This window comes from Rutidosis leptorrhynchoides, chromosome 4 (genome assembly GCF_046630445.1).
Source record: "Rutidosis leptorrhynchoides isolate AG116_Rl617_1_P2 chromosome 4, CSIRO_AGI_Rlap_v1, whole genome shotgun sequence".
Classification (NCBI taxonomy): domain Eukaryota; kingdom Viridiplantae; phylum Streptophyta; class Magnoliopsida; order Asterales; family Asteraceae; genus Rutidosis; species Rutidosis leptorrhynchoides.
In genome coordinates, this window is record NC_092336.1 from 465,539,625 (window position 1) to 465,611,713 (window position 72,089).

The window sequence follows — 72,089 nt, forward strand, 5'->3', positions numbered from 1 at the left end:
TAATCCACCCCTGTTTTAATGAGATATGAATATTAATTTACCCACTTGATCAGAATGAATAATCAATTACCCAACCCGGATAATTTATTAAATGATCGTAAAAGATGTCGTATAAACGTCACTAAATAGAACATACATAATCATTTTAGTAATTATTAGATTAACTAATTTGAAGATAGGTTCGACAGGTTCTAATGAGTTGTCATTCGATTAGACAATACCCCCTATCTATTAATAGTCAATAGTCCAATGTCCACAAGTGTCGGTCTTTTGTCCAAACCTTAATTATGGTACAAAATCTAATAACTCAATCATAATTTTTAGTCCAACATCACGATTACTTTGGCTTAAATAAGCATAATAATAACTTAGTTACGAGACATTAATTTAAAAAGGAAGAACATAGCTTACAGTGATTATTTATCGCGTAGCGTTACCCGGACAGAGTTTCGACTTAAAACCCGTAAAACATTTCTTACAATAACCCAATTATTATTAAACTTAATTAAATTTAAAATTATAAATGTATATATATTTATGTTACAGATGAATAGAAGAGAAAAAGATGTCCTAAATTCGTCCGAAAAATGCTGAATTTATAGAATGTGGCCTGCTACAGTAACTCATGCGGTCACATGAGTTTTGTGCCTTCTGGCCATGCGATCGCATGGCCGTCATTTCCTGGTCACATACTTTTTGGCTCCTAGCTTGTCGACATATTTATTTAATATATATAATATATATATATATATATAATTTTATATAACTATATATATATTATATTATATTCATGTGCATAGTTGATTTGTAATTTTAGCTCCGTTGCGTTGCGCGTTGATAGTTGGTTCATGTCCCGGTTTTGGATTTTTGAACATCCTTGCGTACTATTTAATATCTTGTACTTTGCGTTTTGCGGATTGTATTCTTATCATTTTTGGACGTTTCATATCAATAAATAGAACCACTTGAATTATATCTTGTACATTTGAGCTTTTTGGTCATTTGCGTCTTCAAATCTTCGTTTTCTTCTTTTGTCTTCACACTTATTTATTTAAACGAATATTACATAAAAATAGAACAATTGCAACTAAAAGCTTTACATATTGGAAGGATATTGTGCCTAAATATATGTTCATTTGGAGCACTATCAAATATCCCCACACTTGAGCGTTGCTTGTCCTCAAGCAATACAGAATTTGAAATTAAAATCACACTTCACTCGAATCACTTTTTTATTCTCACACTTTATACATCAGTGATTTTGATACGGTGGTATGAATAATGATAGTAACGTTGTGGTTTAGAGTCCCACATGACTATGAAAATTTAGATCCTTTGGGAAATTGAATCTTTATGAAAACATTTGATCTTTCAAAAATACAATCTAGCTTTTACCCTAGATAAGTTTTCCGGAATAACCCTTCACCGGTGTTTGCAAAATATTTTTGTGGGTTTCATATTTAAAATTTTAGCTCAAAACTTGCGGTTTTGTGTCACCCACTTGCTAACCTTGTATTGGGAAAGCAACACGTCCAGTATACTTCCTCCGTATATTATCTTTCGGTAAACTACCGTCCGGTTGTAAAGGAAAGCGTTGAACAAGCAACTGTTGAGGCAATGTCCCGTGACATGCTTTTGATTATGGTCTATAACATGTCGAATGCAATTACTATCCTTTGTAGGAGCAATAGTAAAGCTCACCCTATGGTTTTTCGGTCTGGCACAAGGTCCTGTCTTCGACCATGCTATGCAACCACCTTTCTTACGGTTGACACCCGATTTGGTTCAGGTGACCTAATGAATTCCAGGTGAATTCTTAGGATTTTACGTTCAATGGTAATGAACGCATTAAAAATGGGTTTTCAGAAAACAAATCGGTTTGTAATTTTGATCAAAATATTTTCTCGTTCAAGCTCGAGTTTAGATATCATCGAATTCCATGAGTTTGTAATTCTCAATCTTTAAAAGTCAATCTCAAGGATTGAGTAATATCAGTCTTAAAAGCTGATTTTTGATCTTTAAGGAGATTATCCTTTCTGGGGATCTGATTCATTAGTCTTATAAGCTAATTTGCATGGTGCCCCCCATTGTATGAGATAGATCCTCTCATGGTTAGGATAAGTCTGACCACTTGGCGACCCTGTTTGATGCTGAGGTCCGTGGATTTCCAGCTGATTTTCGAGAAAACTTTTCAAGGTTTTTCGTAGACTCTACAACTGGTCTGGACGACAACTTCCTGACCTAAATCAAGAAGCGCGTTTCTTTTTCTCTCGGAAGACTTTATTTCCTTTTAAATTCCATTTATATTATAATAAACTGGGTAAAACTGATTAATATCATTCAAAACAAAAGTATTTTCAATTATTTGTACAAAAATATGTGATATATGTTCTAAATAACTTGGTAAATTTTTTTATTTCACACTTGGCTTTTATTTTCCTTTCTTTGCCTTTTTATTTTCCTCTATTCCATTTTAAATGAATTCTAACATTTTAGGTTGTTTCTCAATTTATGTCCTTTCCGAGGTAACAATAATTTTGGTGTTAACACCTAGTTTTATCATTCATAAATTTGTATAAACATGATTTTGAGTTCATTTAATTGAAAATTTTGAAAAATTTTACTAGAATTGGGTAGTCAGTATATAAGACTAGGGCTGTTCTTTATTATCAGAGAGCACTAGATTCTAATACAACTACTGCGTTACTAGTATTTTTAATGGTAACCAAGTGTTTTAATTTAAAATTCTAAAAATCTGAAAGAATTTAACCCATTCCCACACTTAAGATCTTGCAATGCCCTCATTTGCAAGAAATCAGTACAATTTAAATTATTGAGGGTGATTAGCGTAGAAAAATGATTAAATTTTACCAAAGTTTCCAAACATATTGGCGTTTGTTTGTTGAATGATAAATGGTGCACATCATTTGTTCATTCCGTCTTGTTGTTACATCACATTTGTTTTTCGTTTTATCGTCAAAATTAGTTGCTTTTGCTGAACTTAATGCCAGGCTTTGAAAGTTCGCTGTTTTACCCTGTTGTGTACATAAGATAAACTACAAACATACATAATATTTTTATTATTATTTTTTTTTATAAAATCTTTAGTTATTAAAACAATTTAAATGAATAATTTTTTAAAATTTTGTTTCCTTTTACTTTAGGTAGTTTCGGTGTGTTTACCTAGTTCGTCCCTCGACAAAATTTTAAAATTTGTCGTTAAAGCGATTGTTTTAAAAGCAAAGATTTTTGGGTTTTTAATTTTTTTTGGTATACTTTAGATCAATAAAATTAAAAATAATGATAACAAAATTTTTCGCCCCGCCCTTGGGTAAAGCAATTTCGGTTCCATGACCTAGTCTTCAACTTACGATGAATTTTAGAAATCATTTTTTTAAACTTAATGAAATAAAGTAATTTTTGTTTTTAAATTCACACAAAACTTAAATTTAAAAATGCATATTAATTTCATACAAAACCTACAAAATAAAAATTCAGAATGGGGGGAGAAAACTAGTTCTTTAGTGTCCGCTAGTGGAAAAGACCAATCGGATTCCATTCTCGGAACTACACGAGAACAGAACAACTAACTCTAGCCAGCATTTTTTTTTAGAACATTTGAATCTCCCCACACTTAGGTAGCTGTGCTGTCGAAATTGTGATTAACTTCATTGTCAATTTCTGTTAGACCATAATCAACTTGCATATCTGTGACTTTTGCTTTAAGCCATTGGTCGGATTCCTGTGTAATATCCACAAATTCAACTAGTTTCTCCTTTTCTTTAGGCGATAGATTGGATACTAACCGGTTACATAACTTAAAGTTCCCCTTGGTTCTAGCATCGCGAATCCGTTTAATAAGTTTCTTCATTGAACTATTAATAACGGGGTCATTTAATTTCGTATCAACAACGGGGTTCTTTGTTATCAAGTCATCATTAGGTGTTACTTCATCTTCCCCACACTTAGGCGTTTTATTATTGTTAAGCACTACCGTTGGAGTTGGTAAAACAATATGGTTCTTACCAATCGTTTTTGGTTCAACGGTTTTGGTTGGTGGAGATTTAGACTTTCGACTCACAAAGGTGATCGATTTTTCACCATCACTAAATGTCATTCTACCCTCTCTTACATTAATAAACGCCTCGGTGGACGCTAAGAATGGTCGTCCTAAAATTAGAGGAACGTTTGAGTCCTCTTCTATGTCAATGACAATAAATTCGACCAAAAAGGTTAAATTACCCACTTGAACGGGTAGGTTGTCAGCAATTCCAACTGGGTGCCTAATGGTTTGATCAAAGAGTCGAACACTTATCTCTGTTGGACTTAACTCACCTACTCCTAATCTCTTATATAATGAAAGAGGCATAACACTCACACTTGCACCTAAATCTGCTAGTGCATCATACATGACACAATCACTAAGTAGACAAGGAACAATAAATTCACCCGGATCACCCAACCTTGGTGGAGGTTTTGGTGGAACTGTCTTCACCGGGTTTACTTTTACGGTTTTTGTTTCTTGTACTTTCTTATTCTTCTTCTTCTTTCCAGTGGTATCACAAACTTTATTACCTATTACTTTCTCATACTCAACTCCTTTTCTTGGAAACGGGATGGGTGGTCTGTATGGTGCCACCACTGGCTTTACATACTCGGGTGGTGGTGGTGGTCGTGTAACTTCTTCATTGTTACTCACATCGAAAACCTTCCCATCTTCTGGAGCTGGTTTTTCAGAATTCGTTGAAACCATATTAACATTCTCATTCCGAGGATTTACTTCAGTATTACTCGGTAGCTTTCCTTGTTCCCTCTCACTCATCATGCTAGCAAGAGTACCTACGTGTTTTTCTAGATTCAAAATGGAAGCTTGTTGAGTTCTTAATGACTGATCAAACCTCTTATTTATTTGGGTTTGAGATGTAATAAATTGTGTTTGAGATTCCATTAGCTTTGCCATCATTTCTTCCAAATTTGGCCTTTTCTCTTCGGTTTGTTGTGGTAGTTTATACAAGCTAGGTTTTTGTTGATTGAAAGTGTTGTTTTGAGTTGGTTGGTTATTCGGACCTTGTTGGTTATACGAGTTATTGTTTGGCCCATTTGGATTGTAAACAATGTGTTGATTTCGATTGAAGTTTGGCCTTGGCGGTTGATAATTATTCTGATAATTATTTCCCGGCCTTTGGTTCATATAGGAAACATTCTCACGTTGTTCCATCATTTGCTCGATGTGATAATTTTTCGTTAAGTGTGGTCCACCGCATTGCTCACAACTGATTCGTATTGCGTGAATATCTTTATTCATCTTTTCCATTCGTCTCTCGAAAGCATCTATTTTTGTGGAAACGGAATCAAAGTCATGGCTAGAATCGGCTCTAGCTGCTTTAGATGATCTAACGATATCTTTTTCTTGGTGCCACTCATGTGAGTGGGAAGCAGTGTTATCAATAATTTTGTAAGCTTCAGTTGCGGTTTTCTTCATAATGGAACCACCAGCTGCTATATCGATGTCTTTTCTTGTAGTGATGTCTCATCCTTGGTAGAATATTTGTACTATTTGATAAGTGTCTAAACCATGTTGCGGACATCCTCTCAACAACTTCCCAAATCTTGTCCACGCTTCATATAGAGTTTCATTTGGCTTATGTGTGAACGTAACAATTTCTCCTTGAAGTCTCACGGCTTTAGATGCCGGAAAGAATTGTTTAAGAAATTATTCAACTAAAACATCCCATGTATCAATCGCCCCTTCAGGTAACGATTCTAACCAATCTTTGGCTTCTCCCTTTAAAGTCCAGGGAAATAACATGAGATATATCTGTTCATCCTCCACTTCTGGGATTTTAAATAGAGTACAAATCCTATTAAAGGTTCGAAGATGTTCGTTTGGATCTTCTTTTGGCGTACCACTATATTGGCATTGATTAGTTACCATGTGTAGGATTTGTCCCTTGATTTCATAATCTGGCGCATTAATGTCTAGCTTAATAATGGTGTGACCTTGGCCCGTGCGTGTAGCCCTCATTCGGTCTTCCATACTTAGAGGTTCCAGATTTTCCATGATTGAAATTGTTGAATCTGAATCACTAGAGGATTCTGATTTAACGGTTTGTAGTTCAGGAGGAATAATTAGTGGTTCAGGATCATGGAATTGTCCTTGAATATCCTCTGGGTTCTCAATTGTGAAGTCGGGTTCAAAAAATGGATTATCGGAAATTTGAATTGGAGTACTTGTTCGACTAGATGATAATTCTAAAGAAAAATCAACGGTGACAATATTGGCTAGATGTCTTGATCGAGTTACAGGTGGTGAACGTATGAAAGGTGGTGAACATTTTGCTCGGTGCATTCACTGAATATCCTATTAGTTATAAAGATAAAAATTATATAAGCTATCAAATTAATAGACTTTTCTAATTTTGACCACGTTTCGAATAGCTAAAAGATGCAGCAGGTAGCCAGGACCCTTTAAATCGGAAGCCCACAACTCGCCACTAACAAATCCAACTATTACTACGAACCAGAAAACTTTGGATGCCTATCAATTTAACCGCTTAAAATAATTTTTCGTTTTGAAATTTTAGAGAAGAAATAGAAAATTCTATGTCCTAAAAACTAGAGCGTCGAGAAATAAGAAAGAAAAAGAGTGCGTCGAAAAACGTCGAAAAATAAAAGGTCGAAAAACAAATGTCGAAAAATAATAACAAGAAAGTAGCGCGTCGAAAGTTAAAAGGTACTAAATACTAAAAACTTACGTCTAAAGGTATTAAAGCTTAAAAGGAATTCTATATCCAAAACGGCAATAACTTAAAAAGTATTAAAATCTTAAAACAGCGTTGTAAAATTATAAAGCACCTAAATCTTAGTCTATAGAAAAAACACTTAAGGAATTTTACGGCAAAGCCTAAAAACTAGAAATATAAAAATAACTACGGCAAAATACTAAGTTTAAAACTAATTACGAACGAAAAATATACGAATAAATGATTAAAATATACAATTTAAAAAAAGATATAAAATCACTTATTTTTATAAAAATATTATTTTTATATTATTATTTTATAAAAGTATTAATTTATTATATTAATAAAACTAATTATAACTTAAAAATACAAAATAAATAAAACTAAAACTAATTAATATAATAATTAACCCTAATTAGGGTTTAATAATAATAATAATTAATAATACTCCGTAATTAATGCAGTACCAGGTCAAACCTGGCGTGTCAGGTTACCTCATGAGGCCGCATGAGTTTTAGCCTACGGTTTCATGCGGTCGCATGGCCCAGATATTCAGATCAAAAATTGGGCTGCTACAGTGTAGCCCGAATACTTTTTTTTTGTTTTTTTTTTTTTTTGTTTTTAATTTATTTATATAAAATAAATAGAAACTTAATTTTTTTAAAAACTAAAATAGAAATAGAAAAACTTTATAATTTTATATATTTTAAACAAACTCTTAAAAATATATATATTTTTTTTTATATATTTTTGTATTGTTAATATTTAAAACGTATTTTTACAAAAATAAATTAAAACTTAATAAAAGAACTTTATATATATATATATATATATATATATATATATATATATATATATATATATATATATATATATATATATATATATATATATATATATATAGCGTTTCGCTTTCGGGTTCCCGGCAGCGGCGCCAAAAACTTGATGTGTGCAGAGGTGTATACGAAATAGCTATATTTTTTATTGCGAAATACTATTAAATACGATACACCATGACCGAAACGGATCGTGAGCGAAATAGCTATATTCTCCTTGCCCATTTGCCCGTGGATGGGCAACGGAATTGAAGGTTTGTTTGATGTTCAACCCGTCACACCATGACCGAAATGGATCATGAGCGAACTGTTTGCCGTTGTCACTTACAATTTCATGTGGTATTATGATGTTAAAGCGAAGGGGTACAAAATAGTTATATTTTTATTGCGAAATACTATTAAATACGATACAATTTTACACAAGTTATTTATTTATTTAGATGGGATATACCTAAACCTTGCTACAACACTTATAGGCAGTGTACCTAATCGTAGAGTAGTGTAGTTTTTAGTAAGTCCGGTTCGTTCCACAGGGAGCTAGATGAGTTTAACGCTATATTTTTAACAACTATATTTATATAAAATATATATAATTATATATATAGTAATATTATTATAAAAGGGGGTTTTTTACCGTTTAATGACCGGTTTGTCGATTTTAAATAAAGCGTAAAGATAAATGACGATAATATAAATGACAGAATTTAAATTGCGATAAAGTAAATTACAGTAATTAAAATGACAGTAAATAAAGGTACAATAAAATATGAAATAAAAGTATTATGCTTATTTAAACTTCCGTAATCATGATGTTCGACGTGTTGATTTTAATTTATTACCCGGGTTAATTGTCCTTTGTCCTGGATTATTTGATACCTATTTAGTTTTTGTCCATAATAGTCTGTCGGTCATAATTATAAAATGCTCGTTAAATTAACCTTATTCCCGAAGTCAAATATTCCAACTAATTAAGGATTCGAACTGTAACAATGTTTTAATACTTTGTTTAATGATTACACCAGGTTATCTACTGCGTGTAATCCAAGGTTTTATTACTTTGTTAACAATTACACCAATTATCCTTGTATGTAATCCACCCCTGTTTTAATGAGATATGAATATGAATTTACCCACTTGATCAGAATGAATAATCAATTACCCAACCCGAATAATTTATTAAATGATCATAAAAGATGTCGTATAAAAGTCACTAAATAGAACATACATAATCATTTTATCATTTTCATTTTAATAATTATTAGATTAACTAATTTTAAGATAGGTTCAACAGGTTCTAATGAGTTGTCATTCGATAAGACAATACCCCCTATCTATTAACAGTCAATAGTCCAATGTCCACAAGTGTCGGTCTTTTGTCCAAACCTTAATTATGGTACAAAATCTAATAACTCAATCATAATTTTTAGTCCAACATCACGATTACTTTGGCTTAAATAAGCATAATAATAACTTAGTTACGATACATTAATTTAAAAAGGAAGAACATAGCTTACAGTGATTATTTATCGCGTAGCGTTACCCGGACAGAACTCCGACTTAAAACCCGTAAAACATTTCTTACAATAACCCAATTATTATTAAACTTAAATTAAATTTAAAATTATAAATATATATATTTATGTTACAGATGAAGAGAAGAGAAAAAGATGTCCTAAATTCGTCCGAAAAATGTTGAATTTATAGAATGTGGTGTAACGACCCGGATTTTTCCGATCGTTTTATACTTATGAGATTAATATTTACATAAAATAAACCTTACCAACATGATAAGCAATCCAAACTGTTGAGACTTATGTTTTTGAAAAGAGTTTCACACAACGTTTGACCGTCCAATTTGACCGATGATATCACGAACTATATAACACACGATAATTATACAATTATGTATATGTACATATCTATACATATTTAACATGATTTAAGGATGGTTTAACATTTCATTGTGAACTAACAACAATGAGTTATAAGTATACTTTGAGACCACTAACTTAAGTTTTCAAAACGATAACTATATGTAACATTCTTTGACATATATACTTACAATATATAATGTGTTGGTGATCTATGTCACCAATATGATTTAAGTGTAATGGGCTAACATTGCTTTATTAAAAATATCTTAAAATTTTATTTTGGCCTGGTTTGACCCAAAAATAAAAACCCAGTTTTGAGCCTCTTTTACAGTTATAAACCCGTCCATATTTGAATTCTCGTTCCGATTCCTCAAAATTTCTACAAGTATATCTAGGGTATATGTAACCGTATCATACCCAGCTTCTATACGTATTTACTATTGGTATATACCAATAATAAACTTCAATGATCAGCCACTAGACATGATGTTACATGTGGGAATCAGCCATTTAACCTCATGTGTGACTTTTGTGCAAGAAAACAAACTAAATCTCCTATATATCCATCCCATAATCATGCTATTTTGCACACACACACACATACAATTTCATTTCCAATTTTCTTTCAAGTTAATTCACTCCCTAATCTCTCTTCATTTACCTACTCAAGAACGTATCAATATAGTCATCCGATTTCAAGGAGATTACTTCCAATCTTTCAATCCCACTCCACCACTCTTTTGATTCCAAGATTTTTCTTACCTTTTCCAGTAGCTTTGTCCAAGTAACTTGAGGTAGTAACCTTATTCATAACCTTATTCGATTCATATTTATATAGCTATCTTATTTTGTGTTATAAAATTTTAACAAAAAGAACATAGTTTGAGTGATTTCAAACTTGTTCGCAAACTAAATAGATCCTTCTAATTTGATTTTTAAAAACACTTCAAGACCTGTAATATATCATATTATGACAAAATCAGATTAATCATATCTTGGCTAATTAACAAAATATTTAATATATATTTACTTATGATTTGATTTTATATATTTCAGGACCACCCGTAAACAACACGAGAAGATTAATCATAAGACCTCATGATTGTACGCAACACGTCATTTGACAACACGGTACTTTATGTACGCAACACGTCATTTGACAACATGGTACCATGGGTCAAGATTAATTCTGATCAATACGAATACGATGGGGTCTTTATTTATTTTATTTAAGCAACTAATTGTGGACCACTAACATCGGACTGCTAACTACGGACTAAGAAAATATTAAAAGTATTAAAAGTATATATATATATATATATATATATATATATATATATATATATATATATATATATATATATGTAACGATTACTTGAAAAGAAAATATGTTGATATATTATATATATGGTTAGGTTCGTGATATCTATCGGAGACCAAGTCGAGTTAAATACCTTCAAGACAAAAGTGAGTATATAGTCCCACTTTTAAACTCTAAATATTTCGGGATGAGAATACATGCATTTTATGATTTATGTTATGGACACAAGTGATTAAAAATATATATTCTACGTTGAGTTGTACCACTGGCATACTTCCCTGTAACTTGGTAACTACTATTTACATGAGGTATTGTAAACGCGAATCCTGTTGATAGATCTATCGGGCCTGACAACCCCAACCGGACTGGACGACCAGTATTCAACGGTTGCACAGTACTTCGTTTCGGTGACTACACTTGGTAAGGTGTAGTAAGATTTCATAATAAAGGGAATATGCGACGTTGATTAAATGTTAAGTATGGTTATCAAGTGCTCAACAACTTAGAATATTTTTATTAAAACGTTTATATATGAAATCTTGTGGTCTATATTCATAACGCTGCCGGCATTAAACCTATATCTCACCAACTTTATGTTGACGTTTTAAGCATGTTTATTCTCAGGTGATAACTAAAAGCTTCCGCTGCACCATGTTGAATTTAAGCAAGATCTTGAGTATGCATATTTGTGTCAAAAATAAAACTGCATATCGGAGGATTTGTAATGTAAAATATGTTGGAGGTCGTATTGTTATTATCACATGTAAAGTTTGTAAGTCTAAGATTATCGCTAAACGATAATCATTATTAAGTTGTTTAAACCTTGTATTTGTAATAAAAGCTATGGTTTGTATTGTAAAAACGAATGCAGTTTTTGAAAAATGTCGCATATAGAGGTCAATACCTCGCGATGAAATCATATGTTATTGTATTCATCCTTATGGTTAAGGTCGGGTTATGACATGTGGCCTGCTACAGTAACTCGTGCGGTCGCATGAGTTTTGTGCCTTCTGGCCATGCGATCGCATGGCCGTCATTTCCTGGTCACATACTTTTTGGCTCCTAGCTTGTCGACATATTTATTTAATATATATAATATATATATAATTTTATATAATTATATATATATTATATAATATTCATGTGCATAGTTGATTTGTAATTTTAGCTCCGTTGCGTCACGCGTTGATAGTTGGTTCATGTCCCGGTTCCGGATTTTCGAACGTCCTTGCGTACTATTTAATATCTTGTACTTTGCGTTTTGCGGCTTGTACTCTTATCATTTTTGGACGTTTCTCATCAATAAATTGAACCACTTGAATTATATCTTGTACATTTGAGCTTTTTGGTCATTTGCGTCTTCAAATCGTCGTTTTCTTCTTTTGTCTTCGCACTTATTTATTTAAACGAATATTACATAAAAATAGAACAATTGCAACTAAAAGCTTTACATATTGGAAGGATATTGTGCCTAATGTTCATTTGGAGTACTATCATATTCCGAAATGACATACGATTTCCTCCCAAAAAAAATTCACAATCTGTTTACCCGTTATGCTTTTCAAAGGCTTGGCTTTAACTCACTTAATGAAAAAGTCAATTGCAACGACCAGGTGGTTTCCATCCGGGAAGGTTCCTACCAAATCAATCGCCCATTTGTAAAAAGGCCAAGCAGACGTGATGGGGATTAGCTCATGTGCCGGCATGTGAATTTGCGGAGCTTGATGTTGGCATGAAACACAAGCTTTAATGATTTCTTTCATGTCACGGTACATTGAAGGCAAAAAATACCTTAACCGCATTATCTTTCCCACAACGGTCCTAAACCCTGCGTGCATGCAACAAGTCCCTTCATGCACCTCCCTTACGATTGTTTCTGCCTCATTCGGACCGACACATCTTAAAAGTGGTGCCGTGAAGGATTTCTTGAACAAAACTCCCTCCCTTAACATGTACAAAGGTGCTTTCATACGAATCTTACGCGCCGCTGCCCCATCAACTGGCAACGTCCTGGTCTTAAGATATGTAATGATGGGACTCATCCATGTCTCGACCTCCTCTACGGGGGCCACTTCCTGTAACATTATTTTGCACGGAAATCAGTACATAATAGTGTACGTTGTGTTTTAAGTAGATTATGCGTATAGCGTATTTGTTATCGAAGCGAGTTGATACCTGTACCACGTCAGTGGACTTTTGACATAGGACCTCCACCCAAACGTCTTTGGAGAAGTGACTGAACACGCTTGTTGCGAGTTTACTAAGCGCGTCGGCTTTTTTATTCATGGATCGCGGTACTTGCGTTATTGAGAAAAACTCAAATTTGTTGGCCATTTCCTCCGTCAATCTCAAATATTTCTGAATGACTGGATCTCTAGCTTCAAACGTCCCGTTCATCTGATTCGCCACGAGCTGAGAATCAACCGATACCTTCAGGCTTTTAATCCCCATCTTCTCAGCCATTCTTAAGCCAGACAGTAACGCCTCATATTCTGCTTCATTATTGGAGGCAGGGAATTCGAACCGCAACGCGTAGGTATGTTCCTCACCCTCTGGGACAATCAAGATTAGACATGCACCTGCTTCGTCAGAACTTGATGCTCCATCAGTAGTTCCCACGCGACGGTATTTGGTACCTCTTCGACAACCGGCTCAGGTGGCACGGCGCATATAAATTCAACCATAAAATCTGCCATAACCTGGCCTTTAACTGCGGTACGGGGGGCATAATTGATTTCATGTTCGCCTAGTTCAATTGCCCACTTGGCTAGCCTGCCAGAAACCTACGGTTTGCTTAATACCTGCATGAAATATCTGTTAGAATAAATTTCCTCCACAATGCTCCGGTCTCAATCGACATACCGTACCTGTTTAATAGGTGAATCAGTTAGCACCAGCATTGGGTGCGCCTGGAAGTACCGTCTCAACCGTCTTGCGGTGTGAACTAATGCGAAAATAAGCTTCTCAACCGGTTTGTAATTAACTTCGCCATGTTACAGCACTTTGCTCACAAAATAAACCGGCATATGTGTACCGCCACGCTTCACAACGAGCACTGAGCTGATAGCCTCAGTTCCTGCCGCCAGATAAATTTTCAAAGTTTCCCCTGAAAGCTCAACATGTTAGTATTAAAAGATTTATAGATTTGCAAAAATTGTCACGGAACGGCTACTTTACCCGGTACCGGGGCGGTCAGTGTCGGCAATGTCCTAATCAAGGCCTTCATTTCCTGAAAGGCGTGATCCGCTTCAGGAGTCCAATCGAAATTCCATCCCACGCTTTCCTTCAATACTTTGAAGAAGGGTAACGACCGCTCCGCCACCTTTGACAGGAATCTAGACAGTGCCGCCAGCTTGCCGTTTAGGCTCTGTACCTCTTTTTTCGTTCGCGGTGCTGCCATTTCATCAATAGCTTGAATTTTCTTAGGATTTTCCCAAATGCCACGCGTTGTGACAACGTGTCCCAAGAACTTTCCTTCCTCGAATCCAAAACTACACATCTCCGGATTCAGCTTCATGTTAATTTTACGCAACGAGTCAAACGTTTCCTGAATGTCTTTCAAGAGATCCGTCTCGGTGTGACTTTTGATTACGATATCGTCGACATACGCTTCTACATTTCGACCGATCTGTTCTTTGAATGTTGCGTCGATAACCCGTTGGTACGTTGTCCAGGTGTTTTTCAAACCAAAAGGCATCTTTTTGTAACAGAAAATTCCTTGATCTGTGTGGAACGCGATTTTGTTTTCGTCACGTTCCGCCATTTGGATTTGATGATAACCCTTATAAGCTCGAGGAAACATTTGAAATGAAAACTAGCCAACGATTCTACCTTCCAGTCGATCTCTGTTAATGGATAATTATCCTTGGGACAAGCCTTGTTGATGTCTTTGAAGTCCACACACCCGCCACGAGCCATTCGCCTTTTTTACCAGCACCGGATTAGCAACCCATGTTTGGTACTTAACTTCTCGCAATATGTCTGCTTGTACTAACTTTTCCACCTCGTTCTTTAGGAAGGAGCTACGTTCCGGTGCCATGCCTCGTTTCTTTTGTCGTACCGGAGTCAAACTTGGGTTGGCATTTAAACGATGTTCTGCGACGGTGCGAGGTAATCCCGTCATATCCGACTCCTGCCACCCAAATACGTCAGCGTTGTTTGCCAAGAGTTCACATAACGCACTTTTTCATTTCATCGAATAGTGTGTGCCCAATCTGTACCACTTTCTCAGGAAAAGAATGGTTGATGATAACGCTTCCCCCTGCTCAATCGGCGCCGCCGGTTACTGCGGCTGTTCGACTTGACCTACAATCGGAACTCGATCAGAGAAAACAGTCGCAAAGCCTAATGAGGTTGGGAATTTCATCATTCCATACACAGTGGAGACTATCGCGCCAAACTCGCATAGCGCTTCCCGTCCCATGATAATGTTATACTTTGATTGACTTCTAACGACCACAAAATTTAGAGCCACCGTTCGTCGCTTCTCATTTTCTTCTGGCGTAATGTCAATATCTACCCGACCCAGAGGCCAAGTAGTTTCACCTGTGAATCCAGCGGCGGGATGAATTGGCGGTTTTAACATATCCTGTACATCTTCTGGAGACCTTGCATCGTCCTACCGTTGCGGTTATCGTCACGGGAAGATCAGTAGGACAGACTCTCCAAAAGGCAAGGAATGTGATGGGGGCACATTCCCATTCCTCCAAAACTTCTGCCTTCCAAATGTGGCCTGCGTGCCACATTTGTATCATGTGGATGTGCTTTTCTGGAGCCTTTTCCTTTCCCCGTTTCCAAGTGAATTTTTTTGTCCTGGGGGTTTTTACATGTGACGGCTTCAGATGGTCAAATTCCCCAAGCTTCAACCGTTCGACTATCACCTTCTTGAGTTCCTTGCAGTCGTCAGCACCGTGACCCTTATCTTCGTGAAAAATGCACCATTTACTTTCATCAACAGCGAAGCATGGTTGCATCGGCTTTAGCGGCGTAAAATGCTTGCTTACCTCCTTCGTTGCCAGAATTTCCTTGGGCATTTTTGACAATGACGTACCGGTCGTACGGACGGTAGCCATTACGATTGTCAGACTTATGACTGGAGCGTCCATAACCCCTGCTTCCGCCATCGCCGTTTCCTTTATACTTATTACCTGTATTACCTTTTCTATTACCCTTGTCGTCTTTATCGTTCCGGTCAGACGTACCGTGATCCCCAATGGCGGCGTCAGCAAACTCCTTGGATCGTACGTAGTCCTTTACCATTTTTACCGCTTCGACATACGTTTTCGGTAACTTACGCCGCATCGCTTTTACCAAAGATAAATGCCGAGTTTGGCAGATTCTCATGATATACGCGGAGATCTGCTGTGATTCAGGCAAATCAGGGATCTTCTAGCACTCCACTGTGAAGCGAGTAGTAAAATTCATCAGAGACTCACGCTGCCTCATCTTGATGCTTGATGCTGTACGCATCCAAGTGGGTTAGTTCGGTGCGCTTAAAATTTTGGAAACGTTGCACGAACTTGGTTCTGAGATCCGTGAAGCTGGTTATGCTCAAGGCAGGTAATTTGGAAAACCACTCCCTCGTGATGGCGTGGAGCTGTCCCAGGAACATGTGGCACGCCGTGGGATTATCCCAGTTATAACGACCCGGCTTTTTCGACTTGCTTTTGTGCTTTATGCTTTCATGAAACTGCGTATATGTGCGTACTGAGCTAGTTTATGCTCTAGGATCTTATTTAATGATTAATTACTTTCATTAATATCTTACAACGTGCTATTAAGTGTGTAATCACTTAACTTGATCCCCGAATGCTTTTATGACCGTCAGTGTCACTTGACATTTAAAACGAGCTATGTACTTAGTACACGTTTAACTTTGGTCATAATCGGAATATTATGACTACGTAATACTAATTGTTATTTTATAATAACAATTACTTGGGATGACAACGAGGTACGGTTCTAGTATGTTATGCGAAGAAGCCAAGTTGAGGTGGGATGACAAGATTCAATTGTATGGCGAAGAACAATGTATGAGCTTGTCATGGGATGAGTTCAAAAAGGAGTTCTTTGATGAGTACCGAACTTCTTCCGATCTTGATAGAATCCGGGACGAGTTACACAATTTGCGACAAGGTTCGATGGACTTGGTTACTCTCAAGTCTACCTTCTTAGCAAAGACTCATTTTTGTCCAGAGTATGTTGGTGACGATCACAAGTTAATGAAAGATTTCTACCGTACAATGAATGACGAGTTGAAGAGTAAGATTAGTCGGGGAATGGCTAAGTCTTTTGAAGAGTTGTTTGAGTTGGCTCGGGGTTTCGAACCGGAGGTGTCGAAACCAAGTGTGTCCGATGTTAGTAAACGGAAGTTTGAAGCGACGGTGTTTCTGAACAAGAAGAGTAAAAGTGCTACCGAAGGTTTCGGAAGCGTAAAGATGAGTGACACGGGTGGTTCTAAATTCGCGTGTTATAATTGTGGGCAAATGGGGCATAAGTCTTGTGATTGTCCGTCGGGTAAGGTCACGTGTTTTAAGTGCCGAAAGGAGGGACACCGGAAGTCGGAATGTCCCGAGTGGAATAGTGACGGAGCGCGAAAATCTAGCGACGCTTGATTCAGGTACTATTCGATTTTAGTACTATCTTTATGCGGGTGATTTTGGGGTAATGATTGAGTTTATCCATGTGTGGTAGTGACTAGCTAGGTCGAGTTAGTCCATTGCGGTTTGATTAGCCATGTCGGGTTAATCAATTAGATGATAGGCGTTGACCGAGTCGGGTTGACCTAGTGTGTTTGACTTAACCAAGTCGGGTTAGTCATTAGATGTTAGATGTTGATCGAGTTGAGTTAACCGGGCGGATTTGACTTAACCAAGTCGGGTTAATCAACTGTTGTTAGGGTTTGACCAGGTAGGGTTGACCGTGTGTGTTTGACTTAACCAAGTCGGGTTAGTCAATTGTTGTTAGACGTTGATCGAGGCGGGTTGACTAAGGGTATTTGATTAACCGAGTCGGGTTGACCGAGATAGTTTGACTAACCAAGTCGGGTTAATCAATAAGTTGTTAGGAATGTTGACCGAGTCGGGTTGACCAAGTGGGTTTGACTTAACCGAGTCGGGTTAATCAATTTGGTGATAAGTGTTGATCGAGTCGGGTTGACCGTGTGTGTGTGACTTAACCAAGTAGGGTTAATCGATTGTTGTTAGGTGTTGACCGAGGTGGGTCGACATAGTGTATTTGACTTGACCGAGTCGGGTTAATTGGGTTGGTGTTGGAGGCTTAACCAAGTCGGGTGTAACCATGGGATGATTAGAGGGTTACTTGTATTGTTCTCCATAAGGGTTAGCGTAGGATGGCATGCCGTTCGAGAGGAATTTACGTTGATCATGTAGGTGTACGAAAAGAGTCACGATTGTTGACTATCTTTGGTGTGTGTAAGTAACCGTGTTAACGGTTGAGAGGATGCGAGTTGGGGTGTAAGTCTTGGTGGCACCAAGCATCACCATTGTAAGTGAAAGGACTGCTAGGCTTGCTTTGCGGCCTAGGCGGATAGTGACAAGCAGGCGTCACTAGAAAGTTGTAGGCGTTGAGCCGTAATGTCCATTGGATTTGTGTGACTTCGAATAGTCAAGTGTCATATGACACCGAGGAGGGACCCGAAAGGGTCGAGTGATTGAGACTCGGTGGTAGTAATGGGAGTTGCATAACACTACGTCAGGTGCCCTCCGTATACCTGCAAGTGGAATGCTTCACTCCGGTGTTGTGATTATTTTGTACTTGGGTACCGACGAGAAAACCTGAAGGTACGAAGATGGTTTATTGTGAAGATTAGCGGGCGTCGACGTTTGACCGATTCGAAAGGTCGAGTTACATGTATCTTGTGGTAAGTCCGCTGAAGATTTTAAGTATGACCAACGTTGATACCGGGCGTGTGTGATGTAGAATGTTGAAATTTCGCAAGGTATTATCACTTTGACGGTGATAGCGTGGGGTTAAAACCCTAAGTGGGGGAGTATGTACCCGGAAAGTGCGGTGGTCCCTCGGTTTGGTAGGCGTGTTTGGGTCATTCGCCGGTAGTTGCCTCGTTTTGAGAGCCAACTAGAGACGTAGAGTGTTAGTTTGGACTGTCTCATGTAGGGGCGTGTTAGTGTAGAGTACGTTCGGGAACGAACTCTCTAGAATATTGGCGGTGGGCGTTAGAACTCTAAGTCATGAGTTGGAGTACGCCAAGGAAATCCTGAAGGATAGTTGTGCGATTAGAACGTTGCATGGTGGTAAGGCGTGATCGATAGGATGCAATGGCGGCATCAAAGGGGTCCGAGATTGTGTGAGAACTCGAAGACTTGAGGAAAGTGTGTTGTTTTTGTTCGCGATGAGGTTTAGATCGCGAGGACGCGATCCAATTTAAGTGGGAGAGAGTTGTAAGACCCAAATATTTATTGTACATAATGTATTCATGGTGTACTATGCGTATATGAAGTGTACGAAGCATGTACGTGTTGCTTGCTCGAATGTCGAAGAAAACTGGACGTTGTTTGAGGTACAAGGTGTGTACGTATCTTCTTAAACCCAAATAAAGTTTGAGTTGATGTTTCAAAGCCTTACCATTGGAAAGAATATCTTATTACGTTTCCAACGATATTTGATTCATCGAAAACGGAGCTACGGTCAAAAAGTTATGGCCAAAACAAGTTTCTGAAAACTGACCTGTAGGTTGGAGCGGCGCTCCACCTTTCGACGCGGCGCGCCGAACCCGTCTGATGCAATTTTCAGCCTTTTTAAAAGGTTTAAATGAGGGGTACTTTGGTCTTTTCATTTAGGGTCGGTTTAGGGTCACCAAAACTGGTCTAGAACTCAATTGGAGCTCATTTTCACTCATCAAACACTCTCATCTTCAAACCCTAGAGTGAGAGGAGAGTTTTAGAGAGAGAGAGAGCTCCAATTGGAGAAGAAGAAGGGTGTTTCGGGTCAAACCTCGGGTAATAAAGTTGTTCTACTCGTCAACGACATAATTTTGGCGGTATTGGTAAGTTCAAACTCCGAACTTCATCTTTGTAATTTGATATTCAAGTTTAGGGTTTTGAACTAGTTAGTTATAAAACTCTTTTAGGAGGTGAAATGGGTGATTGTAACTAGTTATTGTTGATGTTGGTGGGTTTAGGATTGGATGATGATATTGTTAGTTTGTAAACTAATTTTGTTGATGAAATCACTAGCTAACTTGGATTATTAGTGATTTGGGGTGTAAGTTCACAAATTGGGTGTTTTGACTAGTTTTAGGTCAAAATGGGTTTTTGTGTAAATGTTGGTCTAAAATGCATTTAAAGCCTAAAAGAGGTGTATTTAGGTATTTCGGGAACGCGGGAAATGGTCTCGTTAGTTTTGGACTTTCGAGTATCGTTAAAAGTGCAAAAAGGCGTAGATTGCACTTTATGTCAATTTGGGCGGGTCGTGAGTCCAAATGGGGGATTGGTTGATCAAACCTTGTGCAAAATGTATTAGTGGGACATAATCACTATTCGATTGTGATTATGAGTGGTTCGGGTGAGATTTGACTTAGTCAAAGTTGGTCAAGTGTATATAGTCGAAATTACACTTGTGATGTGTTAAGTCGAATAGGCTTAAGTTGTAGCTTATTTGCATGTATGATTTGCGTAGGTGATATACGTGAAGTCGGTAGAAGGAGTTCAAGTTTGCGAGTTGCACTTCTTCAAGTAATCGAGGTGAGTGGAATATTTATACATGTATGTATGTGGTTTATTTACTCGTACGCGATGTGGGCCTTTGGTGCCACATCGTGAGTAATGGGCGTTATGTCACAAGACGGTGACATATTTGTTGGATGGGATGGGAACTACAAGTCGGTAGTGTCTCGACAGGTTATTCACAAGTCGGTGACACCTCATAGTGGTTCACGGGGCGGTGACCCTTAGTAGTTAGTTGGTGTTTCACAAGTCGGTGTCACCATAAGTCGGGGAAGTGATTCACGAGTCGGTGACACTTCATAGTGTTCACAAACCGGTGACACTAGGTGGTGCTTCACAAGTCAGTGATGCCACATGGAGGTTCACAAGTCGGTGACCCATATGTATTGATGGGGGTTCACAAGTCGGTGATACCCTTGGGTGATTCACAAGTCGGTGACTCCCTATAGTGTTCACAAGTCGGTGACACTTAGTGGCCCTTCACAAGTCGGTGATGTCACATGGCATTCACAAGTCGTTGACCCATAGATATTAGTGGGTAGTTCACAAGTCGGTGACACCCTTTGATGAGTCACAAGTCGGTGACAACATACGAGTGAGACTCGACGTTATTGGTCGTCTACAAGTCGGTAGTGCCATATCGGGGAACGGTTTGTTATATTTATGCATTATTGTGATTTAGTATATTATTGTGGCGATTTATATACTAACGTTGTTGCTAGTCGTATGTTTGGTGTTGCTAGCTCGTTATGCATTTTGTTTGCATGGTTTTGTAAGTGGATGCGTGTAGGTAAATTACATATGTATATGTATAAGTATTGCATTCACTAAGCGTTAGCTTACCCTCTCGTTGTTGACTTTTTTATAGATTGCATGGATGCGGAGGCTCGGGTAAGCGGGGACTAGTGGACTTGTGTAGTTGCTTTAGAAGGCTTGCTTTTGGATTGATTAGGATTGGGTAGCGTATCCCCAATCGCCATGCTCGGCCTTTATTTTGTATTACAAATCATGTGGTTGAAAACTTGTATTTTCGTACGAAAGTCGTAAAACGGCCGATGTGGGCCCGGTCTCGTAAAACTTATTTTATGAATGGAACATGTTAGTTTTTCATATATGAATATGTTGTGAATAGCGTTTTGTCTAAATACGTCGGGAAGTGGTCAAACAATTTAGCATTTCAAGACTTTTTGGACAGGCCACTTTGGCGCGCCGCGCAAGGTTATGGCGCGCCGCGCCACCTACTGAACAAGGGAAATTTTTTTTTTATTTTGGTAAATTTCACGTGGTCAATTATATATCGGGTTGGGTTGTTACAAGTGGTATCAGAGCATGGTCTAAGGGATTTAGGTGACTTGAGATAGGTGCCTAGACTTAGACTTTTTGTGTGGACTATTATGCGGGACTTGTAGGATTACGGGTCGGTTCGGGTTTCTAGTTAGTGCCTTTGAGAATAGGTGCTTTAACTATGTGTTGATTATGTGTTACTAATCATGTTGTGTTGTGTTGAACATCTAGCGAGATGATTGTTGTATTCATGAGTTCGGCATGGCGTGTGAGCGTAATAATGCTTTGCGACCATTATTACGGTTGCAAGTCAAGTCATGCGAGTGATGTACAACAAGTATTGGACTAGATGGGATGTACGAACGTTGGCATACTTATATGAATGTGATTACTGTTCGTGGCGGTGTATGTGATTTACTTGTGTTGCGTTCCTGACCGAATTCATTTCTTAGAATGAAGACAAGGAACGGACATGATAACGAAGATCAAGGCGAAGACTCCGAATTCACGGCTAAGGTTGAGGCCATCATTAAACGTTATAAAGTGGAGTTTCTAGAGGATGTTAGAAAGGTGTTCCGGGAATCGGTTGATGGGCAAGTAACCGATCTAATTGATGAATGAATGAAGGACGCAATCGAGGAAGCACTCGATGTTAGAAATATTTATCCCCGAGGCGAAGGGAGTGAAGGAAATGGGAGGCGGGACTTCCATTACAAAAATTTCAAGGATGCTCAACCCCCAATGTTTAATGGGGTAAGGGATCCGTTGAAGAGTACATGTTGAGTTTCCGATATCGAGGGGGCTTTCCGTACTAGTGAATGTCCTCCCGAGAAGAAAACGAGGTACGGTTCTAGTATGTTACGCGAAGAAGCCAAGTTGAGGTGGGATGACAAGAATCAATTGTATGGCGAAGAACAATGTATGAGCTTGTCATGGGATGAGTTCAAAAAGGAGTTCTTTGATGAGTACCGAACTTCTTCCGATCTTGATAGAATCCGGGACGAGTTACACAATTTGCGACAAGGTTCGATCGACTTGGTTACTCTCAAGTCTACCTTCTTAGCAAAGACTCGTTTTTGTCCGGAGTATGTTGGTGACGATCACAAGTTAATGAAAGATTTCTACCGTACAATGAATGACGAGTTGAAGAGTAAGATTAGTCGGGGAATGGCTAAGTCTTTTGAAGAGTTGTTTGAGTTGGCTCGGGGTTTCGAACCGGAGGTGTCGAAACCAAGTGTGTCCGATGTTAGTAAACGGAAGTTTGAAGTGACGGTGTTTCTGAACAAGAAGAGTAAAAGCGCTACCGAAGGTTTCGGAAGCGTAAAGATGAGTGACACGGGTGGTTCTAAATTCGCGTGTTATAATTGTGGGCAAATGGGGCATAAGTCTTGTGATTGTCCGTCGGGTAAGGTCGCGTGTTTTAAGTGCCGAAAGGAGGGACACCGGAAGTCGGAATGTCCCGAGTGGAATAGTGACGGAGCGCGAAAATCTAGCGACGCTTGATTCAGGTACTATTCGATTTTAGTACTATCTTTATGCAGGTGATTTTGGGGTAATGATTGAGTTTATCCATGTGTGGTAGTGACTAGCTAGGTCGAGTTAGTCCATTGCGGTTTGATTAGCCATGTCGGGTTAATCAATTAGATGATAGGCGTTGACCGAGTCGGGTTGACCTAGTGTGTTTGACTTAACCAAGTCGAGTTAGTCATTAGATGTTAGATGTTGATCGAGTTGAGTTAACCGGGCGGATTTGACTTAACCAAGTCGGGTTAATCAACTGTTGTTAGGGTTTGACCAAGTAGGGTTGACCGTGTGTGTTTGACTTAACCAAGTTGGGTTAGTCAATTGTTGTTAGACGTTGATCGAGGCGGGTTGACTAAGGGTATTTGATTAACCGAGTCGGGTTGACCGAGATAGTTTGACTAACCAAGTCGGGTTAATCAATAAGTTGTTAGGAATGTTGACCGAGTCGGGTTGACCAAGTGGGTTTGACTTAACCGAGTCGGGTTAATCAATTTGGTGATAAGTGTTGATCGAGTCGGGTTGACCGTGTGTGTGTGACTTAACCAAGTAGGGTTAATCGATTGTTGTTAGGTGTTGACCGAGGCGGGTCGACATAGTGTATTTGACTTGACCGAGTCGGGTTAATTGGGTTGGTGTTGGAGGCTTAACCAAGTCGGGTGTAACCATGGGATGATTAGAGGGTTACTTGTATTGTTATCCATAAGGGTTAGCGTAGGATGGCATGCCATTCGAGAGGAATTTACGTTGATCATGTAGGTGTACGAAAAGAGTCACGATTGTTGACTATCTTTGGTGTGTGTAAGTAACCGTGTTAACGGTTGAGAGGATGCGAGTTGGGGTGTAAGTCTTGGTGGCACCAAGCATCACCATTGTAAGTGAAAGGATTGCTAGGCTTGCTTTGCGGCCTAGGCGGATAGTGACAAGCAGGCGTCACTAGAAAGTTGTAGGCGTTGAGCCGTAATGTCCATTGGATTTGTGTGACTTCGAATAGTCAAGTGTCATATGACACCGAGGAGGGACCCGAAAGGGTCGAGTGATTGAGACTCGGTGGTAGTAATGGGAGTTGCATAACACTACGTCAGGTACCCTCCGTATACCTGCAAGTGGAATGCTTCACTCCGGTGTTGTGATTATTTTGTACTTGGGTACCGACGAGAAAACCCGAAGGTACGAAGATGGTTTATTGTGAAGATTAGCCGGCGTCGACGTTTGACCGATTCGAAAGGTCGAGTTTCATGTATCTTGTGGTAAGTCCGCTGAAGATTTTAAGTATGACCAACGTTGATACCGGGCGTGTGTGATGTAGAATGTTGAAATTTCGCAAGGTATTATCACCTTGACGGTGATAGTGTGGGGTTAAAACCCTAAGTGGGGGAGTATGTACCCGGAAAGTACGGTGGTCCCTCGGTTTGGTAGGCGTGTTTGGGTCATTCGCCGGTAGTTGCCTCGTTTTGAGAGCCAACTAGAGACGTAGAGTGTTAGTTTGGACTGTCTCATGTAGGGGCGTGTTAGTGTAGAGTACGTTCGGGAACGAACTCTCTAGAATATTGGCGGTGGGCTTTAGAACTCTAAGTCATGAGTTGGAGTACGCCAAGGAAATCCTGAAGGATAGTTGTGCGATTAGAACGTTGCATGGTGGTAAGGCGTGATCGATAGGATGCAATGGCGGCATCAAAGGGGTCCGAGATTGTGTGAGAACTCGAAGACTTGAGGAAAGTGTGTTGTTTTTGTTCGCGATGAGGTTTAGATCGCGAGGACGCGATCCAATTTAAGTGGGGGAGAGTTGTAAGACCCAAATATTTATTGTACATAATGTATTCATGGTGTACTATGCGTATATGAAGTGTACGAAGCATGTACGTGTTGCTTGCTCGAATGTCGAAGAAAACTGGACGTTGTTTGAGGTACAAGGTGTGTACGTATCTTCTTAACCCTAAATAAAGTTTGAGTTGATGTTTTAAAGCCTTACCATTGGAAAGAATATCTTATTACGTTTCCAACGATATTTGATTCATCGAAAACGGAGCTACGGTCAAAAAGTTATGGCCAAAACAAGTTTCTGAAAACTGACCTGTAGGTTGGAGCGGCGCTCCACCTTTCGACGCGGCGCGCCGAACCCGTCTGATGCAATTTTCAGTCTTTTTAAAAGGTTTAAATGAGGGGTACTTTGGTCTTTTCATTTAGGGTCGGTTTAGGGTCACCAAAACTGATCTAGAACTCAATTGGAGCTCATTTTCACTCATCAAACACTCTCATCTTCAAACCCTAGAGTGAGAGGAGAGTTTTAGAGAGAGAGAGAGCTCCAATTGGAGAAGAAGAAGGGTGTTTCGGGTCAAACCTCGGGTAATAAAGTTGTTCTACTCGTCAACGACATAATTTTGGCGGTATTGGTAAGTTCAAACTCCGAACTTCATCTTTGTAATTTGATATTCAAGTTTAGGGTTTTGAACTAGTTAGTTATAAAACTCTTTTAGGAGGTGAAATGGGTGATTGTAACTAGTTATTGTTGATGTTGGTGGGTTTAGGATTGGATGATGATATTTTTAGTTTGTAAACTAATTTTGTTGATGAAATCACTAGCTAACTTGGATTATTAGTGATTTGGGGTGTAAGTTCACAAATTGGGTGTTTTGACTAGTTTTAGGTCAAAATGGGTTTTTGTGTAAATGTTGGTCTAAAATGCATTTAAAGCCTAAAAGAGGTGTATTTAGGTATTTCGGGAACGCGGGAAATGGTCTCGTTAGTTTTGGACTTTCGAGTATCGTTAAAAGTGCAAAAAGGCGTAGATTGCACTTTATGTCAATTTGGGCGGGTCGTGAGTCCAAATGGGGGATTGGTTGATCAAACCTTGTGCAAAATGTATTAGTGGGACATAATCACTATTCGATTGTGATTATGAGTGGTTCGGGTGAGATTTGACTTAGTCAAAGTTGGTCAAGTGTATATAGTCGAAATTACACTTGTGATGTGTTAAGTCGAATAGGCTTAAGTTGTAGCTTATTTGCATGTATAATTTGCGTAGGTGATATACGTGAAGTCGGTGGAAGGAGTTCAAGTTTCCGAGTTGCACTTCTTCAAGTAATCGAGGTGAGTGGAATATTTATACATGTATGTATGTGGTTTATTTACTCGTACGCGATGTGGGCCTTTGGTGCCACATCGTGAGTAGTGGGCGTTATGTCACAAGACGGTGACATATTTGTTGGTATGATGGGATGGGAACTACAAGTCGGTAGTGTCTCGACAGGTTATTCACAAGTCGGTGACACCTCATAGTGGTTCATGGGGCGGTGACCCTTAGTAGTTAGTTGGTGTTTCACAAGTCGGTGTCACCATAAGTCGGGGAAGTGATTCACGAGTCGGTGACACTTCATAGTGTACACAAGCCGGTGACACTAGGTGGTGCTTCACAAGTCGGTGATGCCACATGGAGGTTCACAAGTCGGTGACCCATATGTATTGATGGGGGTTCACAAGTCGGTGATACCCTTGGGTGATTCACAAGTCGGTGACACCCTATAGTGTTCACAAGTCGGTGACACTTAGTGGCGCTTCACAAGTCGGTGATGTCACATGGCGTTCACAAGTCGGTGACCCATAGATATTAGTGGGTAGTTCACAAGTCAGTGACACCCTTTGATGAGTCACAAGTCGGTGACAACATACGAGTGAGACTCGACGTTATTGGTCGTCTACAAGTCGGTAGTGCCATAGCGGGGAACGGTTTGTTATATTTATGCATTATTGTGATTTAGTATATTATTGTAGCTATTTATATACTAACGTTGTTGCTAGTCGTATGTTTGGTGTTGCTAGCTCGTTATGCATTTTGTTTGCATGGTTTTGTAAGTGGATGCGTGTAGGTAAATTACATATGTATATGTATAAGTATTGCATTCACTAAGCGTTAGCTTACCCTCTCGTTGTTGACTTTTTTATAGATTGCATGGATGCGGAGGCTCGGGTAAACGGGGACTAGTGGACTTGTGTAGTTGCTTTAGAAGGCTTGCTTTTGGATTGATTAGGATTGGGTAGCGTATCCCCAATCGCCATGCTCGGCCTTTATGTTGTATTACAAATCATGTGGTTGAAAACTTGTATTTTCGTACGAAAGTCGTAAAACGGCCGATGTGGGCCCGGTCTCGTAAAACTTATTTTATGAATGGAACATGTTAGTTTTTCATATATGAATATGTTGTGAATAGCGTTTTGTCTAAATACGTCGGGAAGTGGTCAAACATTTTAGCATTTCAAGACTTTTTGGACAGGCCACTTCGGCGCGCCGCGCAAGGTTATGGCGCGCCGCGCCACCTACTGAACAAGGGAAATTTTTTTTTTTTGTGGTAAATTTCACGTGGTCAATTATATATCGGGTTGGGTTGTTACATTATGATTTCTTTATTTTGTTATAAAGATCAAAGCTTGTGTTTATGAACTTCATGTAATTTAAAGATCTAGTCTTTTGCTTTAAGGATCTTCAAGAACATTAAAGATCCAAGCTTTCTAGCTTAGGGTTTCATTATTTTGTTAAAGATCTTAGCTTTCTAGCTTATGGTCTCATTACTTTCATTAGATCTTAGCTCTTTAGCTTATGGTCTCATTAATCTTGTAGAGATCCAAGCTTTCTAGCTTAGGGTTTTCTTAATACTTGAGATCTAAGTTATTATTGTGGATCTTACTTACTTGGAACCTTTTGTGATTGTTGTGATGATAAAGATCAAGTCTTCATCATCTCATATGATGAAGATGCATAGACTTATGTAAAAAGGACAAAGGTTGAAGCTTTATTGGGTTTATGCAATAAAGAGGCGATCTTGATGTTCAAAACTTGTAGAATGATAGCTTTTACTCTTAGTTGTATTTTGATGGTTGAAACTTGGTCAAAGTGATACTAAAACATCAAAGAGTTGTACACTTGAAGCTTACACGCATCAAGGATGAGAACCGTGATGAGTATCAAACACCAAGAAACCCACCGGAGCACTTGTTTGCTGTTTATCGGGGTGTGATCAGACTCCTGGACTTCTGGAAAATTAATTTTCAGATATTTCGTTTCGATTAGATGACTTTTCATTTAGGCCTCGCCTAAATCCGATATACGGTTTAGGATTTATAGCCTTCCGAAAATCACTACGCCTTTGTAACGACGTGCTGAAAATTCTGACCTACTCGCACTTAAACCGTCGCCACGGTCAAGCAAAGACGAGTTAGGTTCTGAAAATTGGTTAGCGGTTAGAGGACTCACATACAGAGCCTTGGCCACTGACTACGCATCTTTTCGATTTGTATAGAGGTTGTAGCAGCTGATCGAAGTCAGCCTTTTGTTTCGATCTCTATTCTTGTTAAACTTACTTAGCTTTTATGAATGATGAATGATGATAATGATGATGACACTTAAACTTAATTTATGCACTTTTAAACTTATAGGGAAAACATACTGACCTAGTGACCTTTAACTTAGGTTGACGACCTTTCAGACCGACTTACTACTTGCATACGTTTCATATCAACTTTTACTGCTTATTCACTGTGAGTTATAGCATCCTTTTACTACTTTTACTATTTTTGGGACTGAGAATACATGCGCTTTTTACGTTTTACATACTAGACACGAGTACTTAAACTTTATATATGTGTGGGTTACAAAACGGCACAAAGATTCCCCTTAGCTCGGTAACGTTTAATCATTGGTTTCCTAACAGTGAACGCGAATCTTAGATATTGATCCATAGGGTTTGACAACCCCACTCGGGCTAGTCGCGCTAGCAGACAATGGGTGTTTAATACTTCGAGGACAAACGCACTCGCCAAGTGCACTTTTAGGGGGTGATATACATACGTTAAGTCTAGTTACCGGGTGCCCACGGATAAGCATATACTTTATCATACTGATTTGAAATACTGATTTAAACTGCTGGTTGAAGCACTGAAATCTCGTGGTCTACATTACATTACTGATTACAAACAAACTATAGCTCACCAACATTCGTGTTGACTTTTTAAGCATGTATTTCTCAGGTGCTTAGACGTTGTTGCTTCTGCTGTTAGACTGCTGTTAGACTTACTGTCTTGGTGTTATAGACTTGCTGTTACGAACCTGCTGTGTTAGATTTTCGCTGCATTACTTAGATATGTCTCAATTATGGAACTTTTATTTTGCATTCACAACTTATGTTATTTTGAATAATGCCTTTGTAACGACCTTTGTGTCACGTTATCTTTTGTAAAACAATTGAAGTTATCTTTTCATGAATGCAAAACTGGTTTTTAAACAGCATATAGTGTTTGACCTTGTAATGATCCTGTTGTTGATGATCCGTACGAGATGATTTTGTACGGGGCGTCACACCAGTGCTGCGTCTTGACAGCGTGTTCGAATTGTTGCAAAAAGTCTTCCGAATTCATGTTGCCTTCATACATCCCTGGCGTGAGGGGGGTAGTGAGGACCGCGGGCAACGGATGAGTAACTATTTCTCGAGTAAACTTCTCAGACGTCGCGAAAACCTCGAACGACCGTTTGACGTTGTCTTCCATCATAGCGAACCAGTTATTCGACATGTTGTCTGCTACGCCAGGCTGCTCGACCTGAGCACTCATAGATTCCGGTGCGACTATTAAGTCCTTCCGCGCCTCCTCACGGGTTTTGCCAGAACTCCTACCGGCCTCTGACGCCGAACGTGCAGAGCTTCGTGGTTGAGCTTTGGACATGCCGGTTGGCCTTTCGCCGCCTTTGGACATGAGTGAAGGTAAAACAAACCCTCCTTTTGCCAGGAAGCGTATCGCTTCTTCACCACCGATGGGTTTGAGCTGGCTTATGTTCGTTTCCGGGGTTTCTGTCTCCTCGGCGTCGCGTCTATTGGTCTCATCTTCATCGACGTCAAACTGCAGCCTGGTGCGTTTGATGGAATCATCCGAGGTCTCAAAAGAGCTGTCGTCGTTGGGCTTCAAAGGATCATACAGTTCTTTGCCAGCATTGGCAGTTGGTGATGGGTTGGAAACGCCTGTCATCTTTTGCCAAAGTGTTGATCAAACGGTCCCACGGATGGCGCCAAATGATCAAGCCAAAATTGACTTGAGTGCAGTGATGTGAAGTGACTAACTGACGTGATGGATAAGAGGGGTGTTGTGGTGGTTGACTTTTTCCGAGCCTCCTAGGTGAGCTTAAAAGAGTGATCAGTGTTGGTTGATTGTCCCTTGAATGTTTAATTATGGATAGTATTTATAGGCATAAGATTGACGGTTACCAAGGATAACCACCATCAGCCCACTAACCCACGATTACCACTCCTGGAATCCTCTAATCATGCCCACTACCTACTCCACGTTCTCCTAATTTGTCAGACGGGCAAACAGCCTAGTAAACCAAGTCAATAGATTAACGGTACGCTATGGGTCACGTAGCGTAGGGATAATCGTGGCTTGAAAGCAAGGTTGACTTCGCAGTAATCTAGCCAGGAGCTGAAGCCAAGTGTCCAGCTAGAAGATACGCCATGCGTCTCACGTGACGTCCATGGCGGGACGTACGTCATTACTAACTATTAATCAATTGACCAAGAATTTTGATTGTTTACTTCTTGCTTGTAATAATAATTTATCCATTTGCTATCTATTATTTATTGACCAATTTTTTTCATTATGATGGTTCATTTTCATTGCAGACTATGGTCAGGTTTAGTTTAATAACAAGAAAGCGCAAAGTGCGAAAAAGGGCATTTTGGCACATAGCGATGACATCTGTTGTGTTCTTTATTTCGCTTTGGGTTGTCATAGCTAAACACATACGAGATAAACAACATATCCAATACTCTTCATCAAATATTGACCGTGTCTCAATAATGTGTACTAACGTTTACGTAAGTAACATTAGGTCGATAACACAAATTAGAATGACTCGAGTTTGCTTTAAAAAGTTGTGTTACATGCTTGAAATGTTCGGAGAATTAAAACCAAGTAGAAATATGAATGTTGATGAACAAGTTGCAATGTTTCTCCACATGTTGGCTTATAACGGTAAAAATCGGTGCATGATCAGTCTCTTTCGTCGATCGGGAGAAACAATTAGTACACATTTTGCTCAAGTTGTAAATGCGGTTGTAAGATTGCATCCACAGTTACTTAAGAAAACCGAGCCCGTTCCTTTAAACTCTACCGATGAAAAGTGGAAATGGTTCAAGGTATCATTCTTCTTTATGCCTTGTTATTATAGTTAGAACTGTTGTGTGTACATGAATAAGTGACGTGATGACTTTGTTACAGGATTGTTTAGGAGCTTTAGATAGAACATATATAGATTGTTTAGTGTCGAGTGAAGACAAACCTATATAGAGAACAAGAAAGAATAGTATCGCCACAAATGTTTTAGGTGTGTGCTCACAAGATATGCAGTTTATTTATGTCTTAGCGGGATGGGAATGGTCAGCAACCGATGGTAGAGTCCTTCGAGATGCTCTTCTTCGTCCAAATGGATTGAAAGGCCTAAGACCTTGTATGTATATACATAATTAAAAATGAATGCAACTAAATTTTATTTTTTCTGTTTGACATTGTTTTAACATGAATAAGTAATATTTAGGTTATTGCTTGGTTGACGCAGGATACACAAATGGAGAGGGCTTTCTTTCACATTATAGAGGTCAAAGGTATCATCTAAATGAGTGGTGTGAGGGATATCAACCAACTACTGGAAAAAAAAATTCAACATGAAACATTCACAAGCAAGAAATATAAGAGAGCGATGTTTTGGTATCTTAAAAGGAAGATGAAAAATCTTGAGGGCGCATCATACTATCCCATTGAAGTAAAAGTTAAAATAATCATGACATGTTGTCTCCTACACAACTACATAAGACAAGAAATGGCAATTGATCCATTTGAGAACTTACCTCTAACGGACCCAGGTAACGGAGATCTTGGAGTTGATCAAGAAAATAATATCACTTCAGTTGGGACTTCTAACGATTGGACTTCATTGGGAGACAATTTAGCCGTTCTATGTTTGAAATGTAAGTTGTAATTTGTAAATGCTAGCTAGTCTTTTGGTTTGTAATCTATAGGTAAACAAATGCTAATGTATGAAAGTTGTTTTGACGTAACGGATGAAAAATGCAGCTCTAATTTGGTTTCATGATAATAATTTGCTTTCAGATCTGTAATGGAATAATAACTTTATGATAAGTAATATTGTACTCTGTAGTACATTTTATTAATAAAGGGTATTTTTGTCATTGAACTAAAAATATTTTTTGAACTTTTTTAACAAAATCCGTCAACCAAACACATTATGGGATTTCAAATACCCGAATTTTAAATCCTTCATAATTTCAAATTCCATTGAAATTCGCAAACCAAATGGCAGCTAAGATTTCACGAGCCCACCACACTACCCACATCCCAATCATAGGGTACCAAATCCTCCACGTCAGCGCATTTCACCATCATTTATCCAAATTTCCAGAACCACCCCTCCATTTATTCCATATTTACTTTCCCACCCTCCTCAAAAACACCCCGCAAAATTAGACGGAGTACTAAATTCACATTCCATTTTGTTCCTCCTAAAATGAACACAAAATGGCAACCGGTCTAATTCGTCGAGCAATATCTAGGGTTTCAACATCATCTGCAGCAATCCAATCATCAAATCGCATATTCATCCGATCACACGCATCAGAGCCTCAAACGGACCAATCCACACCGGTAGCTCGATCCAATCCATCTCTCAAAAGCTTCCAAATATACCGATGGAGCCCCGACAACCCTACCAAACCCGAACTCAAAACCTACCAGATCGATCTCACACAGTGCGGTCCAATGGTTCTCGATGCACTAATCAAAATAAAAAATGAAATCGATCCAACGTTAACGTTCCGTCGATCGTGCCGTGAAGGAATATGTGGATCATGTGCTATGAATATTGACGGATGTAACGGATTAGCTTGTTTAACTAAAATTCCGTCAAATGATGCGACGATGATAACGCCGTTACCTCATATGTTTGTGATTAAGGATCTGGTGGTGGATATGACTAATTTTTATAATCAGTATAAGAGTATTGAACCGTGGTTGAAACGAAAGTCTCCGGCACCTGCAGGATGGGAAGGGAAAGAGGTGCCACAAAGTAAGAAAGATAGGGCTAAATTGGACGGTATGTATGAATGTATTCTGTGTGCTTGTTGCAGTACTTCATGCCCGAGTTATTGGTGGAATCCTGAATCGTATCTCGGTCCTGCGGCTCTTCTGCATGCGAATCGGTATATGTTTGTATTGATTTTGTTGAGATTTTAGGTTAATTGAAGTAATTTTAGTTGAATTATATTATTATGTATTTATTGTGTATTTTGCATATTAAAATGTCAGTTTTGATAGGTTAAGATAAGTTGATAGGTAGAATAAGTTTGTTGATTTTGGAAAGTTGAATTGGAAAGTAGATGTTAAGATAATTAAAATTTAAATTTTGCACATAGTTACTTATGGACGTATGCATGTCGTCCGGGAACACTTTTATGGACTGTTGAGTTGAGGATAACGCAACCTTCTTTGAGAAATTGTACCGTTTACGGGTATAGGTCATGCATTAGGTTATAGTACGTAATGATTAAGCTAAAAACTGACATTTGGATGCTAAGGTTCCTGGTTAGTTGATGTTTATAGAAATAACTAAAATACACTAGGTATCAATATCATCAGCATCAGTTCCAACATAAAAGAACTGTTCGATTCTATTTGTTTTTCTTTTTGCAAGATGAGTGTATAAGATTGGGTCGATTTTTGCGAAGATTCCTTTATAAGATTGTTGACTGAAATTGGTTTATAGCATTGATTTAAGCCCGTTACCGTTGGCGATCTCTTCTCAGAATTCTTCTTCGAGCTGGTCATTAGAGTAATCAGCTACAACTGTTAACAGTGATTGGCTAAGTCTAGCTGGTTTACCATCATTTTTAAAGCGATCAGAATACATACATCTTGGAATCTATCATAAATCTGAATAAGGGACTCTGAAACATAGGTGAATATGTACCAACTCCACATAATCCTTTCATTGAAGAAGTTGTGAACTTATCTTCCTGCCGTATGAACGATAGTACTACATAAGAACTTTCGGTTGACTCCTCTGCAAGGACAGAGGACTTCACAATCAACTATTATCATGAGTTTCAGAAGTACTAATTATTTTAATAGGGGGCATCATTTAGTTATAGTCAAGTTAGGAAATGATTCTTTGAATCATTGTTTGGTTATGAAATTTTATCTTTTCTTTTATTCTAATTGTAATGTAATTGTAATTCTAATGTTAGTTTATGGGAGCTGATGTTTAATGGTTCTAGTGGTTGAGTCTTGTTTGGTTTAAGAACTGGGTCAATATGTAGACTTACTTTTGAAGATTCTTTTTTCACATAAGTTTTTTTCCTAGTACTTGAATATAGTTTTTCTGTTTTCTACATGATGAAAACTAGAGTTATCTCCCAGGTTACTTGCTATTTTGCTTGCTTTGAATAATATCCTTTCACTGTCTTTACTCATAGGGACAAGAAGTACCAATTGTGTGCGAGTATCTTTATTAGAATTGACTTTGCGTGTTTGCTATAATAATTATGTTACAATATCCTGTGTGGCATCTGTTTGTGGTTCTCATTTTATTTTCATTTGAATTGAGATTGAAATGTAATGAAAGCAATGATTTTTGTTTTTTAATTAGGTGGATTATGGATAGTCGAGATGAATATACAAAGGAGCGTCTAGATGCTGTGAATGATGAATTCAAGTTGTATCGCTGCCATACAATTTTGAATTGTGCTCGTGCCTGTCCCAAGGGGTTGAACCCTGGAAAGCAGATCCAGAACATCAAGAGCCTTCAGGCTTAAGTGTGATTTTTTTTTCTTTCTAAAATTTGATTAACGTTGTTGGGATAATATGATGAATGTCATCTTCTTTCTGGAATTTTGTTGGGACATGTTTGTAGACCTTTTGGGGGTTAATAATAATCGGTGAAACAATGGTTGTATCTAGCGATCGGCCATCGCTCTGTTTTTATGAGCAGAATTCTTGGATAATGTCATTGCTATTGCCTATTTGCTAATACTACTATGAAAGACTTTGTGTGAAGTGCTCAGTTCAGTATACATATGGATTTATCTAACTTGTGGAAGTACTATTGGTGTCAAATAGTTTCAGGGTTTACCGTACAGTTATACAGTTACAATTACTTACAAATTACATTGACAATACTACAATGATAAAGAAATATTTGTTTTCATTTTTGGGTTTTCATCGTGGAGATCTTATTGGGTCTTCTCGGACTTCTTGATTTTTGATGAAAAAAGTAAAAAAAATATAAAAAAAATATGAGTTTCTTATGCATGATAAAGAATGGTTTCAAATACTGGGGAAAACTATGGTATGCTATCCTCTATCTATCAACGAAAGTCTTGAACGTAATTATGACTACATATACGAAAGTGATGAGTCGGAGTTGTGAGTGATGATTCATGTTAGGTCTAGTAAATAGATGTAATTTGTGTATAAATTGAGTATAAATACTCTTTTAGCTAGCTTAGAACTTATGCCTTGCACCACTTTTCCCCAATACCTTTACCTTAGGTTTCACACACATCACCATTTTCTCTCAACTTGTAACTAACTCCCTCACCTTGTAACAAACTTCATCTAATGAATCTTGGCACTAAGTTGTTCTATATGCTCTAATCATCTTATTCTCATCGGTTAATCGTCATCATATACATACATAGTTACATATACATATACACATCGATAATCACTATTCTATCTCCATAAACACACGAATCATGATTAGAGTTCGAATTAATCTTTTCAAGGAAAAGCACACCGAGACAGGTTAAAAAACAAAATAGGTTCCTAAAGTAAAGGAAAAGAGAGTATTTTTTTTTGAAAAAAACATGTTCCTATAGATTTAAGACCGGTTTCTTGTAAAATCAGGTTCCTATTGTCTAAAATAGAGACCGGTCTTTTTTATCCTCTATGAAAAACAAGTTTCTATTTAATTTAGGAACCTCTTTTTACACTCTCCTCACAAAATAGGTTTCTAATGAGGTTTCTATTCCCTATTTTGTAGTAGTGAAAGTTCCTCCAACGCTGGTTATTTGGTTCTCTTGGTCTCTTTTGCGTTTTAATTTTGTTTGTTGTAGTTTAATCGTAGGCTTTATTGTTGTTATGTTTCGTTCAGTTGATTTTGGTTTTGGATGACGTTTTTCGTTTAGGCTCGGGTTGAGTTAGCTTACCTTTGTTTAGTTAGTTCTAAGTAGTTTACTCTTTTCGAGCCTTTATGGTCACGGTATGGATGTATTGGTTCTCGGGAGTCATCATTTATTAATGAAGACATCTTATATTTAATTAGTAATCGTTATTTTAGCCAAAAAAAAAATGTAAGTGCATCAAATTTAATGAGATACGAATGAAAAAAAAAATGGTTTAGCCAAGTCTTTGTCTTCCATCTCTATTTCTTTGGTGATTTACCATCTCGAATCAGTCTTCTATCAATGGTGCCTTAATTGCTCAAACTCACCATGCCTTGTTGTCCATTTGTTCTATCATCGGAGTATCCTTGGCGGATATCTTTGAGATTAGGGGAAAGTTGGTCACCATGTATCAATCCAAGAATACTATTCTCGAATTATTAACAAGAAAGCTCGCCAACAATGACGCCACAACAAACCACAACCTTGAAGCTGTAACAAACAATTGGCTACACTAACCAAGGTTGGTGATCCCGCACCCTCGACACCAACTCTATCATTTAAACCATCACACTTGGTATTAATAAACACAAACCATTCCAACCACCATACAAATTATATTTCCCGTCACCACACCCTTCCTACCGCCTCACATAACCACGTTTACTAATACAATACTCGAAATTCCTTCACTCCACTTGCTCAGACCCGACAATTCTTAAACTGAGGCCCCCTCTGAATCCCTATTTCTAACCTTGTGCCAACCGCAACTTCCACACTTCATCCACTATCCATCCCACAGTTCCACCCCAAATCACCACTCTTCATTCTACAATCCACCACATTTACTAATCCCTCACTCTTTATCAACTTGATTTTCTTTTCCCGAAAACGTGCTATTCTGGTCACACATACAAACCAAAGTCTGTCGTTCTTCAAAATGAACCTAACTCACCATGGAAGATGCTGCATGTCTCAACCTTGAGCACAAGGTTGACGTTTAACCAGAGGGTATTGATACATTCGAGTCGGCTACAAAAGCTTAGCAAGACGTTGACGTTTAACCAGAGGGTATTGATACATTCGAGTCGGCTACAAAAGCTTAGCAAGACGAGAAATACTCCATATATAATTAGAGATATTGTTTGTTAGTGTGTTTCAATTGTCATCTAATTATACTACACTTGTAAAGGTAAAATGGTTTAAACGCACAAAAAAACTCCAAATATAAGGTTCAAAAACTGATCCAAACAGCTAATTTATTCAAATATTTGGTCGGTCCGAAAAAAGGGGTTCTAAACCAGTTTTAGGCGGAACCAGTTCTGAGTGAAACTAGTTTAAATTTGGTTTAGAAGCATTATTTTGTAGCCGTTAGGATCCCCTTTTTTTGTACAACTCTAATCTCGAGTGATGTTGAATATAACAATAGGTGATTATTTATCATTCATATCCGATCCACGAATTTTCACGTCATATATATCCACATATCCATCGACATCCCTACTTGCAAGAGAGCTATGCTTCAGAGCAGAAATCACGAATAACAAGATCAAGAAAACTTGCTGGATCATAAAAGTGACAGATTCATATTAGCAAAGACAAGACAAAATGACATCAATCTAGCATAGTGAAGAAATTGGTAGCTGATAAAACTCAACACCCACAAATTGCTTCATGACACAATATATAATCCTTCCACAAACACAACACATCTCAAATTCCACAAATCCCTTTGAATACGATAGATACTCTACTCAAAAGCCTCATCATCATCATCCGGAAGCGGCTGGCTAGCAGCTGCAGCAAGCTCGGCTTCATGCCTTTAAAAAGTTGCAAAAAAGAAAAAAAAAATCATTACATAAACACCAAGCACATATAGTTGGTAGTAATGCTACATCCACTCAAATTTCACACAAACGAGCTCATACAATTAGTAGTTAACCAACCATAGCTGAAATTTCTCTCTTTCTACAGGTTAATTTTTTAGTGTAGATATTTGTGTGTAAAAGATGTGTGGATGAAGCATTCCTTATAAGTTAAAGGATTTAAAAATTAATAGAAACAATGAACTTACTGTTGTTGAGCAGCAATGTCAATTTGCACTTCTGGGGGAGCAAGAGCAGGTGACTCGACAAAATGCAAGTTGGGGTCCCTATAAATAAAAACAAAACCAAAATCAGAACAGTTGATCCTCTAAACAAAATCATCCAACAATCGCAGTGATATAAGAAAATAAAGTTACCCGGCAAGTTTCCTCGCGAGGTAGAGGAAAGGCTTCTCGAAGTTGTAGTTACTCTTCGCAGAGATTTCATAATACTGCAAATTCTTCTTTCTGTGGAAAGTAACTTGCTTAGCTTTCACTTGACGGTTCTTCACATCAACCTTGTTTCCACATAAAACTATTGGGATGTTCTCACAGACACTATACGAAAAGAAAGCATACAACACGTTAAGTAATAATAAAAGAAACTTTAATACACAACCAAAGAAAAGTACACTTACCGGCAAAGATCACGGTGCCAAGTTGGAACATTCTTGTATGTCAGCCTTGCAGTAACATCAAACATGATGATGGCACATTGACCATGAATGCTGCAACAGATTATTCATCACAAGTTAAACATTCAGTTAGTAAACAGAATTTAATATGAATTATGAATAAATAATAACAATTTGATTACATAAAACACTTCTATTTTGAAGACCCTCATTGACAACTACTAGTCAACTACGACTCTTGCCATCCATAGTGACCACTATAATAGTAATAAAAATGAACAAAAACTAGACAGGATGAACACATCCCACATTAAATGAAAAATATAAAGCAAGGTAATATTGTCAACGAAACTTAAAAAATTATATGGTTCACCAAACAGATTAGTGGAGATTTGATGTGGATCTAGACATTTCAATAAAACCATGTACCTATTTAAAAAGTGCAAATTTCATTGGCCATATTATAGTATCTAAAAATTGCATAGAGATTTACTTATAATACTCAACACAAAACTTTGTGCACTTGAGTCATAATACATATAATGTGCATAGAGGATGGACAAAATAATCTACAAATGCTAAATTTAAATAATACTTACTAATATCCATCACGAAGACCACCAAATTTCTCCTGACCAGCAGTGTCCCAGCAATAAAACCGAATCTTTCCACAATTGGTGAAGAAATCCAAGGGGTGAACTTCAACACCAATGGTTGCTGAACACAATAAAAAAAATCAACAAATTAGCTAAATATTGATTAATCTTTGCTAGATAAAACGCGCAGCAAAGAGAAATACTTACGTTCATATTTCTTCTCAAATTCACCGGTCAAATGTCTCTTCACAAAAGTGGTTTTCCCTAAACAGGGCAAATATCAACCACTCATTACAACAAGATTTATCAAAACAAATTTTGAATTGGGATACAATTTTCAATAGCTGAAACAGAGCTATTAAAACCAATTTGTATAGTTGGTGTTTCAATCAAGCTTAGTTGTAAAGGATTGTGATCATACGAGTTCAAATACGTTGTTGATTTGATTATCATTATTAACAGCATCAAAAAAGTGTCAGATGGAAATGAGTTTTCAAGGTTTTTTTAACAATAAATATCAAATCAATCAATTAACCACATTTATCAAACAGTTCTAAATCAAGACTTACTTATAAACCATATTGATTTACACACACAGGAATATAATTCGCATCTCCAACTACTACATCAATAATCGATAACATAAAAATCATAACTTTAAAAAAATTATATATTATATATTCAAAACCTAGTATTTACACAATTAAAGCTTTTAATTGCAAGCAAATAAATATCAAATCAGATGTAAAATACTACAAATGAACATTTTTATTCACACTTATATGACATATTTTGTATATAAATATTAATTTTTTATGACTCACTAATCATATTCACTTATTTTTACTTTAACTCCAAACATGACCAATTTAAAATCATTGTTTTAAAAGTAAAGTAAACGTATTAATTTTTTGAATATATCTTCATAAACAAGCTATGTATATGCGTTTAAATTTATAAACATCCAACAACAAAAAACCTGCTAAACCCTAACAAAATCTCAAGTTCAAAAACATTTCATATCATAACATAGAAGAAATTAGCACAAGAAATTATAAAATTATATATTAATAATTTAATAATAATAAATAATAACTAATAAATATACCAGTTCCACCATCGCCTACAATTACAAGCTTGAAACTCGGATAGTCAACAGTTTGCTGATTCGGCAACGCCTAAAACACAAATTCAAATAACAAATCGCAAAATTTATGAATCAAAAACAATATTAATAAATTAAAACAATGAAAAACAATATTAATCAATTAAAACAATGAAATAAATGCAGATCTGAACATAGAGAATGAACGTACCATTCTCAAATAGTGCGTAGGCGGAGTAGAGAGAAAGTAGTGTTTCAAGGGTTTAATATATATGTATGTGCGTGTATCTATATATAAGAGAGGCTGAGATTGTGCGTTGATAAAACAAGCCCTAAATTGAAAGTACGCAAACACAAAATAAATATTCACCGAAAAATTGTTAGCTTTAAACTGACGCGTTTATGTACACCGTTGGATTGATATGTTCTAAAATCAACCGTTGATTGTGTGATCAGTGTGAGTCACGTGATTAGACAGAATGGTTTTGAATTTTGAAACCCTGCCTTTGAATTTTCTCGCACTACGAAAATGTAAGTGGTAAGAGCTCGAACTTATTTATTTTTAAAGCTGATTACTGGAGTTTATTATTTTTTATAAGTGTTTGATAAACTATCTGAAGTTTATTTTCTAATTCATAAGCTCTACTTTTTTTTTTTCCATAAGCTACTAGAAGTAGCTTATTTATCTAGAGCTTATGATTTTCATAAGCACTAGTTTTTATGTCTATCAAACAAAACTTACGTAGTATTACTTGTAGCTTATTAAAATCATAAGTTCAAGCTCTCATAAACTCTCATAAGCTCTTCCGCCAAACACACCCGTAGTTTATTTTAGAACATTAAAATCGAAGCTTAATTTTTATAAGTGTTTGGCAAAATTAGCCGAAACTGAAACTTATATTTATAATTTACTAAAAGGATAATAAAATATATAATAAAATAAAATATATTATATATACCTATATCTAAAAGGTAAAGTGAAAATGAATAGTACTATTCATTTCTCCACTTTTCGCAAACTTAATCCATTAACTTTCATTAAAATACAAATCGAATCCCCCACTTTATACGTATATTTTTTTCCAAATTTCACAAGCTTAACCCCCTAACTTTATTAAAATACAAATCGAACCCCCACTTTACTAACTTTTTTTTTACTACATTTTCCCACTTTTCGCAAACTTAACCCCTTAACTTTCATTAAAATACAAATCGAACCCCCCACTTTATACGTATATTTTTTTCCAAATTTCACAAGCTTAACCCCCTAACTTTTATTAAAATACAAATCGAACCCCCACTTTACTAACTTTTTTTTTACTAATATTCAATTTTCACAAACTTAACCCCCTAACTTTTATTAAAATAAAAATCGAACCCCCACTTTATACGTAAAGTTTTTTCAAATTTCACAAACTTAACCCACTAACTTTTATTAAAATACAAATCGAACCCCCACTTTACTAACTTTTTTTTAAAAAATAAAACCCGAACGATAAAAGAAGCAACATTCACAAAAGGAACAACCCTTCAATGTTATGTCGAAAAAAATTCTTTTTTACAGAATAGATCAAGACTTTTTTTTTAACTCGCATTCAAAACGGAGCCCCCGGAGCGAAGCGAGGGCTCCACAACTAGTTATTATATAAAGGGTAAATAGGTCATTATTCATGTCATAAGCTATAGATCATGTTTGGTAACAAGTTTTTTGAAGGTTTCTAACTTTTGTGAAAAAACTCTTATCAAATAAAATGCTCCGTTTGATTACAAGAGCTTAAATCTTTCTGAATGAGGAAAAAAAGCTAAAAGCTACTAAAATTAACGTTTAGTTTTAGTTTTTTCTTTTTATATAATTTTACTTTTTATTTTAAAAGTTTCAGCTACTCTGTCAAACAATTAAATACATATAAAAAGCTAACAGGTACCAGCTATCAGCTACAATTTATCAACTAACAGCTAACAGCTAAAAGCTACCAGCTATTAGCTAACAGCTAAAAGTTACAAGCTAGTTTTTGCCAAACATATACAAAAGCTTATTTTATAAGCTAGTTCAACTAATTTATTTTTTCATAGCTTATTTTTTTCATAAGCTCTGAAAATTTTGTCACCCAAACGAAGTTACTAGCTTTCTAACTGTGACATGGAGTCTTGAAACACGGACAAGAAGTCTGACATGTGTGCTCTTTAATGGTGACGTTGAGTCAGAGAGTGCACTTTTTGACCTAATGACTATGATGTTACAAAGATCAAACTTTAAACCTTTCTAGTGGGCAAATGTCAAGTTTTGTGTCAAGTTCCCGTATAACTCACTAATTTTGATGTTTTTATATCGATTAGATTTTATATTTACTTAATATATATTATATATTATATAATAAAATTAAAACGTCCAATAATGCAAATGCAAATAATAATTAATATAAAACATATGAATGAATTAAAATAATATTTCAAATAAAATAAGAAAATTTGGTTTTGTTTTTAAACCCAAATGAGATGATTTAAATCCATCAAACAATAACTTAGAGTCTTTTTTAAAACCTTATTCTTGTTATAATATAGAATATATATATATATATATATATATATATATATATATAGATAGTCAATTATTGATACACAAAAGTAATATTATTGTATTACCTAAACTTGTGATGTTTTTGCTATAAATAGCCATGAATGCAAGCATTAAACTTGCACCATTTCTCACACTTACAAAGTGTTTATTTCTTTCTCTCCATTATCATCTTTGTTCTTACACTTCATTATTAGTATTCTTAATCAAGAATCAAACCACTAAAGGTAGTTATAAACTACTAAATCTTAACACGTTATCAGCACGATAATCTTAATAATAAATATGGTTGGTTCGGCCACCTAAATGATATATGGTCGGTTATACCACCTGAAAAATATATGGTCGACAATGTCGCCTAATTATCATTTATGTTACTAACATTTATATTTCTATTATCTAACATTTATATGGTCGACATTGTCGTCTAATTATCATTTATGTTTACTAATATTTATATTTCTGTTATATAACATTTATTTATGATTTCTTACACATGGTCGACACTGTCGCTGAAACGACCCGTCCATATTACTATAAACGCAATACGTTATTCATTGGTCCCATAGCGAGGTATTTGACCTCTATATGATACGTTTTAGAAAAATATTGCATTCATTTCATAAAAATCACACCATTATTATACATAATGCATGTTTTAAACAAGTGAGCAATTATTTAAGAAATAATCCCCATGATACATCGGTTTCCAAATACTACACACGTGACATAACAATTGAATATAATACATGACAAAGGTTTTATTGAATGCAACACTTCATTTAAACAAAAGCATGAGACTCCATGCACAGCTTGCTCAGATAATGCAACAGCGGAAGACTTTCTTAAGGACCTGAGAATAAACATGCTTAAACAGTCAACATAAAGGTTGGTGAGATATATAGGTTTAGCATCGATATAAATATAGACCACAAGATTTTCATAGTTATAAATATATGTACACTCGCAAGTGTATAAAAGTATTCTATAAGTTGTTGAGCGCTTCGGTAACCATACTTAACCATTAATGTGGCATATTTCCTTTATTATGAAATCTCCCTACAATGTACCAAGTGTAGTAAAAACGAAGTACTATGCAACCGTTTACGATACTAGAGCGACTAGCCCGGTTGGGGTTGTCAAACCCGATAGATTTATCAATAGGATTCGCGCTTACATGTTCTTACAACATGTAAATATTAGTTACCAAGCTATTAGGGAAGATATGCAAGGTGGTATAACTCAACGTAGAATATATTTTAAGTACTTGTGTCCATGGCGTAAAACATAAAATGCATGTATTCTCATCCCAAAATATTTGTAGAGTTTAAAAATGGGACTATATACTCACGGTAGTAAAAGTATATTAATAATTTAACTTATTAAAAATATGGTCTTCGTCCTTGAATTCACGAACCTATAATAATAATAACGATTCAGATAATAATACATGTGAACAAAATTAATATAGCAAGTTCATATCATATATTCAATCACATGTGATTGTTTAAGTTTATATTTTCAATCACATGTGATTATTTAAGTTGTCAAGTTTAGTAGTCCAAAATAGTCTGAAAAGTCCAACAGTCCAATAATCGGTATATATATATATATATATATATATATATATATATATATATATATATATATATATAATCTTAGAATTACCCCACGGTGTATTGTGTACGTATTGTCTTGCATCAATCCAGAGACGTATTGTATACGTATTGTCTTAGAATTAACTAAGACGTATTGTGTACGTATTGTCTTAGGATTTATCAAAACGTATTGTGCACGTATTGTCATGGAACGTACCAAGATTATTATATATATACAATCTCGAAATTAATCAAGATTATAATATTTTATTATACTAATGATAACATGTCCAAATATATATAGGATATAGGAAAAGTTAACAAGGATATGGTTAATATAGTTTTTGTAATATAAATTTCGTTCATACCACGTTAATTTTAGCAGGTTTTGTTTTGCTAGCCAAATATTCATTACAACTCCGTTTAAAGTAAATCAAATTGCTATGGATTCCTTAAGAAGTCAATTTTACAAAACCGATTCAAAAAGTTCATCCCAAGTAGTAATTTTTAGAGCTTTACCCTCTTTTTGTGTCGGTGGACAGATTTAGAAAAATCCCGGCATCCACCCAATATATGATTTTTGATAAAATACTTCCACTTTGTCTAAATTCATGAAAAAAATACTGGAAGTCTTATTTACATATATTAACATATTTCCAAAGTCTTAACCAAGAACTCAAAGTCTAAGATAGGTTTTTAATTCCCAACCCAAAACAGCCCGCTTTTTACTAAATGGAGATTAAAGGATATATGTTAAGTTTCAAGGTGTTCTTCATATGTACAAGTTATAAGTTCTTATATTAACTTAATATAACATCATAATACATATAAATAAGTGTTATTAGAGTTAAGTTAGAAAGATTAGATTAGTTTTTCAAACAAGTTTAGAATCAAGTAAACTATGTTCTAGTTTATAAACTCTTATATAGATAGCTATAAACATATGAATTGAACAAGAGTTGAAGTAGAGTTTTTACCTCAAGTTTAGAATATAAAGTTGCTGAAAAAAAGTAGTAGAACAAAACTTGAGAGAGTTCTTGCAAGTGTGTGTGAAAATTGGAAGTAAAATTTGGAAAATGAATGTGTAAAAATGAGTTAGAAATGGTGCTTATTTATAGGCTTGAAAATTTGGCTTTTAGTGAAAATATCTAAGATAAGTTAAAATGTATTAATTCATGGATGACATATTAAATTGATTAGGTCATAGATGACATATTACACAAATAATTGCAGATTTCTATTGGTATATACCAATAGTAAATACTTCTAGAAGCTGTGTATAATACGGGTAAAAATACCGTATGAATGCGAGTAGAATTCTTGAGAAAATTGAACAGAAATATGAGTATAGCTATCCTTTATATATATTGGTATATTATAAAGTGTATTCAATACTTTTAAGGATGTATTTACACTCGTAATACATTATATGTAAATACATTTTAACATAAGTTAATTACGTCGTTTAAATAGTAACATATATATTGTTCAAAAACTCTTTAAATTAGTAGTATGAAAATATATATACAATACTTTGTTAATATACTTAATGAGATATTTAATTATCATATTTTCAAGTTAAATATATATAAATCTATATATATACACAATAATTAAACAATTAAACAATTAAATCAAGTTATGACGTTCGTGAATCGTCGGAATAAAAGGGTGAACAAAAGCTTGTGTAAAACTCTTTCCGGAGGTTCAAGATTTATTAAAAATTCATTTCTTATCAAGTCGGAATTATATAAAGATTAAGTTTAAATTTGGTCGGAAATTTCCGGGTCGTCACAGTACCTACCCGTTAAAGAAATTTCATCCCGAAATTTGATCGAGGTCGTCATGGCTAACAATAAGAATGTTATTATGACGAATATAAGTTGATTCATAGGGTTTTATCATGATTTAGAAATATGGATAAAATAATTCGATTACTCGAAACGTATGAGTGAAGCTATCGTAAAAGAGTGAAATGAGAAAATAGGAATTCGTCTTATCTTTTGACGTCATCACGGTTGATCTCCGGATTAAATAAAATCTTTGTAATCTCTATAGGATTTGATTCTTTGGTGATTAAGGAAATTATGATCCTTTTCGATTTAATGCGATGATTCATCTCGATTTTTCTGTCGAATATTTCACTATAAATCCACCTCCTTCGTTTCCTTTTAAATCACACATTCTATTCTTTCTCCCTCAATTCTTACTTTAAAATTATTCGTCAATATGCTTCATCCAGTGCTGATTCTCGATATACTCCTCACTTTCATATCTGTCGTTCTTCTTTTCATCTACCTCCGGAAGAATTTATTTACTTCTACTATACTCTTGGTTTTATAGTGTTTTTAGTTCTCCCGTGTCTTTATATTGCTATATGCATCGATATATACGGTTTATAGTTTCTGGGTTGTTGTTGGATTTTATATCTTCCCTTAAATTTCGATGTCCCTGCTTCTGTCTTCTATAATCATTGTCATCCCCAATTAATGCTCTCTTTTATTTGCTGCGATTTATACCCCAATTTCTATTTCGGAGTTTTGTCCTTTCGTTTCTTCTTCTTGCGATTAAGCACCGCTTGTAATGGTCCAGAATTCGTATATATGAATTTCGGAATGAACATTGTTAATGTTCTAAGAAGGAAATTGTAATGGCACGATCTTGACTTGTCAAATTACTAGAATACCTCGAAAAAGGCCGAATCATCAAGAAATATTTTCTTGATATTTTAGAGGTTAAAGAGAATACAAGAGTCGTGTAACATAGCACATGATGACGTTATGATCTGTGAATCATCACGTTCCATTTAGAAACTCAGCATGACTTACTGTAATATAATCACGTTGATCAAGTGTCATTATATTATACTAGTTCATGCTTCAGTTCCCAACACTACTTCAAAAATATTTCTATTTTAAATTCGAGAGTTTCAGAATTTAGAAACTAAAATAGTTTCTTTTATGATGTAATACAGACAGCGCGAAGAGGTAAATGATTTCAGATAAGAATAATTATGGAAATATCTTCAGAAATATGGAGGATATTTATAATGAAAGATACGATGATATCTTAGAATTTCTAATATCAGAGGATGATGAAGAATATTGTCCGTAAGGGTTTAGAGTCGGGAGCAAGGTATTCGATAATAACTTCAGTAGACACGGAATCATTTGGATTCTTTGAAGGTAGATATCGTCCTTGTGATTTATCCACAGCCTTCTTCATGGTTTGCTCAATCCGTATTTTTCAGTACCAAATCTTCTCTTTTTCTGAGCTTTGCCAACACACTACTCTTTATCATCAAACTTTTTACTGTTAAGGTCGTTTATAGTTTTTGCTGCTTCATCAACATTTCGAGAACTAGTTCGCAGTTTAGGGTGTTTTTTAGAAACTTCACAATCAAAGTATATAAGTCCAGAAGATAGACACATATAATTGTTGGCGTAGACATGCTGCGAGATTTCAAAATACTGATTGCTAATTTCTGATGATTCGTATGGCAATTCTAGTTACAAGATGCGGATGAGTAAATGATGGGGTTTTGATAAATATAAAGATTTTTCGAAAAGTCAAAGATCAATGAAGTTGTTAATAAGTTTACTGCTAATGTGGCGAGATATGAAAGGTTCCCCGGTAATAATGATGAAGGGGTAATCATTATAACAAGGCTTATTCGAATGAACAATTGAAGTTGGTTTGCTGGAGCTGTGACAAAACCGTCTATTTTTAGAAGGGATTGAAAAGTTATTTTAGCTAGTAAATGCCAAAAGGTCTGACATGGATACATGTTAAATTATGACTTTGGTTTCAAGAGTTTTTCATGTACGTAACTGTGGATAACATGTGGTTGGATCATCATCGCGATTGTTCATTATTTGAAGTGTCTTCAGGTATTTCGAAGGGCTTGAACACAGATTATAATCATTAATATACATACGATGTTCTAACACAGTTTTAAAGTTAAAGTATAGCTTTGAAAGATGTAAGAATCTAAGAGTGATGATATCGGTTATATCTTGAATTGAATTCGGCGATTTCAAAATCAGAATATGTAATTAGATTTTTGAATGAGTATGGTTGTTTTGATTTCTATAAAAGAATGTATGTTGTTGTGAAAGTAGGGAGTATAATGGATGATTTGCTGAATCATATACGAAGAATGTAACATATTAATTGTGAATTTATATATCTCTCGGGTATTACCTACCCGTTAAAAAAATGTCACAATTAATATTTTGTACAAAAGAATTTTATTACAGTCTTTATGGAAATATGTGTGTATATTTCTTCTGATGTAATATTGATTTAATGAGTTAATATTAAATTAAACTCATTTGATTTATGGTTAAGGCTAGGATAGATAATTTCTAAACTTTAGAAATTACATAATCGTCGTAGAATGTTTTCCCAATGAAGTTATGAATCAATACTTCATTGTTGTGGTATTCCTTAGTATCTACAGGGCGTATGATGTCGATGCTCATGGGACAGATTGTGAAGTTGAGGTTTGCGATGCGGTTGTTGTTGGTGGTGGTAATGGTACTGTTGATGTTGTTGATGGTGGTACTAGTTATGTTGATGGTGCTGTTGCTGGTATTTGTAACCTTTGCACCATATTCTCCAAAGCCACTACCCTAGCGCGAAGCTCGTTGACTTCTTCTATTACACCGGGGTGATTGTCGGTTCGGACGAGCGGATAAATAAGATCTAGAATTTGGTGTAGTATTTAATCGTGACGAGATACTCTGAAAATGAGAGAGAAAATGGTGTTTCGGACAGGTTCGCCGGTAAGTGCTTCAGGTTCTTCGCCAAGAGGGCAATGTGGTGGATGGAAAGGATTGCCTTCTTCTTGTCTCCAATGATTAAGGAGGCTACGAACCCATTCCCAATTCATCCAGAATAGATGATGGCTGATTGGTTTATCCATTCCAGTCACACTGCTTTCGGAGCTTGAGTGAAATTCCATTTCGGAATCCGAGGAACTTGAACTGATGACGAATTCCATTTCGTACGATTTAATAAAGGATTTTTCGATACGAAATGATTTTCCAGCTATCGGGTGGTATTCTAACTACATAGAATATCTATATATATAGATCAAAAGATTTCATAGATTACAGAGGAATTTACGAAATATGTCAGGCAAAGTTTATGGTAATAGATACGATAAGATATGATTTAGCAGATACGCTAAAATATGAATTGTGTCTATACACTATTCATGCAATCAATGCAGCAAGATGTGTCTAGACTAAGAATGATAAGCAGGTAATTTCCTAAAGATGATAAGTAGGTAATTTTCGATACAAATGATAAGCAAAACTTTTGACATGCAGACACGGTCGAAGTCCAGACTCACTAATGCATCCTAATGACTTATCAGTTAGACACACTAATGCAGACCTGGTTCGCTAAGACCACCGCTCTGATACCAACTGAAATGACCCGTCCATATTACTATAAACGCAATACGTTATTCATTGGTCCCATAGCGAGGTATTTGACCTCTATATGATACGTTTTAGAAAAATATTGCATTCATTTCATAAAAATCACACCATTATTATACATAATGCATGTTTTAAACAAGTGGGCGATTATTTAAGAAATAATCCCCATGATACATCGGTTTCCAAATACTACACACGTGACATAACAATTGAATATAATACATGACAAAGGTTTTGTTGAATGCAACACTTCATTTAAACAAAAGCATGAGACTCCATGCACAGCTTGCTCAGATAATGCAACAGCGGGAGACTTTCTTAAGGACCTGAGAATAAACATGCTTAAACAGTCAACACAAAGGTTGGTGAGATATATAGGTTTAGCATCGATATAAATATAGACCACAAGATTTTCATAGTTATAAATATATGTACACTCGCAAGTGTATAAAAGTATTCTATAAGTTGTTGAACGCTTCGGTAACCATACTTAACCATTAATGTGGTATATTCCCTTTATTATGAAATCTCCCTACACTGTACCAAGTGTAGTAAAAACGAAGTACTATGCAACCGTTTACGATACTAGAGTGACTAGCCCGGTTGGGGTTGTCAAACCCGATAGATCTATCAATAGGATTCGCGCTTACATGTTCTTACAACATGTAAATATTAGTTACCAAGCTATAAGGGAAGATATGCAAGGTGGTACAACTCAACGTAGAATATATTTTAAGTACTTGTGTCCATGGCGTAAAACATAAAATGCATGTATTCTTATCCCAAAATATTTGTAGAGTTTAAAAATGGGACTATATACTCACGGTAGTAAAAGTATATTAATAATAAGTTTTTAACTTATTAAAAATATGGTCGTCGTCCTTGAATTCACGAACCTATAATAATAATAACGATTCAGATAATAATACATGTGAACAAAATTAATATAGCAAGTTCATATCATATATTCAATCACATGTGATTTTTTAAGTTTATATTTTCAATCACATGTGATTATTTAAGTTGTCAAGTTTAGTAGTCCAAAATAGTTTGAAAAGTCCAACAGTCCAATAATCGATGTATATATATATATAATCTTAGAATTACCCCACAGCATATTGTGTACGTATTATCTTGCATCAATCCAGAGATGTATTGTATACGTATTGTCTTAGAATTAACTAAGACGTATTGTGTACGTATTGTCTTAGGATTTATCAAAACATATTGTGCACGTATTGTCATGGAACGTACCAAGATTATTATATATATATACAATCTCAAAATTAATCAAGATTATAATATTTTGTTATACTAATGATAACATGTCCAAATATATATAGGATATAGGAAAAGTTAACAAGGATATGGTTAATATAGTTTTTATAATATAAATTTTGTTCATACCACGTTAATTTTAGCAGGTTTTGTTTTGCTCGCCAAATATTCATTACAACTCCGTTTAAAGTGAATAAAATTGCTATGGATTCCTTAAGAAGTCAATTTTACAAAACCAATTCAAAAAGTTCATCCCAAGTAGTAATTTTTAGAGTTTTACCCTCTTTTTGTGTCGGTGGACAGATTTGGAAAAATCCCGACATCCACCCAATATATGATTTTTGATAAAATACTTCCACTTTGTCTAAAATCATGAAAAAAATACTGGAAGTCTTATTTACATATATTAACATATTTACAAAGTCTTAGCCTCGAACTCAAAGTCTAAGATAGGTTTTTAATTCCCAACCCAAAACAGCCCGCTTTTTACTGAATGGAGATTAAAGGATATATGTTAAGTTTTAAGGTGTTCTTCATATGTAAAAGTTATAAGTTCTTATATTAACTTAATATAACATCATAATACATATAAATAAGTGTTATTAGAGTTAATTTAGAAAGATTAGATTAGTTTTTCAAATAAGTTTAGAATCAACTAAACTATGTTCTAGTTTATAAACTCTTATATAGATAGCTATAAACATATGAATTGAACAAGAGTTGAAGTAGAGTTTTTACCTCAAGTTTAGAATGTAAAGTTGCTGGAAAGAAGTAGTAGAACAAAACTTGAGAGAGTTCTTGCAAGTGTGTGTGAAAATTGGAAGTAAAATTTGGAAAATGAATGTGTAAAAATGAGTTAGAAATGGTGCTTATTTATAGGCTTGAAAATTTGGCTTTTAGTGAAAATATCTAAGATAAGTTAAAATGTATTAAGTCATGGATAACATATTAAATTTATTAGGTCATTGATGACATATTACACAAATAATTGCAGATTTCTATTGGTATATACCAATAGTAAATACTTCTAGAAGCTGTGTATAATACGGGTAAAAATACCGTATGAATGCGAGTAGAATTCTTGAGAAAATTGAACAGAAATACGAGTATAGCTATTCTTTATATGTATTGGTATATTATAAAGTGTATTCAATACTTGTAAGGATGTATTTACACTCGTAATACATTATATGTAAATACATTTTAACATAAGTTAATTACGTCGTTTAAATAGTAACATATATATTATTCAAAAACTCTTTAAATTGGTAGTATGAAAATATATATACAATACTTTGTTAATATACTTAATGAGATATTTAATTATCATATTTTAAAGTTAAATATATATAAATCCATATATATACACAATAATTAAACAATTAAACAATTAAATCAAGTTATGACGTTCATGAATCGTCGGAATAAAAGGGTGAACAAAAGCTTGTGTAAAACTCTTTCCGGAGGTTCAAGATTTATTAAAAATTCATTGCTTATCAAGTCGGAATTATATAAAGATTAAGTTTAAATTTGGTCGGAAATTTCCGGGTCATCACAGTCGCCTACTTATCATTTATATTATCTTAAATTTATGTTTAGTGTTTATATACTTATGAATATAAATTGACTCTAATTTATCATGTTGTTTGTTTTAATTTTTGATAATAGAAAATGTTGAATCTGGAAAAGCTTAAATTTACTCCTTTAGAATCAACTGGAAACAACTACATGCCATGGGTTATAAATGTAAAAATGCATCTTAAATCAATGGGCATTCTTGAAACCATAAATGAAAACAATACTTGTTCTGAAAAAGAACAAGCAACGGTATGTTGCTTTATTCATCAACATATTGATGAATGCTTACAAAATAATTATGTGACTGTAGAAGATCCCCATGTTTTATGGGAAGGTCTCAAAAGCAGATTCAATAATCAAAGAGAAATTTTACTTCCAGCTGCTATGGATCAATGGAGAACATTAAGGTTCCAAGACTTTAAGAAAGTAAATGAATAAAGCTCAGCTCTGTATAATACATGTTCACAACTTAAATTTTGTGGACATGAAATAAGTGATGCAGACATGATGGAGAAAACTTTCTCCACAATGAATGCTGCAAACATCACAGTGCAAAGAAATTTGAGAATGCTAAAGTCCAAATCATATCCTGAACTTAATTCATATCTCTTAGTTGCAGAGCAAAATGATGAGCTATTAATGAAAAATCAGCAATCCCGTCCTACTGGTACACTTGCAATCCCTGAAGCAAATACTGCAAATAATTATAAACAGGGACAAGGACGCGGGCAAGGCCGTGGTTATAATAACCATCACCATCATCATGCCAAAAGCCATAACTATGGTAGAAACCATCCTTATGGTAATGGTAACGGGCGTGGACATGGTCGTGGTCGTGGTCGTGGCCGTGGTGGTCAAAGAAATAATAATCCACGAAAATATAAATATCAACCACAAAACAAGCCCACTAAACAAGATGTTGAAGAAAATTTTTCTAAAAATTCTGAAGAATCTTGTTACAGATGTGGTAGAATGGGCCACTGGACTAATACTTGCCGAACATCTAAACATCTTGTTAAGATGTATCAGGATTCACTGAAAGATAAAGAAAAGGAAGTAAACTTTGTGTATAACCTCGATCCAACAGTCACTGAGAAACCATCTGATTTATATGAAGATTTCTTGAATGTTTAAGTTGTTGTGTGTCTTTCGAAAAATAAACGATTTAATACCGTCTGTCTTTGTCATTATGTTTGCTAAATGTTTCAGTACTATCTATTTGCGTGTAAAATATTATGTAATATTAATGTACTCACTATTTATTTCTTATATACGAAGTTCAATATGAATTTTGCTAGAATACAACATCAATCAAGTGGTGGAGATCTCTGTATAGCAGACAGTGGAACTACACACACTATACTTAAATCCGAGAAATATTTTATTGATCTAAAACCAATGGAAGGAACTATACATACAATATCAGGACCTGCTAACTTGATAAAAGGGATAGGAAAGGCAAATTTCATACTACCAAATGGTACAAAATTTTTAATAAATGATGCCTTATTTTCTCCCAAGTCAAGCAGAAATTTATTGAGTTTCTCCGACATATACCTTAATGGGTATGATTATAAGTAAGTGACAACAGAAAATGAGAAATATTTAAGTATCACTGACAAGAGTCATGTGGTTGAAAAACTGACAAGACTTAGTTCTGGATTACATTATACACATATAAATGTACCAGAAACACATATGATAGTTAATGAAAAATATATTGATCCTAGTGTATTCAGTTTATGGCATAACAGATTAGGCCATCCAGGATCAACAATGATGAAAAGGATTATTGAATGTACTCATGGACATCCACTAAAGGATAGAAAAATCCATCATGATACAATGGTTCCATGTACATCTTGCTCTCTTGGAAAATTGATAACTAGACCCTCACCACTTAAGGTTGAGAAAGAATCACCAATGTTTTTTGAAAGAATTCAAGGTGATATATGTGGACCAATTCATCCACCATGTGGACCATTTGTGACGACCCAGAAATTTTTGACCAAATTTAAACTTAATCTTTATATGTTTCCAACACGATAAGCAAAGTCTGTAATATGTAATCTCAAAAACTTTGAGACTGTGTTCATGAATTCATTTAACCTTTGACGATTCTCGACGATTCACGAACAGTTGTGTATAAATATATATGAAAATATAAATGTAAGTACATATATAATAATAATTATAAATACTAAAATATAATATAAACATTAAAGTTAAATATGTAAACCAAGATATAAATAATATATATATATATATATATATATATATATATATATATATATATATATATATATATATATATATATATATATATATATATATATATATATATATATATATATATGACCTCAACACATAATTGACATTATATGTAAATTGTAATAAATATAAAATATATAAATATTAACAATTCAAATACGAGATAAGTATTACATAACTAATAAAATAAAAGATTAATATATATAAAATGTAATCACAAGTTAAAACATAATTTTTATATTAATGTTATTAATTTCATTACTATTATTAATGTAAATATTAGTATTAATATTGTATTATTAATAATATTATTTCTAATATGGAATTTGAAATGTATAAGTTGTTATATTATTATTATTATTATTATTATTATTTTTATTATTATTATTATTACTACTACTATTAATAAATATTAATATTATTATAACTAGTATTGTTATTAATATCATCATATTATTATTATCATCATTTCTAAATTTATTATCATTAGTAAACTTATCATTTTTATCATCATTATTGTTACTATCATATTATTAGTAGTATCTTTATCAAAATTATTTTTAATATTATTAATATCATTATTAATATAATTATTATTATTATTAATACTATTATTATTAGTTATTATTAGTAATAACAATATTGGTATTAATATGTTTATATTTATTAAATATTAATAGAATAAATAAATTATAAAAGCAAATATATACACTATACGAATCTAATAAATTTCCCTATCTAACTGTATCTAATTTTGATTTGTGTCTCTGGTTTGGTTATAAAGTGAAATCAAATCACAGGATACAACCAAAATCAGTTGTGAGTCCTAATCTGTTATAATTTTTTTATTTTTATTTTTTTCTGTTCTTTCTTTATACTGAGTAAACTTGTCGACCAGTGGGATATATAATAGATGAATTATTCTATGAATTAGATTAACACATTCAATTCTTTTATGATCATTATCAACTAAAATCCCTCACAGTCATTTCCAGTCTGAAATTATCAAAGAAGAATTAATAAACCGTCGTATTTCCCCTGTTATTGCTTCATTTTATAAAAAGCTCGAAATCAAACCAATTTTTAAAAAGTAATAATGCAATTATGTTAGAAATCTTTCATTTAATCTTTCTGTAAAGTTTCAATATCCAATTTCATACATTGAGTTCTAATTTGGAGGTCAAAGTTATAAAGATAAAAGTCAATCGAGTAGTTCTTGGCAAAAAATTCGAAGTCATGTAAATGTTTTGAGTTCAATTGTTGTCTGAGAAATTTTCTAGGGATGATTTGCAACACAATTCGTGTTAAAACTTTTGTCTAAAATGCCCTGGAACTTGAAATCCGATTTTGTGTTCATCAAGTTCAAACGAGGTCTGTTACAGCTTTAAATTTTTAATCGATACTTATGCTGTGTTTATAAATTAGATTCCTCACTTTCAGTTGTCACGTTTCACTCTAAAATTTAATTAAAACTTTAGTTGTTATTTGATTCTTGTTCTGGTCGATTTCAAATGTTGAAGAAGGATATAATTAGGGAACAAACGAAATACGATTTATAATTATTTGGGAGGGTTTCAAATCAGAAAAAAAACATACACAGCAGAATGGTCAAGGGGTTTGTGTATGATCGAGAGGTCGCGAGTTCGAACCTAGATTGTGGCATTATATTTTTTGCATTGTTTTGAAGGTAGTTCTTTTCCTTAGTTACTATATATTATTATTATTATTATTATTATTATTATTATTATTATTATTATTATTATTATTATTATTATTATTATTATTATTATTATTATTATTATTATTATTATTATTATTATTATTATTATTATTATTAATATTATTATTATTATTATCATTACTATTATTATTATTAAGTATTATTATATTTATTATCATTATTATTATCATTATAAGAAGTATTATTATATTATTATTATTATTAATAATAACAGTATTATTTTCATTATTAGTATTGTTATTATTAAAAATTATTATTTTTACAACTATATTACTATTATTATTAACATTTTTTTACTACTAGTATCATTATCATTATTATTACAACTAAAATTATTATTAAAATCATCATTTTCAGTAAAGTTATCATTTTTATTAACGATATTATTAAAATTATCATTTTAAAAATTAACATTCTATTATTACTATTATTACTTCATCCTTAATCTAGTATTATTACAAATATTAATCTAACAAATAAATGATCTTTATAAAAAAAATATATTTAATACCCATAACGTAACTATATTAATACCTCTACTTATTTACAATATATAAAATATATATTTAATTAATTAATGAAACCTAAAAATTAATAATATAAAAGTATTATCACTAATAAATATATATATAAATTTGTTTGAATACAATTATATGTGTTAATATATACGTAAATGATATAGGTTCGTGAATCCAAGGCCAACCCTGCATTATTCAGTATCGTCGTATGAATATTTTTATTACAAAATATTGTAGAGTGAGTTTCATTTGCTCCCTTTTTAAATGCTTTTGCAATATATATTTTTGGGACTGAGAATACATGCGCTTTTATAAATGTTTTACGAAATAGACACAAGTACTAAAAACTATACTGTATGGTTGAATGATCGAAGCCGAATATGCCCCTTTTACTTGGTAACCTAAGAATTAGTAAACGAGTCTACTAATTGATGCGAATCCTAAAGATAGATCTATTGGGCCCAACAAACCCCATCCGTTGTAGCGGATGCTTTAGTACTTCGATGTTGTTTTATCATGTCCGAAGGAATTTCCGGAATGATAGGGGATATTCTTATATGCATCTTGTTAATGTCGGTTACCAGGTGTTCAATCCATAAGAATGACATTTTTGTCTCTATGCATGGGACGTATATTTATGAGAACTGAAAATGAAAATCTTGTGGTCTATTAAAATGATCGAAATGATTATTTATGTTAAACTAATGAACTCACCAACCTTTTGGTTGACACTTTAAAGCATGTTTATTCTCAGGTATGAAAGAAATCTTCCGCTGTGTATTTGCTCATATTAGAGATATTACTTGGAGTTTTTCATGACATATTTCAAAAGACGTTGCATTCGAGTCGTTGAGTTCATCAAGATTATTACTAAGTCAATTATAGTTGGATGTGTTATGAAATGGTATGCATGCTGTCAACTTTTGATGTAATGAAAGTTTGTCTTTTAAAAACGAATACAATGTTTGTAAAATGTATCATATATAGGTCAAGTACCTCGTGATGTAACCAAATGTAATGTATTCGTCTGGATGGATTAGGACGGGTCGTTATAGGTGGTATCAGAGCGGTGGTCTTAGCGAACCAGGTCTTGCATTAGTGTGTCTAACTGATAGTCGTTAGGATGCATTAGTGAGTCTGGACTTCGACCGTGTCTGCATGTCAAAAGTTTTGCTTATCATTTCGTGTCGAAAATTACCTGCTTATCATTATTAGGGAATCACTTGCTTATCATCTTAAGTCTAGACACGTCTTACTGCATTTAGTGCATCGATAGTGTATAGAAAAAATTCATATCTTAGCATATCTGTTACTGTAGACCTTGCCTGATATCTCTCGTAAATTTCTCCGTAATTTAATGGATTCTGGTACTATATATATCTATGCATATTATGCATTGAGAATACATCCAACTATCAATTGCTGTCACTAAACTCTTCATATCAAAAATCTTTTCTGTGATCGCGTAAGATGGCCTCTACGAATCGACCACGTTCCTCTGACTCCGAAGACAACGTGACAGGAGCACACCAACCAATCAACTACCGTGATTACTGGATAAAATGGGAGTGGGTTCGTGACATACTCACCCTATGGAGAAGGGAAGAAGGTACTCCATATCATGAACTGAATCTACCACCTAACCTTGAAGTACTCGACCCGCTCACCGGCGAACCTGTTCGCAACACCGTTTATACCCTTTTTGCAAGAATTTTTCGTCTTGAAATTACCATTAACGGAACTAGAGAAGATATCCGACCTCTACCTCACACTGATAACCAACCAGGGTTAGTAGAAGAAGTCAAAGAACTCCGAGCTTGAGTGTTAACTTTAGAGAGCACGGTACACAATTTGCAAGCACCAACAGTATCACCAACACCAGTAACATCACCAGCCTCAGCACCAACAGCACTAGTACCACCAACAACAACATCCGCATCACCAGCTTCGACATCTCATTCTGTACCTCGAGTATAATCATCGTTCTACATGACATTCTACATCATTTATCTTCATTCGACATAGCAATTATGTAATCTCTAATGTTTTAGAGATTATATATTCTTGTTCTAACGGTAAATCAAATGAGTTTAATATCATATTGACTCATTAAATCCATGATTACATCTGAAGAAAATATATAGGTATATATATTTTTCATAAAGATTGTAATTAAAAATTCTTTCGTATAAACTTTTAATGGTGAAAATATTTTAACGGGTAGGTAATACCCGAGGAATATTTAGATTTCACATTAATAAATTAAACTGTACATTCTTCGGATCTGATTCAACAGTCATTTACTATCCTACTTACAACCACCGATATACGTATCCGTTCACCACAGAATAACCATTTTCATTCCATTTCATATTTGGATTTTGACTTATCAGAATCCAACAAGTGGCATAATGAAGAAAACATTTGACAAAATAAAATTTGTTAGAAACCAACAAATTAACTATGAGAAATTTTGTTAAGAATTCACGCTAACAAAATCCTAGCTAAATGTTCCTAGCTAACTGTTAATTCAGTATTACATTTTAATTATCGCAGTTTAATTATCGCAATTTATTTATCGCAATTTAAATTCTCGCAATTTTATTTATCGTCATTTAATTTCTGTTATTTATTTTACGCACTTTAAATATCAGGAAATGTATACAAGGTTTTGACATATCATATCGACGCATCTATATATATTATTTGGAATAACCATAGACACTCTATATGCAGTAATGCTGGAGTTAGCTATACAGGGTTGAGGTTGATTCTACAATAATATATATAGTTTGAGTTGTGATCGAGTCTGAGACATGTACACGGGTCACGATGCGTATTAATTAATTCGAATATTATATATTAAATTATATATGAATTATTGGACTGTTAACTGTGGACTATCGACTGTGGACTAATGACATTGGACAATTAAAATGAATTAAAATATTGATTATATCATATGAAACTAAACATTTCTTCAAGTTTGCCACTTGATTTCATCTTAAACCTCATTTGTATCTCGACGATTACAATCTGCGTTCAAACCTTTCATGATTCTTGAAAACACCTCAATCGAGAGGATGAACCAACCACACTTCATCTACAGAAAGAAAAGATTGATGTGTATAGTTATGCACCTGAAAACTCTCGAAAACTGAATAAACGTTTAATGCGTAGCTGTGCTAATTCCTTTTAGTGTTATTATTACCGAAAATAACTTTGCAATCTCTTTCCAAATTAGCCAATTTTGTCACAGCTCCAACAAGTCAACTTCGATTTTTCGTTCGAAACAACCTTATTATAACCTTGATATATATGTGTGCTCTTCTATTGTTACCGGGGAACTTTTTATATTCCATCATATTACCAGCAGACGTACCAGCAACCTCGTTGCTCCTTGGTTTAAATCTCTCCGACAAATCACTATATTTATCTATTGAAGTCTCATCATGTACTCATCCGCATCTTGTAACAAGAATTGCCATACCAATTACCGGGAATCAGCAAATCTGTATTGTAAGTCTCGCAACGTTTCCACATCAACAGTTATATGTATCCATATAACATTTATCTCTTAGAACTATGATCTTCCATTCTAAAATTCTGAAAAGCACCCATTCTGCGAATTAATACTTTGAATTTTGAAAAGTTGAATGAAGCAACAAAAACTGTAAACGACCTCAACAGCCAAAAGTTGATGATAAAGAATTGTATGTTGGCAAAGCTCAGAAAAAGTTTGAAACTGAAAAACTGATTGAGCAAACTACGAAGGAGTCTCTGAATAAATCACAAGGACTAAACTTGTACATTAAGAATCCTGATGATTCTGTTTCTGATGAAATCTTTAGCGAATATCTTGCTTCTGACTCCAAACTCTTGCGGACAAATTTTCTTCACCATCATTCGATATTAGAAATTCTAAGATATCATCGTATCTCTCTCTATTAATATCCTCAATATTTCTGAAGATATCTTCATAAATATTCTCGTCCGATATTAATTATCTCTCCGCGTTATCCGTAATACATCATAAAGGAAACTGTTTAGTTTCTAAATTCTGAAACATTCGAGTCTAAAATATGAATGATATTGAAGTAGTGTTGGGAACTGATACATGAGTTAGTATAATATAATGACACTTGATCAACGTAATTATATTACAGTAAGTCATGCTGAGTTTCTAATGGGACATGATGATTTACAGATCATAACGTCATCATGTGCCATGTTACATAACTCTTTCATTCTGCTTAACTTCTGAACATATTAAGAAAGTATATTCTTGATAGTTCTATTCTCAGCGATTCTGGTAATTTGACAAATTAAATCGTGCTATTACGTTCTTTCTTGTGTAGAACATCAAGTTCATTCGAAACTCCATATTTACAAATTCTGGACCATTACTCGCTTTACTATAGATCGAGAGGAGAATAAAAAGGCAAAGAGCTCCAAAATATAAGAGAAAATATAAAGTCCAATAAGAACACGGAGGTTACAAATCATGGATATTAATACGAATAGCAATATAAAGACACGGTAGAATTAAAAATAGTATCACCCCAAGGTAATAGTAAAAGTAAACAGATTTTTCTGGTGGAAGATTGAAAAGAAGGGTGACAGAAATAATAATTAAGAAAATATCAAGGATTAGAACTGGATTAAGCATTTTCATAATTTTTTGGATGTATGAACTAAGAAAGAAAGCATAGGAATGGTGAGAATAATGGAACGGAAGAGTTTAATTTATAAAGGAAAAAAAAATTAGACGTAACAATCGAGACAGATGACCGTATTTAATTATAGAGATCTTAATTTCCTTATTCGCTGAAGAATCAAATCTTTTAGATTTCGAAGATTTCCTCTAAATCCCTTGAATTACAGAATTCAACCAAGACAAAGTCAAAATCTAAGACGTACCTTATTTTCCAAATTCAAACTTGACTACGTCAAAAGTTAAAAACAAATCTTTGTTTCTCATTTCATTCTTTTGTGAATAGCTTCACTCGTACTCTTCAAATAATCAAATTGTTTTATCCATATTACTTAAAGATGATAAAACTCTATTTATCAACTCATATTCGTCATGAAAACATTTTTATCGTTAGCCATGTCAACCTCGACCAAATTTCGGGACGAAATTTCTTTAACGGGTAGGTACTGTGACGACCCGAAAATTTTCGACCAAATTTAAACTTAATCTATATATGTTTCCAACACGATAAGCAAAGTCTGTAATGTGTAATCTCAAAAACTTTGAGACTGTGTTCATGAATTCATTTAACCTTTGACGATTCTCGACGATTCACGAACAGTTGTGTATAAATATATATGAAAATATAAATGTAAGTACATATATAATAATAATTATAAATACTAAAATATAATATAAACATTAAAGTTAAATATGTAAAACAAGATATAAAATAATATATATATGACCTCAACACATAATTGACATTATATGTAAATTGTAATAAATATAAAATATATAAATATTAACAATTCAAATACGAGATAAGTATTACATAATTAATAAAATAAAAGATTAATATATATAAAATGTAATCACAAGTTAAAACATAATTGTTATATTAATGTTATTAATTTCATTACTATTATTAATGTAAATATTAGTATTAATATTGTATTATTAATAATATTATTTCTAATATGGAATTTGAAATGTATAAGTTGTTATATTATTATTATTATTATTATTATTATTATTATTATTACTATTAATAAATATTAATATTATTATGACTAGTATTGTTATTACCATCATATTATTATTATCATTATTTCTAAATTTATTATCATTAGTAAACTTATCATTTTTATCATCATTATTGTTACTATCATATTATTAGTAGTATCTTTATCAAAATTATTTTTAATATTATTAATATCATTATTAATATAATTATTATTATTATTAATACTATTATTATTAGTTATTATTAGTAATAACAATATTGGTATTAATATTTTTATATTTATTAAATATTAATAGAATAAATAAATTATAAAAGCAAATATATACACTACACGAATCTAATAAATTTCGCTATCTAACTGTATCTAATTTTGATTTGTGTCTCTGGTTTGGTTATAAAGTGAAATCAAATCACAGGATACAACTAAAATCAGTTGTGAGTCCTAATCTGTTATAATTTTTTTTATTTTTATTTTTTTCTATTCTTTCTTTATACTGAGTAAACTTGTCGACCAGTGGGATATATAATAGCCGAATTATTCTATGAATTGGATTAACACATCTAATTCTTTTATGATCATTATCAACTAAAATCCCTCACAGTCATTTCCAGTCTGAAATTATCAAAGAAGAATTAATAAACCGTCGTATTTCCCCTGTTATTGCTTCATTTTATAAAAAGCTCGAAATCAAACCAATTTTTAAAAAGTAATAATGCAATTATGTTAGAAATCTTTCATTTAATCTTTCTGTAAAGTTTCAATATTAAATTTCATACATTGAGTTCTAATTTGGAGGTCAAAGTTATAAAGATAAAAGTCAACCGAGTAGTTCTTGGCAAAAAATTCGAAGTCATGTAAATGTTTTGAGTTCAATTGTTGTCTGAGAAAGTTTCTAGGGATGATTTGCAACACAATTCGTGTTAAAACTTTTGTCTAAAATGCCCTGGAACTTGAAATCCGATTTTGTGTTCATCAAGTTCAAACGAGGTCTGTTACAGCTTTAAATTTTTAATTGATACTTATGCTGTGTTTATAAATTAGATTCCTCACTTTTAGTTGTCACGTTTCACTCTAAAATTTAATTAAAACTTTAGTTGTTATTTGATTCTTGTTCTGGTCGATTTCAAATGTTGAAGAAGGATATAATTAGGGAACAAACGAAATACGGTTTATAATTATTTGGGAGGGTTTCAAATTAGAAAAAAACGTACACAGCAAAATGGTCAAGGGGTTTGTGTATGATCGAGAGGTCGCGAGTTCGAACCTAGATTGTGGCATTATATTTTTTGCATTGTTTTGAAGGTAGTTCTTTTCCTTAGTTACTATATATATATATATATATATATATATATATATATATATATATATATATATATATATATATATATATATATATATATATATATATATTATTATTATTATTAATATTATTATTATTATCATTACTATTATTATTATTAAGTATTATTATCTTTATTATCATTATTATTATCATTATAAGAAGTATTATTATATTATTATTATTAATAATAACATTATTATTTTCATTATTAGTATTGTTATTATTAAAAATTATTATTTTTACAACTATATTACTATTATTATTAACATTTTTTTTACTACTAATACCATTATCATTATTATTACAACTAAATTATTATTAAAAGAATCATTTTCAGTAAAGTTATCATTTTTATTAACGATATTATTAAAATTATCATTTTAAAAATTAACATTCTATTATTACTATTATTACTATCATCCTTAATCTAGTATTATTACAAATATTAATCTAACAAATAAATGATCTTTATAAAAAAATAAATATATTTAATACCCATAACGTAACTATATTAATACCTCTACTTATTTACAATATATAAAATATATATTTAATTAATTAATGAAACCTAAAAATTAATAATATAAAAGTATTATCACTAATAAATATATATATAAATTTGTTTGAATACAATTATATGTCTTAATATATACATAAATGATATAGGTTCGTGAATCCAAGGCCAACCCTGCATTGTTCAGTATCGTCGTATGAATATTTTTACTACAAAATATTGTGGAGTGAGTTTCATTTGCTCCCTTTTTAAATGCTTTTGCAATATATATTTTTGGGACTGAGAATACATGCGCTTTTATAAATGTTTTATGAAATAGACACAAGTACTTAAAACTACATTGTATGGTTGAATGATCGAAGCCGAATATGCCCCTTTTACTTGGTAACCTAAGAATTAGTAAACCAGTCTACTAATTGACGCGAATCCTAAAGATAGATCTATTGGGCCCAACAAACCTCATCCGTTGTAGCGGATGCTTTAGTACTTCGATGTTGTTTTATCATGTCCGAAGGATTTCCCGGAATGATAGGGGATATTCTTATATGCATCTTGTTAATGTCGGTTACCAGGTGTTCAATCCATATGAATGATATTTTTGTCTCTATGCATGGGACGTATATTTATGAGAACTGAAAATGAAAATCTTGTGGTCTATTAAAATGATGGAAATGATTATTTATGTTAAACTAATGAACTCACCAACCTTTTGGTTGACACTTTAAAGTATGTTTATTCTCAGGTATGAAAGAAATCTTCCGCTGTGTATTTGCTCATATTAGAGATATTACTTGGAGTTATTCATGACATATTTCAAAAGACGTTGCATTCGAGTAGTTGAGTTTATCAAGATTATTACTAAGTCAATTATAGTTGGATGTGTTATGAAATGTTATGCATGCTGTCAACTTTTGATGTAATGAAAGTTTGTCTTTTAAAAACGAATGCAATGTTTGTAAAATGTATCATATAGAGGTCAAGTACCTCGCGATGTAACCAAATGTAATGTATTCGTTCGGATGGATTAGGACGGGTCGTTATGCCATTTAGATATTTCATGGTTCTAATAGACACATCTAGCAGATGGTCTCATGTTTGTCTGTTATCAAGCCGTAATGTGACATTTGCAAAATTTCTTGCCCAAATTAATAAATTGAGAGCACGTTTTCCTGATTACACCATTAAAAAGGTGAGACTTGATAATGATGGTGAATTTACATCTCAAGCATTTAATGACTATTGCATGTCTATTTGAATTGTTGTTGAACATTCTGTTACTCATGTGCATACACAAAATGGTTTAGCCGAGTCACTGATTAAACCTTTACAGTTAATCGCTAGACCATTGATAATGAGAACAAAACTCCCTGTATCTATATGGGGTCATGCAATTTTACATGCTGCTGCATTAATTCGCATCAGACCGAGTGCAAGTCATAAATATTCCCCCCTACAACTTGCTTTTGGTCAAGAGCCAAGTATTTCACACCTTAGAACATTTGATTGTGCAGTGTATGTTCCAATTGCACCACCACAACGTACAAAAATGGGTCCTCAAAGGAGGTTGGGAATATATGTTTGAAATGAAACATCTTCAATCATAAGGTATATTGAACCTATGACATGTGATGTTTTTACAGCACGTTTTGCTGATTGTCATTTTAATAAAACATTGTTTCCTAGATTAGGGGGAGAAATGAAAAATAAAGAAAATGATGTTTCATGGTGTGAACCTCAATTAGAGTATCTTGATCCTCGCACAAAAGAATGCGAGACAGAAGTTCAAAAAATAATGCATATGCAAGAACTTGCAAATCAATTGCCTGATGCATTCACATATACAAAAAGGGTGACTAAATCATATATACCAGCAGTAAATACTCCAGCTCGAATTGAAATTCCAAAAGCTGGCAATAACATCACTCATGAATCTTTGCCACACTAGAAACGTGGGAGACCAATTGGTTCAAAGGATAAAAATTCTCAAAAAAGAAAATCAGCTGATATTGAGGTAAAAGAAAGTGTTCAAGAAGAATCACAAATCAGTACTCCTACTGCAGAGGAGATTGCTGATGTCAATACAGAAATTGCAATCAATTATGCACATTCAAAAATATTATGGAACCGAAATGAAATGAAAAATCTTGATGAGAAATTTTCATTTAATGTTGCATATGACATCATGAATAATGATGATGATCCAGAACCAACATCTATGGTTGAATGTCAAAATAGACATGATTGGGCTCAATGGAAAAAAGCAATACGAACTGAATTAGAATCACTCAATAAAAGAAACGTTTTCAGATCCATCGTTCTCACTCCTAAAGATGTGAAACCTATAGGATACAGATGGATTTTTGTCCGAAAAAGAAATGAGAAAAATGAAGTTACAAGGTATAAAGCTAGACTTGTAGCTCAAGGTTTTTCTCAAAGACCGGGAATTGATTATGAAGAAACTTATTCACCTGTTATGGATGCAATTACTTTTAGATACTTAATCAGCTTGTTAGTTTCTAAAAATTTAGAAATGCATCTCATGGATGTTGTTACTGCTTATCTATATGGATCACTTGATAGTGATGTATATATGAAGATACCTGAAGGATTTAAGGTATTAGAAGCATCAAATGCAAAACCCAAAGAAATGTACTCGATTAAATTACAAAGATCTTTATATGGGTTAAAATAATCGGGACGTATGTGGTATAACCGATTAAGTGATTACTTGATAAGCAAAGGGTATACAAATAACCTTACTTGCCCTTGTGTTTTCATTAAGAAAACAACATCCGGATATGTGATCATAGCTGTTTATGTTGATGATCTTAACATCATAGGTACAAATAAAGAGATCCCGGCAATTATATTACCCTAATTCATATGTGCATTCGACATTATTTCACAAAGTCAAGGTGACGTGTCAATCAAATTAAATAACGTGAGATTAAGATAGAATAAGAGTTAGGTATGAATAAAAGAGTTCGAGTATAAATGCACAAATAGTCAAGTAATTCCTACTTCAAGTCTATATGTCGGTTATAGTCTAGACTCACTAATATACCCTATGACTCAGGGTTGACACCAATGAACTCTAAATCCCTACAACCAACGCTCTGATACCATCTGTAGCGACCCGACAAAATCGTCATTGACGGCGCCGTCTACTTAGGTCCTGTTACGTGGTCATAAGTCTTTAAAATAACGTTTGACCAAAAATATGTCGCATTCATTTCAAATGTAAAGATTGTTTCAAGTTTACAAGAATAGTTCAACCACAAGTTATGTTACAATGTTATAGGTACAAATGAAACCTATGCGACACAGTTTAAAATAAAGTCAAAAGACGCTCCATGTATGCATATATACTCGACATCCAATGCAAGTATCAAAATAATGAGCGGAAGCATGTATCACATATCGTTCAAAGACCTGAGAAAAACATAGAAATATGTCAACGAAAACGTTGGTGAAATCATAGGTTTAAGTAAGTAAGTGAGTAAGTAAAATGAACCACAATATTTATAACATTTCAATAATAGTAAACCATTCCAAAAATTGTTATCACGAGCACCCAATTATCAAGGCTTAACTTTCCTTCCATAGAACCCCATCACAATAGTGTTAGAACATACTTTGTTTCTCGAAAATATATTTCATCCGAAGTGACGGTAGCGAACCGTCCGAATGAGGGTTTGTCAAACCCATATGGATCCACACAACATAAGTTCTCGCTTACACACGGCAAGTGTAACTAATGATAATCGAATTGAGGATTTTGTTCTAACTCGTATGTAGAATGTTTGTTTTCATACTTGTGTCCACTTTGTAAAATGAAACGTTTATGTTTTCTCATCCCAAATGTAAGTTTAAAAGAGTAAAAGTGGGACTATGATCTCACCTTGAGTGCACGAAAGAAAAGGCACTTCACAAGTAAACGTGTGCTAGAAAGAATGCTAGTCTCGACCTAAACAAGTAGGTTGTATCAATAACAGTAAATACGGTTGGTCAAAGATGTTCAATTAGTCCTATGGCTCGTTACGACTCGATTATATAGCATGTAAATCAAATTGTCAAGTTTCATGCAAGATACAAGTATAGAAACAAGTTAGAATGATTGCATAAGTATTTGATTAAGTTTGATTAAAAGTCAACTTTGGTCGGGTCAAAGTCAACGAAAAAGTCAACACGTTCGGGTCGGGTCTCGAACTATTTTCTGAGGTTTTTAATCATACATGAGCATGTTAGAACAAGTTACATGTTAATCGGAGGTGCGTAGCATAGTTAGAATTTTTCGTAAAATGACCAACCAAAACAGCCCCAGATAGTTCATTTAGACGGTGTCCAAATATGCTGGACGGCATCCAGTAATGAAGGTCTGGACGGCATCCCAAGGGTTGGACGGCGTCCAGAATGGTACTCAGGTCTGCTTTGCTAAAATCACACAAGTGCACGAACCAAACTTCAAAAAAATCACAATTTGTGAACCGAAAACACTTAGATCATGTATCTTATATCGTCAGAAAGGTATTTTGATGAGGAACGCAACTAAACACTTATCATCAAGCAACAACATCATTTACAATAACCGAAATCTCATCAAGTGATCATTAAAAGTTCATTTTCCAAGTTTCAATTTCTCAAAATGCATTTCATGATTCGGGAATCCAATCTACACATATGATATGCCGTTTCGAGGGTAATTAAACATACAATACAACTAAACACTCACTAACAAAATTTCATAGAATTCAAGGCATCAAAAGTCCATTTTAAGTCTATCAAACCCTAACCAAAATTCACAAACTCATAATCATGTTATTGAAGTTTTCTTAATCATCATACACTTCAAAATGAAGCTAGTGATACTAGTAATACAATTAAAACATGAACTTTTAACATCTAATAACATATAACCATCCAAAACTCAAGATTAAACACACACTTTTCAAGTCCATGCTAGTTACACCAAAACATCAAGATCGAGCATACAAATCATATATTCATGTTAGACTCGAGCCATAGACACTAATTAACACTTTTATAAGTTAGAAACATCAAGAACAAAGAATCTAGTGATTTTAGAAAGTTACCCAAATGAGATGAAATTGGTATCAAGTTGTAGAGGATGAAGAGAGGATCACAAATGTGTAGTCGGATTTGTTGTGAGCTTCCTAGAGGTGAAATGGATGATGAATCCTTGTTTGAGTTCTTGAGAGAAAAAGGGAAGTAAGAAAAGAGATAGAGAGTGTGAATGAATGAGTGGAGGTGGTGAGGTGGTTGACTAGTCAACTACTAGCCACCTCTTTGGTCAAATGGTGAAACTAGTCCCTCGATTTCGGATGCGGGTGCGTGAATTACCTAAACGAAATATTTTAAAAACGCGTATTAAAGGAAGATGTTATAATCCAATAACAGAAAATATTAATAATGTTAGCTAATGGAGGATACGAATCTAGATACGAAGGGTATTATTAAAAAAAAGACGGGCGTTAAAATAATTTAACGAAAAAATGCGGGATGTTACATTACCCACACCTTAAAAGAAATTTCGTCCCGAAATTTAGTTGGAAGTAGTAGTTGATGTCCTTTCCTCGAGACCTAGTGTTGTCAATTCTACGAATGAGTGAAGGTACTTCCTTTTTATTTGGTCCTCTTTTGGCATTCCCACGAATCTGGATAGTCAGGGTTTTATGTTGTATTAAGGCTTGGTTTTACGATCCACAATTTCAATCGGTTTTCCTATGAAGAGGAGTTCGTCATCGATAGTAAGTTTCTCTAGAAGAATGGCACGTTCCTGTTCTGCAGGACATGTCTCTAAGTTTGTTACATTGAACGTAGGGTAATTGGAAACTTAATTGAACCGGAAGATCTAAACGGTGGGAAGCGATTCAATACGCCCCAAGATTTCAAAAGGATTAAGATTGCGGATATAACTTTTCTCGATTTCCCGAAACGGATTACACCTTTCCAAGGTCCGATTTTTCAATAGTACGCGGTTACTCACTTGGAATTCGAGAGGGTTACGCCTAACATCGGCATAGTCCTTTTGGCGACTACGGGCCGTCTTGAGTCCTTCTCGAACTTGAACGATCTCAACGGTTGTTTCTTGAATGATTTCGGATCCGGTGATTTGCTTGTCACCTACTTCGGTTCACGAATAGGAGAATGACATTTGCGGTCATATAAGGTTTCCGAAAGTGCTGTGTCAACACACGAGTGGTAACTACTGTTGTAAGAGGGATCAACTAAAGGCGACAATACAGGTTTGTAACACGTCTTTCCAAGATTTGAATCTTACGTTCGCTTGGTCTGTCGGGGTGTGGATGATACGCGGTACTCATGTCTAAACGTGTTCCCAAGGCTTCTTGTGAAACTAGAAGTGAAACGAGTATTTCGATCTGAGATAATTGATAAACGTACACCGGGTTGGAATAGAATTCTTTAAGATATGTTTGAACAAGTTAGTTAGGGCTCGAAAACGTTTGTTGGAACAAGTTTCTTATCGGCTACTGAAAACGTTCGTCAGGGATATTCGCCCTCGTGGTGAATACTAGTAATACGTGAAGAGTCTCTCTCTCCATTTAGAATTTAGATAAAAGGTTTCCTTATATGGAAGTACGAGCGAAAAAGGTAGGAGTGAAATGAGAATTTAGAATAGGATGAGTTTACATCTTGATGTAGCCATATCGCGCATCTTGTGGCCAAATGTTGAGACTTTGTGGGAACGAGTTAGTACACGTAGTTGTATAGTTCGGATTTGAGTAGTATTTGGTCGTATATCGGAAGCATAAGAACGATAAGTC

At 34.5% G+C, this 72,089-nt stretch overlaps 3 protein-coding genes and 1 pseudogene across 3 annotated transcripts; 2 read left to right on the forward strand and 2 right to left on the reverse strand.

Annotated features, from left to right (window-relative positions):
- Window positions 1-12,354: 12,354 nt before the first annotated feature.
- Window positions 12,355-13,237, reverse strand: LOC139842255 (uncharacterized). Its single transcript, XM_071832420.1, has 2 exons — window positions 12,950-13,237; window positions 12,355-12,849 (listed from the first exon to the last, which is right to left on the reverse strand). Exons 1-2 carry the CDS (start codon window positions 13,235-13,237, stop codon window positions 12,355-12,357), a joined length of 783 nt encoding a protein of 260 aa, XP_071688521.1.
- A 17,776-nt stretch (window positions 13,238-31,013) lies between these two features.
- On the forward strand, window positions 31,014-32,299 carry LOC139842256 (protein ALP1-like; annotated as a pseudogene).
- A 509-nt stretch (window positions 32,300-32,808) lies between these two features.
- Window positions 32,809-35,388, forward strand: LOC139844476 (succinate dehydrogenase [ubiquinone] iron-sulfur subunit 2, mitochondrial-like). Its single transcript, XM_071834701.1, has 2 exons — window positions 32,809-33,536; window positions 34,982-35,388. Exons 1-2 carry the CDS (start codon window positions 32,857-32,859, stop codon window positions 35,145-35,147), a joined length of 846 nt encoding a protein of 281 aa, XP_071690802.1. The 5' UTR covers window positions 32,809-32,856; the 3' UTR covers window positions 35,148-35,388.
- Window positions 35,389-38,043: 2,655 nt separating this feature from the next.
- On the reverse strand, window positions 38,044-41,029 carry LOC139844477 (GTP-binding nuclear protein Ran-3). The gene is made up of 8 exons (XM_071834702.1): window positions 40,909-41,029; window positions 40,701-40,770; window positions 39,800-39,856; window positions 39,596-39,713; window positions 39,000-39,089; window positions 38,740-38,919; window positions 38,572-38,649; window positions 38,044-38,317 (listed from the first exon to the last, which is right to left on the reverse strand). Exons 1-8 carry the CDS (start codon window positions 40,909-40,911, stop codon window positions 38,248-38,250), a joined length of 666 nt encoding a protein of 221 aa, XP_071690803.1. The 5' UTR covers window positions 40,912-41,029; the 3' UTR covers window positions 38,044-38,247.
- Between the last annotated feature and the right edge of the window lie 31,060 nt (window positions 41,030-72,089).

What these genes read in the sequence shown, in the direction of transcription:
- LOC139842255 (XM_071832420.1), bottom strand. Translation starts at nt 13,237, where the DNA reads ATGGCTGAGAAGATGGGGATTAAAAGCCTGAAGGTATCGGTTGATTCT. An exon ending in AGTCCACTGACGTGGTACAG is followed by an intron (nt 12,850 to 12,949) that starts GTATCAACTCGC and finishes ATAATGTTACAG; the next exon opens with GAAGTGGCCCCCGTAGAGGA.
- LOC139844476 (XM_071834701.1), top strand. Translation starts at nt 32,857, where the DNA reads ATGGCAACCGGTCTAATTCGTCGAGCAATATCTAGGGTTTCAACATCA. An exon ending in GCTCTTCTGCATGCGAATCG is followed by an intron (nt 33,537 to 34,981) that starts GTATATGTTTGT and finishes TTTTTTAATTAG; the next exon opens with GTGGATTATGGATAGTCGAG.
- LOC139844477 (XM_071834702.1), bottom strand. An exon ending in ATTTGAGAAGAAATATGAAC is followed by an intron (nt 39,714 to 39,799) that starts GTAAGTATTTCT and finishes TATTGTGTTCAG; the next exon opens with CAACCATTGGTGTTGAAGTT. An exon ending in TGGCACCGTGATCTTTGCCG is followed by an intron (nt 38,920 to 38,999) that starts GTAAGTGTACTT and finishes CTTTTCGTATAG; the next exon opens with TGTCTGTGAGAACATCCCAA.